We start from the raw sequence: 71,268 nt of genomic DNA, 5'->3' as shown, positions 1-71,268 counted from the left end.
TGGTCCCGGTTGGTGACACCAACCGGGACAAAAGGCCCTGCCTATTGGTCCCGGTTGGTGTCACCAACCGGGACCAAAGGCCCCCCTGCCCGGGCTGGCAGCAGCGGCCACGTGGAGGACCTTCTGTCCCGGTTCGTGTAAGAACCGGGACTAAAGGGTTAGGGCTTTAGTAACGACCCTTTAGTCCCGGTTCGAAAACTGGGACAGAAGGCCCTTACCAACCGGGGTAAAAGCCCCTTTTTCTACTAGTGGGGCGGTTCTTCCCTCGCGATCTCCACGCATGTTCTATCTATCCACTGCGACCGCCGCCGCCGCCACCGATCCACGTCTTGCCGCCGATCACGTTACGCCATGGTTTCATGGAGCGACGAGTCGAGCTCTTCTTCGGATGGCGAATCCGTGACTAGCCTGCAGGTACGCTCCTACTATATAATCTCCAAATAGTGCTAGGCTTAGGGTTAGGGTTCTTCATTTCCGGTATTTAACGCAGGGCGTTGATTTGTGCATTATCTATGTTGTTTCGTTTAGCTTCCTACGACTATCCCTTGCTATGAATGGAGTGGCATTCCTCACGATCTGTCTTCTCGTTGTCTGAATCGAGAACCTTGCGTCAGGCTAGTTGCTTTTGATTCCTTGGACACTGGCAGACGTTTTCTTGCCTGTGGTCAGAAGGTATGTTGTTCCGTACTGTAAATATATGTTTACATTACCTCATGCTCGATTTACTTCACGGTAATCCATTGTTCTGCCCAAAATTGCATACAATTTCGATTAATTTGTGCATTTACAAAGTCTGTATTTATGTTTTTTTTACGGTCTAATTTTTGTTTTAGCACATAATAGCATATACTTGTAGTTAATTGATCCATATATATATATGTATATCATTGCATGCTACATTTTGTGTTTATATGATTGAGACCATATTTTTAGTGCATTGCATGTAATTGTATTGCATTTGTGCATATATGATTGAGACCATATTTTTTCATACTGTAGGAAGAAGTGAAATGTAACTATGTGGAATGGGTAGACCCGGAGTGGTCAGTGGCTACGAAGTTCTGCCTGAGAGAACTGTGGAGCATGTATGACGAGAAGCTGAGACAGAATATTAAGAATGCTGAAGAAAAATGCATGTTAATTGGAGAAAAGAGGAGGACGGAGGAAGAGCTGAGATTTTTCAAAATGGACTTTGCTAAACTGGTGGCTGATAAGGAGGATGCTCTCACGCGGTTGGGCAATGCAAGATTGTCACTTAGCGATCTCAAAGAGGAGCTGGAGAAGAATAAGATGGCAGACCATGGTTGTGCCAATCTACATCCGGTCCTGAGGGTAAAGGTTGAGAAAGACCGGGACCGGGTGGTGCTAGAGAGAGACCAAGTGATGAGAGAGAGGGACCAGCTGAAGCAAGAGAAGAAAAAACTTCAGTATATTATTGCAGATTTTCTCAAACAGAAACATGGGTACGTTGATAAGATCAAGAAGCTAAAGGAGATTTGTGATGAATTTTAAGTATGTTTTGTGGTTTATTGTTGAACAGAATGATCAAGTCCTATCTGCATTGTGGCCAGTTCATTTGTGTAAGTGTAAGGTCTAAGTATATTATATTAACCAATAAATTATATCACTTTCGAAATAGTTTTCCCTTGTTTGACCTGCATCCTAATGCGGGTTCTCGGCTAAGCACTGAAATTCTTTTGCTTCCACCGGAGCTCTAAATCGTACTGATCAAGGGGGCGAAATAGTAGTTGATCATGTGATTGATGGTGCTACTGATCCTGATCTTCATGATGCAGAAAAGGAAAAGGCTAACAAAAATGCAGAAAAAAAAACTGTGCAACGTGATTTCAAGCAACACATAACGCCAAGGGAGTCTGGCGCAAGACACGAGGAAGATCCACCCGCGGACGCCGATCCCAAGAGATCCAGCGGCAATCATGCGCACGGGATCCCAGGCGGATCTGCCTACTCCACCAATCGCAGGATCCACGGGTGGCCCGTCTGCGTCTGACACACGGGCTGTCTCCACCGAGCGGTCGGGCGGGACCGGAGCTGGCGCGTCCCCCCGCGCCAACTGGCGCTCGTCGACTGGGTCGCCCGCGCGGGGACCGGATCTGTCATTGTCTCGGGCGCGGGATCCCACACCGGATGGCACGACAGCCGAGGTTGATTCTCAGGCAAACAAAAAGGAATTTATCAATTTTTTTCTTATTGTTGAATAATGCCAAATCAAATCAAAAAAATATGCAAAAGTAAAAAAGAAATGAATTACTCTTCCATGACAGAAAAGAATGAACACAACAGCAAAAAACATTAAGGTAGAAGAAATGAAGGGAAGCAAAAATTTATTGGTACGAAACGTATAGTCTGACTGCATTACACATACACAAGTATGTGTGAGCGACCAAAAATCCACACAAAATCCATGGTATCGTGCTTATTACATGAATGATAGAAAATCAAAGTTGTCCATGCCGGGAAACGTGCTTCCGGACTTAAAACAAACGACTAAAACTAGAATCTTGAATCATGTATGATGTCTTCACGCCTTGCTTTTCTTTGCGATGTCGCGGATTTTGTTCTTCACACATTCAAGCGTGTTGGTAGGTGAGAGAACCAACTCGGCGACGAGACGCCTTCTCCTTGCATTAACCGTGCCCTGCAATTTTTAGAACAAGGTTTAATGAATAGAAGTTGATATTATACGACAATTGTACAAGTGTACGAACAGAGAGGACAAATTACCTGGGTAAAATCGGCGGTCCATCGATCCCCGTCCCAACGCTCCATAACTTCAATCACAAAAAGGCCACAAGAGTTCCTAATATATATGCAAACATTAGTCACCGTGCACACGAACATGTCTTTCGTAAGTAGAAAATGATGAACCATAACTCACCCGTCCTCTTGTAGTGGCATGTCGATATGAGGTATGATAGGCCACTTAGTGACGTCTGGATATTTGCCAGGTGTAATACGGTTTGCCTCTTCCATATCAATTGCTATTGCTAGTCACTATTTGAAAGAAAGTAGTAGTGAGAAACCATATGACATTTCATATGAAGAATGCTCAATGTTGGGGAGAGTACCGGTGCTTTCACAGTGTCGAGAGAGAACTCGAGAGGATAGAGCGAATCAAAAACTCGGAATTCTTTCTTGAGGTTGTGCATCACCACGGTGATCCAGTGTGTATTGCCGACGTTCAACGGGATAAACGACTAAAATGTGGAACACATTTGTAATCAGATGCAATTATGCTTGTTGAAATGAGTGTTAATGAACTAGTAAGAACATATCGTACCTTATCACGGACGGTATACTCGTCCAGAACCCTACGTACTGCTCCAGCTCTGCTCAGCGCACTATCCATGTTGTATTTCGACGGTTTAGGGTTGTCTCGTGCCTTAGCACAATCAACAAGGTATTTGGACCTCCAGGCTGGACAGAGGTGCTGATCATGACCAACGCGCAGAGCCAAAGGTGTCTGATAAGCATCGATAATCTGTGTAAAATAATAGAACATTTTATTTTCATAGGTGACACCTAGATTATGCACTTAAATAGCAGGACATGGTAATAGATCTTACGTCATCCGCCAGCCATGTATGCTCAAGTACCGGTCGTATACTCTCCACAGTCACAGAGGTGCCACGTTCATTGTAGTAAACTCTTTTTGTCATATTCTTCTCAGACCGAGCAGCTGCCTCCACAAACGCAACAGCAGCATCGATGAGTTCCGGTGTCAAATCGTCCTTAACAGAGCCTTCCATGTCATTGTCACTAAACAGAGCTGCATGATAAATTACGAACGTCACGAACGGTGAGTACATGAAATGGTAGTAAATTAAGCACTAAGATAGCTACTAACGGTACCTCTAGTTGCGGTAGTGTTGCCGGATGGCTTAGTACCGCGAGCGCTTCGCTTGCCGGGCTTGTCAAGTTTAAAGGGGGATTCAAATTTCTTGGGAACAGTCCGTCGGCGCTTCCCGGATATAACATCGTCTTCTTTTGCAGTTGCTGCAGACTTTTTCCCCTTGCTCTTACCCACCATCCTGTCGATAGAACTTGCAGAAATGTCAATGTCGGACGATTCTGCTCGAGGAGAATTACCTACAATCCAAGGGTTCTCCGGTGTTGCGCCGCACTCATCAGTAGGCTTCGTTGTCTTGTCAACATTTAACTTGGCAGGTGTTTTCTAGTTAACAAAGAAATAATTTGATAGGTTCAGTTAACGAAAATGAAGATGCATAATTGAGATAAATGAAGACAAATAAATGAAAACATACTTCCTCATCATCGTTGTTCTGGTTTACAACAGGCTCGTCAGGCTGTGTCAAATCAATCACCGGCTCTAGACCGTCAGAGTCATCCTTGTACACGAATTCTTTTTTTTTCTGGTGGACCATTCTCAAAGGAATCCACTTCTAGGCCGGCATCGTTGTTGCCGGAAGCCGCCGCAGCCGCTGGCTTGTACATCAGACCATTTTGGTTGAACTTCTCTAACAATCTCTGCATTACATAAAAAATATTAATTAATGTCGGCACGGTTTTGCAACTTCAAAAATATTGTAAACATAGAATTAAGGGTGTGTCATCTCGGCTACTTGTTCCGGTATTTCCTTCATTTGGCTGCGTATGTAATCCATACACCGCTTCATGATGAGGTTCATCATCTCGTCCGCGTTTGAGGCTAACTTGGACTTCTTTGCCGCACCAACGGCGGGCTTCATTTTTGGCTTTTTTGGTTTGGGTACTTTGCGCTCCTGCGCCCTATACTCCTTGGTTATGTTGTCTTCAATCTGCATATGAAATACAAGTATATGTGATCAATAAAAATATTAATACAACTAATTATGTTATATAAAAGATTTAAGAAGTACCCAACGTAATGAATTACCTTGATGTTACCACGGCCACGGCCGTGGTCATAATCAAACTTGTCTCTCCTTGAGGCTGCAGCTTCAGTCCAATTCCTCATTAGAGGTTCCATGGACAAGCTAGGATTGAATGCGCATTCACCTTCCAGAGGCTGAACCTTCTCCCAGTACAGGTACTGCATGAATATGAAAAATTACAATTAGTACTATACAGCAGGTAAATTAGCAATCATATTTTTTTTAATGGTACAAGTCTGAAAGGTGTACCTGCAGGAGAGCTAAGTTCCCTCTCGGCCATTGGCGGAGGTGTTTTCCTTTCCTCACGTTGCGAAGGCAGTCCAGCAGAACCCGGGGGGTGAATGCATTCCAATTAATCTTGGATATACGCTTCACATCGTGCACCAATGCGTAATATTGCTTTGGTACAGTTTTGCTCGACATGGGAGCAAGAACTGTTCCAAGCAACACGAGGACAACTCTACGAAGGAAATCATCGTCGGCAGATTTATTTTTTGTGATGTCCACAATCAGATCATCGATGACTATGTTACTTGTGGTCTTGCTCAGGAATTGAGGCGGCGCTCGATCTTTAACATCCTCACCTTCCTCACCAAGAATACCTTCTGCCGACAGTCCGTGGTTCTCCAAGGCCAAGATGCACTCAACATCCACGGCACCGAGAGACACTTCGCCAACCAAGTCTTGTACAATGAATCTGCCCTTGCTAGGATAAAAAATCTCAACCATGTACCGGATCAACAGTGTATGCATCTTCAGCGAAGGTATCTGAAGCATGCTACGGAGTGGTGTTTCGGCAAGTGCGGCCCGTTGACCGGAAGATAGACCGGCAATAAGTTTGCACCATTTTTCTACGGCGCAAACAATTTCTCCGTTGAGTTCATCCATCCTGTTAAAAAAATATACTTGGTTATAGTACTATAAATTATGTAATCAACTTTTTTCCTAACATATTGTTGCATAAAACATAATAATGGAATACACTATCCCACAGTAGATAGAAAACTATACAACATAATTTATTCATACTGAAACATTCAGCAGAGACATGTGCAGCACATAAAATGACAGTTTAACAAGTACTTATTTAACCAATTAGTTTCATAATAAAAAGCAACATAATTTATCTAATCATTTATTTTCATATGGTACTGTACAAATAGATATAAGAATCGGTGACAGTGCCTAATTAACAGTAAATCGAAAAGAAAAAAACAAAATTATGCATACTGGAACATGCATCAAACAAACGTGCAACACATACAATATTAGTCGGCGTCTCATAGTTGCAACATGCATGTCTTAGGGCATTGCTATAACTTAAAGTGACTATACTATAACTAACACTGATTAAAAATTGTTGTTTATTCATCAATCCAACCTACAAGTGAAAGACAACAAACAACATGCAGAAACTAATTTGCAATCGTAGGGCTATCTAATCTAATACACGCACAAACAAATCTAGTGTCATAGGCCTATCTAATATAATACACGCACAAACAAAAAAGATCTACTCCAACAGATGTAATGCGAAGATTATGCGCTAATTAATCTTAGTCCTATCGAATCTAACACACGCACAAAGAAAAGCATCATGGATGCGGTACGGTTGCCAACATACTGGATCGCTCGATGAAGATGGAAGTTGTCGGCGTTGTAACGTGGACGCAGTTCGCCCATGACGGCCAGCACGCGCTGACGATCTGGATGTTCTCGACGATCTTGGTGGGGTTGGGCCGATGCTAGGGACGCAGCTGTCGTCGACTTGGCGGTAGGAGCCGTCGTAGACGACATGAAAGACGATGCCGAGACTATATAGGAGGAGGAGGATCTCCTAGGTCGTCGTAACCACCAGGGAAGAACGCCCATGATCTTTGCCTTCCTTGGTTGAGGAGAGGCAGTACGTGCTCCTAAATTAAAGGGATAGGCTTCCCATGCTCGAGTTTTTTTGTAGATTCCGATCCGGGAATTGTGTAACAAATCGCAGCTGCTCCTCTCTTTGAGCGACGAGGGGCTCGTTTCATGTACTTTGTTTCTTTTCTTTTTCATATTAGAAAATTTTGATATCAAATAATTATTTCAACTCAACCAAATGGCCCCAAATTTTTTTCACACAATGGGATGACCATGGACATCAGGCATGCCAATTCTCATCGATTTTCGACACTCGATGCATTTACTAGGATTTTGCCGGCGAAAAGAACCCGAAACGCTGCCCGGACGTGACGCAACGTTCGTTCGGTGTCAGGAATGGCTCACATGTTGCATGGGGGCCTACATTGGGCATCCTCACATGGTGCCAAAGTTTGGTGTCATTTCATGCAGGCCAGCAGATAGCACATGTGCAATCACCATCATTCGGGTCTGCCAGAGGGGGAGCCCGAAGGACGTTGTTTTTCTGGACTCAACCAAATGGCCACAATTTTTTTTCACACAATGGGATGACCATGGACATCATGCATGCCAGTTCTCATCGATTTCCGACACTCGATGCATTTACTAGGATTTTGCCGGCGAAAAGAACCCGAAACGCTGCCCGGACGTGACGCAACGTTCGTTCGGTGTCAGGATGGCTCACATGTAGCATGGGGGCCTACATTGGGCATCCTCACATGGTGCCAAAGTTTGGTGTCATTTCATGCAGGCCAGCACATAGCACATGTGCAATCACCATCATTCGGGTCTGCCGTAGGGGGAGCCCAAAGGACGTTGTTTTTATGGACTCAACCCAAATGGCCCCAAATTTTTTTTCACACAATGGGATGACCATGGACATCATGCATGCCAATTCTCATCGATTTCCGACACTCGATGCATTTATTAGGATTTTGTCGGCGAAAAGAACCCGAAACGCTGCCCGGACGTGACGCAACGTTCGTTCGGTGTCAGGATGGCTCACATGTTGCATGGGGGCCTACATTGGGCATCCTCACATGGTGCCAAAGTTTGGTGTCATTTCATGCAGGCCAGCACATAGCACATGTGCAATCACCATCATTCGGGTCTGCCGGAGGGGGAGCCCGAAGGACGTTGTTTTTCTGGACTCAACCAAATGACCCCAAATTGTTTTCACACAATGGGATGACCATGGACATCATGCATGCCAATTCTCATCGATTTCCGACACTCGATGCATTTACTAGGATTTTGCCGGCGAAAAGAACCCAAAACGCTGCCCGGACATTACGCAATGTTCGTTCGGTGTCCGGAATGGCCCAGATGTTGCATGGGGGCCTACATTGGGCATCCACACATGGTGCCAAACTTTGGTGTCATTTCATGCAGGCGAGCACATAGCACATGTGCAATCACCAATCATTCGGGTCTGCCGGAGGGGGAGCCCGAAGGACGTTGTTTTTCTAGAGTCAACCAAATGGAATTTTGAAAATAGAATGAAAATTGTGTTTAATAAGTGAAACAGAAGACAACATACATTCATGGAATTTTGATTTTTATAACTATAATAAGAAATAAAATACAAAACATATACTTCAATTTTAAAACTCTAAGAAGAAATAACATAGAAAAAAAATATTTGATATACCTTTTTTGAAATAGAAAACAGAAAAAAATATTATAATAAAGATGAAACATATTATATTGCATTTTTTTAATTTTAATAGTGTGAGAATAACTGAAAGAGTGAAAATATATTAGATTTTAAATTATTCTACATATAAAAAGAAAATAAATATTTGATTGAATAAGTGAAATATAAGACATTAATTTTTCGTACACATTGAATAAGTGAAATATAACACATTGAAGCAGCTCGGTTTTAAATGTGGTAATAATCTGCGCACGGGTGAGGCTGGCCTGGGACGGCCCACCTGAATTAGGCCCAAGCGAGCGTCGCGCCGGGCACATCCCAGCACCGCTGGGAGTTTAGTCCCACCTCGCCAAGCGAGGGGAGCTCGCACCGGTTTATATACCGGGCTGAGCTTCCCTTTTCAAGTTCCTTTCTAAAGCGGGCAGCACATTGCCTAACCATGTCCGTCCCTGCCCAGTGGGGCCTACTAGCTGCCTATTATCACAATCTGGCGGGCCTGCATCCTGGCCCATTAAATGATTGGGTTGCTAGTCGTATGCTGGCCGTTGAATTGTGTAGTATGCAGCTAGTAGGCTGGCTTTTTTGTCATATTTCACCTTTTGCATTTGTCACCATCATTTGTTGTTCTTCAAATCACCTCATAAAAGAATATAATACAACAATTTTTCGCACATTCATGAATTTTCTAACTGTCAGAACAAATAATACAGAAAAATATATATGTGATTCAAAATTATTTCAAAGATAAAACTAAAAAGAAATATTTTAATTAACAAGTGAAATGAAAGAGAATGTATTATCTTGCATAATTTGAATTGTAAAACTGTCGGAATTAATGAAAGAGGAAAAATAGATTTGATTTTCAAATATTTGAAATATATATAAGAAATGAAATACGTAAACATCATGGCAATGCACACATTTCCATTGCAACCAGTAATTTAGGCTAACTAGGATTGTTGACCGGCACCCATCCGGTGGCCCCTGTGGTCTAGGAAGTTGACCGGCACCGAGAGAGGGGGTACCTAGGCCACGGTCAACAACTGCTTCTTCTCATGTTTTTTATTGTACACTCTTTAAAGTTGAGTTTTGAACAAATCTAACCCAAAAAGCATATATATATATATGTATGAGTGCATCAAAAGTCTTTTTTCGAAAAAATTCATCAAAAGTCATGGAATTTCCAAACTTTGGTCGTAAAAACATATGAAATATGAGATACAAAAAAGATAGTGCCCAACAAAAACAAAAAGAGAAGGGAAAAATTAGAGCAGTGGTTACCGAGGGTCGGCTATCGGCTCTCGGTAATATTCACCTTTCCGAGAGTTACTCTCTGTAAAAGTCTAACCTAGATCTAGGGGGACATATTTTCCGAGAGTTACTCTCGGTAAAAGTGATGGTAAAGCATCTAACCTACATCTCTTTCCTTCTTGTGCATTCTCGATAATATGTATTATACTTTTTTTTGTTTTCTTCCATGCTTGGCAAACAACCTTTCTAATTTTAAAAATATATTTGAAATGGAATATTCAATCATGCTCACTTATGAACATTGACAAAAAAGGATTTTCAACAATTTCTAATTTTAAAAATATATTTGAAATGGAATATTCAATCATGCTCACTTGTGAACCTTGATAAAAAAGGATTTTCAACATTTTATAATTTTTATAATATATTTGAAATGGAATATTCAATCATGCTAACTTAAGAACATTGACAAAAAATGATTTTCAACATTTTCTAAATTATATAATATATTTGTAATGGAAGATTCGATCATGCTAACTTATAAAAACCTCAAGTCCATGTTTTCACTATCTATCTTATGTAGATAAGGCTTGTTATTTGCACACACCATTACCAAGCACATGCCCACTGTATGCAGCATGTCTCATCAGTCAAGCAACATTGAAGCACCTACTGTGATCATTGCAGCATCAGAATATAAACACTGCAACAAAGCATAGCTGTCCTGCATCTAGACAGTTGATATACTTCAGAGACATACTAGATTAATTAAGTCTCTGTGATACTTAAGAGTCTGCCATACTACTTAACAGTTCACAAACACTTCCCACCTTCCAGATTCACAGTTCACAACCATACTAGCGCAAAAGTTAAACATCATCAACTATACTGATGATTAGTACCACTACCAGCTTCACAGAGGGTGACTAGATGGGACCCATAGCCTTCAGGAGGGCTGCATGCTCTGCCCTGATCTTCACGTCGCTCCCACTCGTCTTTAAACCGCGTGCATGCGACATAAGGTGCTCATACAGCCCATCCTTGGGAATTGGCTTAGTGGTGCAGTATGGGCACCTGAACTTGCCCCACTCGTAGTACGCCGCCTTCCCCTTCTCCCTGATCTTGTTGGCTTCATGCTCAATGAAGGACTCGTGGTTCCACTCTTCCACCTCATCTCCAGAGTTGTACTGCACATACAAATGATTTGCATAAATACATACTTCCCATTTAGAGTAATGTAATTAACAAACATTCAGATAATTGCCGTTTACTGGAATTTAATGAACAAACAAACATAATAGCCCATTTACAGCTAATTAATGCACAAACAACAGAATAGTTCCATTTAGAAGAATTTAATGAACAAGCAACATAATAGTTCCATTTATATGCATTCATATATGGTTTCATGAAAAAACATCACACATATCCCATTTACAGCTAATTAATGCACAAAGAACACAACTTTCAGAGGAATTAATTGAAAGTATAACAAAACTTTCCATTTTAGAATAATTTAATGGACAAACAACACAATATTTGCATTTATATGCATTCAGATATGGTTTCATGATCAAAGACCACAAATATGCCATTTAGAGCTAATTAATGACCAAACAACACAACTTTATGATATCAATGAATAAACTACATAACATTCCAATTTAGAGGCATTCATATAGGGCATCATCAACGAACAACATCTCACACAGATTAATAAACAGACAAAAAACAGCTTGGGGTTACCTCCTCGTCATCGTCAGAATCAGACGAGTCGTTGAACCCAGCGATGTCCAGCTTCCTCTTGTTGCCAGCAGCTTCCTCATTCTGCAATATAAGTAATTAATTCAATTATACTACTAACTACATATAACATAGTATGCAAAGGTCAAGCAATCTGCAATGTGCTTCTAATAACCTAAAATGTTACTTTGACCTAAAATTATCCAAAGGTCAAGCATTCTACAATGATAGCTTGGTCAAACTAAAATTTTAGATCATGCTGACTGTGGTCCTTCAAACTATAATGCCAGACCGGGCACCAACAATAATCTTGTGAGTGCTCAGGTCTGCCAATTAATGGAGGTAGTACATTGGTTGACAACAAGTAATTGCATTTACTTCATCTGGCTCATGTAATGTACATAGTGGTGCATCAGCTGCCCTATAATCTGAACCTTATATTGGATAGTATATTGTAATGCCATGAGCTTCAGGAAAGGAAATCTTTGTGCAATTTTTGGTGCTAGGTGTGAAACTATTTCATATGACATTCATGCATGGAGTTATGCAACATAAATTTAATATGACTTGGTCATCTGGCATAGTTGCATGTCTAGCAAATCTACTTATGGTTTACTTTATAAGTACAGCAATCCTACAGATCAAAAATAAAACCTACCTACAATTTTAGTTTATGGATAATGAAGTGAAGCTCCTAACTATTTTGAAATTGCGCACTAGTTATAAACGTACTGGTGTTCATTCAACAATTAATTGATACACTTCAAATGAAGGAAGTAGGATTTTAACCTCATTTGTACAATATCAACTTTAATAGATACACTGGGTGGCTGCTCAGCCCCTGCCGTGGCCCACTGAGGGAATATGCACAACAAATCTAACAACATATACAGCACAGAACAGAATCTGAGCACATGCGGCAATCCAGATTCTAATATAAATAACCTAACTAAACATCTAATTAACAAACCCTAACCACTACATCCACTAGATGATTCAATCACAGATTCTACATATAACTGCCTATAAATTAATCCAATACAAAAAAAACCCTAACTACTACATCTACTGGATGATTCAATCATAGATTCCACATATCAGTGGCTATAATTGAATCCAATACAAAAAAACCCAACTAAACATCTAACTAAAAAACCCTAACTAGTAGATCTACTGGATGATTCAATCACAGAATCCAAACTTAACCTTTCACTATAAATCAATCAATCAAACATCTAAAAACCCTAATTAATTATCAGAAGGGGATCGATGCAGCAACTAGCAACAACAAAAAAACCCTAACACCTAAATCTACTGCTTAATGGGGGTAACTAGAAACAGAGGGGACTGCTGGCAAGGATTACCTGCAGGTCCACGTGCTCGCCGCCGGCCTCCGCAGGTCCATGAGACGGGCCGCTCGACGCCGTCATGCCAAGCTCTGGCACGGCGAAGTCCGCCACGGCCACCTTCTTCTCCTCCACATCCGCCGCCGCAGCGACCGATCCAGCGCGTGGGGATGCAACACCTCCTGCACCCGCACCGCCGACGAGGGTCTGCACGGCAGCTGCCACGGTCTCCGCGCCCGTCTTCTGCAGATCTCCGCCCGCGACGGCGGCTTCACTACGGCCTTGCTCCATCCGAGCCAGAAGCAAGCAGGAGAAGAGAGGGAGGCGGCGGTGGTGAGCGAGCAGGTGGGGTGGCCGGTGAGGGAGACGATGAGGCAGAGCAGAGAGGAGGGAGAGGGAGGCGATTTGGGGGAAATGGGGTGGGCGATGCGGCCGGTGCCCGTTCACCTCCTCTTATACTAGGGGCCTTTTTTTGGAAACAATCCACGCACACGTGCACGCGCACGTCCGCGGGGAAACGCAACCGCCGGCGTATAATACACGTACACGCCCGGCGTACAATAGTACACGGGCCGGCGCGGGCTCATACAGGGCTCTACGACTGGTCTACGCACGCTCTACACCCACCTGAAATGATCATCGTGCCCCTAGTTACGAACCGCCATCGACGCATCTGGACCGTCCTTGTGTTTTTCCCACTCGCGTTCAGCCTCGGGGGGAGCACCGGAGCAGAAACGGAAAGCCGTATGCTGTACTGGGACTGCTTTGCTAAACTGCTACAAGCTGTACTTATAGGTGGACCTCTCTAAGAGCCATCTTGACCTAAATTTGGTCAGTCAGGAACTGTTATGTCAGAGGACCATATTGGGAATTTATTAATCTGCGTGTTATTAAATTCACAGTTGATTATGATTTTCCTGATACCGCGTTATCGGTTCTACCTAAGTTAAGCACTCAAACTGAGAACACTTAAGGTTATGAAGCCCTGGAACAGGTCCACACCATCTCTAGCTCCTTTTACTATAGCTCTTGCAAAGATGTGATCTATGTCATGGCTGTTGAGATTGGTTCTCCACATTCACTACTGTATTAAGCTATGGTTGCTCCACTAACCAATGAATAATTAACAAGAATCTTGCATGTCATGTCTGCTTTTGAGACTGGTTAATTAAGAGGATTTTTGTCTTGGCTTACAACCTGTTTTGGCATGTTTCAAGCCATGATGCTCTACCTTTTTTTGTCCCTATAGCTACAAGCGGCATCTAAGCATATGGACCATTAATAATCTAATCGTCGGTGAATTCGTACAAATATTCTACCCTGTTGCCCCCCTTGCTACACGGATCTGTCATCTTCACGGGCACTCACATAGTCAGTTAGTCACATGCTTGGGCATACACGTGTACGCATACACCGATGATGCATATCCATGATCCATCCACTATTTTCCCCCAGGAAACATGCACAGTAAATAATAATACCACTCCTTATATCAGTTGCACATCTTTCCCTAACTCAAACCTTTGGACGGATGGTGCCTTCACTGAAGTTGCTGTCTTTCTACATTTTTTACTCCCAGGCGAGGCTCCACCCTTTTACCTGGACGAAGTTTACATCGATTGGGGCAGAACATCTCGGGGCCGGAACGCGACATGCTGCATGGGAGCAAAGCTGCGCATGTGCTTTGTCCCGTCGGTCGAATCAGCCGGGTGCGGAGCATCGCTGTTCGCAGAAACGGGGCTGCCTCTGCAGCCCCCCTCCACTATTCGGTCAATCATGCTTACATGGAAATGGGAAAAGGCTATTCCGGTAAAGCGCCCTGTTCTAGAATCTTTTTCCCTGGGTCAATGGGACGACACGGCACAGGTAAAGCGTCCTGTGTTTTGGAGCTCCTCTCTTCTGCTTGTCTTGGCATCCATTGGCTTTTCAGTACTGCCTGGCCTGTGTTCGTGTCCCTGTGCTATGCTGCTTTCTCTAAAAGGCTCCGCCTTCCTTGCAGAAACGGACTTTTGTTGTACACTGAAGATATGAAATACTCCTACACTACTCCGGTATCCGGTATACCCGATTAAGGATCTAATCAATCATGCTACTCGTTTGGAACTAAAAGGGGGATGGTGTCTGCTGGTGCTTTGGCAGGAAATGGCGCTTCACGGGGGGAACAGGATACACCGAGGAGGTTGAGGAAAGAGCAGCTGATAACAGTGCCCGATCCTATGGAGCACGGTAGGCCACAAGGAATGCCATATGTCATGTCCAGCCAGTTGTCCACCATGCATGGAATTGTTCTCTGCCTTCAACTTTCAACTGGTCTGGAAGCATTGTATTCCATTGCATGCCCCCCCATTTTGAACCGAAGAAGCAACACATGCCTAGCTGGCTACTCTACATGCAACACCACTGATGCACATTTTATCAACAAATTCGTTATTTTTCATCCATGGATTCAGCACTAAGCTGGTAGGTGTTGTTGCCGTGGTTATGCCCTAGCTTTACCTCTCCCTCACGCTGCACCTCTCTCTCTTTCTCTGAACTAGATCAACAGAAGAAGAAGGAGGAAGTAGAAGGAAGAACAAGGACACGGCAAGTTTCCAGGCGCACGAACACCTTTTTCCCTTAGCACAAACTCAGCCCGGCCATTGCCACTAATCCATGCATGCACGCACCACTTCCGGCCACTAGCTAACTAATCCACCCATGCACTAACAAACTTACTCGACCGGCCCACGCAAGTAGGTAGCTTATCTATCCGTTGCATGCACGGACTAATCAACAATGCATGCACTGACTACCACTACATGCACACACATGCTACACACGCACACTCGCCATGCTTTCGCTGCGCCCCGCACGTCCCGCCCATTCCGCGCGTCACCGACACGCCAGACGAACCCGACGAGCCCGACGGCACCAGTGTATCCCGCCCGTCCCGCGCGCATCCGACGCGCCCGACGAGCTCGACCACACACGCCGTGGCTTATTCCAACACACACCCCCTAAGCCACGACCAAGAGGAGTCTGTTGTCGTCGACGTTGGCACCGGTCAAGAGAGCCTGCTCCGCCGCCAGTCCTTTCCGCAGCTGTGGGCACTCGCGCCGGAAGTGCCCGTGCTCCCCGCACTTGTAGCAGCGCTTGCAGCTGTTGCCGCCGCTCCCCGACGCCACGCTGCACCCGTTGTCATCGTCCCGTGCTCCGCCTTGCTGCCGCTCTCGCGCCCGCCACTGTGCCGCCGTGAACAGGAGCTGTCCGTCCGCCCACTCGCCGCTGTCCTGCCGTCGACGCCGAACTCGCTCGTCGAACGCATGCAGCCGCCCGAGCACTTCGTCGAACGCCATCGTCGTAACGTCGTGGAACTGCTCGATGCCGGCGACGACGGGGAAGAGCCGATCCGGCACTGTATCCAGCAGCTTCTTGACGAGCGCCGCGTCGCCCAGCGTCTCCCCGAGGTTGGCGTACCTCGCCGCCATCGCCGCGAGCCTCCCGCCGTACACGTCGAGCTCCTCACCGTCCGCCATCTTTAGGCGGTCAAATTCGCCGCGCAGCGTCGCCAGCCTCGCCGCACGGACCCGATCGGCGCCGATGAACCTCACCTTCAGGGAGTCCCATACCTCCCTGGCGGTGAGCTTCGTCGACACCTGCAGCAGCACATCCTCCGGCAACGCCCCGAGAAGCAACGCGCGCGCCATCTTGTCCTTCCGCGCGTTCACCGCCGCGTCGCCCGGCGCCACCGCCTCCCATACGGTGTGGACGTCGAGGATCGCCTGCGCCTTGATGGCCCAGACCGTGTAGTTGTCCGCGGTCAGCATCGGCATTGCCATCGTCAGCGATCCGCCCGCGCCGCCGCCGTGTGGGACGAGCGCCATGGTCGCCGGTGATCGTCCGAACCGAAGCTCTGTATACCAATTGTTGTTGCCGTGGTTATGCCCTAGCTTTACCTCTCCCTCACGCTGCACCTCTCTCTCTTTCTCTGAACTAGATCAACAGAAGAAGAAGGAGGAAGTAGAAGGAAGAACAAGGACACGGCAAGTTTCCAGGCGCACGAACACCTTTTTCCCTTAGCACAAACTCAGCCCGGCCATTGCCACTAATCCATGCATGCACGCACCACTTCCGGCCACTAGCTAACTAATCCACCCATGCACTAACAAACTTACTCGACCGGCCCACGCAAGTAGGTAGCTTATCTATCCGTTGCATGCACGGACTAATCAACAATGCATGCACTGACTACCACTACATGCACACACATGCTACACACGCACACTCGCCATGCTTTCGCTGCGCCCCGCACGTCCCGCCCATTCCGCGCGTCACCGACACGCCAGACGAACCCGACGAGCCCGACGGCACCAGTGTATCCCGCCCGTCCCGCGCGCATCCGACGCGCCCGACGAGCTCGACCACACACGCCGTGGCTTATTCCAACAGTAGGCAGTGATGAGCTTTATTGGTTTGCACACGAGTCACTTCACTTGCTAGAATAACTAATGTTGCGCATTGCATAATAATACTACTATAAGGTAAGATGCATGCTACTCTAAGCTGAAGTGAAGTCTTGCTCTTCTTGGATCTTCTCGATGATCTGATGGGCCGCGGTGGCGATCTCATCCACGGAGGTAAGTTGGCAATCGTCCTCCACCTGCAAATATTACTAGCGTCAGATTACGCCATGCATTTTGTGTATTTTTTAAGAAGGAATTGCAAAGACTATATATGGTTACTAGGCCTAGGGCTATAGCCCCAGCTCACATCGTACGATCCCATCAGTAATTTAAGTTACTAGACAGCGGTTCCAACTGGAAACACGCCGGACGTTTTAGCTAGGTTTGCTGAGGTCCATTAAAGTAAACAGCTGGGAGAATTTGGAGGCGTTTGCTGTCCGGGACAACGCAAAATACAAAAAGCACGGAAACCTAGGCACCAGCTTGTTTCAGACTGAAGCGGTATGATATTGCTAACCAGATATAGAGGTACTGCCATAAACCCCTTGGACTGAGAGCCATATGCATGCATATCAGAAAAGCCGGAGTTGTTTACTTGTACGGGGCGAACGTGTAGGCGTAGGCGTACGTACCTTGAGGCTGAGCGAGTAGAGCACCATGTGGCTGGCGCTGCTCATGTTGAGGTGCAGCACCGTGAGCCGGTGTCCCTGCAGCCCCACCAGCAGCCGCAGCAGCTGCCTCGGCCGCCGCCGGGACAGCATCCGCAGGTTGGCGTGGCTCTCCACCATGGTCACCTCCACGTCCGCCACCGCCGACGGCTTTGATCCGGACGCCTCCGCCTCGGCGCAGCCGTCGGCACCCTCGTCGTTGTTCGCCGGAGGAGGCGCCGGTGCCGAGGTAACGCTCATTGAGTACTGCGGGAAGGTGAAGAAGTTGGCGAACAGCGGTGGCTGCGCTTCCCCGCCGTCGACGGCCGCGCGTTCCCGTGTCTGCCTCTGCGTCTCCAGGGTCTGGAGCAGCTGCTCCAGCTCCTTGACGAAGTTGATCGCACCTCCGACGATAGACGCCTGATCACCCTACGTAGTACCAAGCAATAGCGCACACTTCAGTGTCAACTACTCCGTAAATAACCAAGGAAAGGGGTTGAGGAGGTCAATGGCGGCTGTTAATGGTTACCCTTAGCGCGTAGGAGGGCGGCATGAGGGAGCGGAGCGCGGCGAGGTACTCGTTCATCTGCTTGCGGCGGTTGCGCTCGACGGCAATGTGGGTCATCCGCTGGCTCTCCACCTCCTCCGAGTTCTTGGCCGTCCTCGTCCGCCGCCGCTTCCTCCGCCCCGTCGCCGCCGCCGTCACCGGCGCAGCATCGTCCTGACCCACGCCGGCCGCGCTCATCTCGCCGCGACCTCCGGACTCCTCCTGCGGCGCAGTAGCGGAGATATCCAGGTCCTGGAACGCAGCTGGAGGCAGCAGCATCGACGAGCACGCCGCCGCGACGGCGGCGTCCCAGTCCCCGCCGTCCAAGCCCGCCAGCCCTTCGCTCCCACCGAAGAGACCATTCCAAGCTCCTCCCGCCCCGGCCATGGCGCAGCGACCGAAGAGACCAGCAGCAGCGCGGGAGAGCACCGCGGCCTCCAATGCCATGCCTTGGCCAGCTCCGGAGGATCTCTCTCCCAACTCCCAAGGACCAAAAGGCGCGAGCTGGCTAGGTCTTCTCCATGGCAAGTTGGCGACGGTTGGTGGCCGGGGATGGAGATGGACACGTGAAGCGAAGGGAGCTAGCTAGCTAGCGCTCCTGTGCTGTGAATGAATGAATGATGCTGCGTGTGCTCGGGAAACGGAGTGGAACTGGGGGAGGGGAGGCGTGTTGCGGTGAGCCGGTGACGAGGGCACTATATAGGATGATTTTGATTGATGGGAGGGCTTGGAAGGTTGCGGATTTGCGTGTGATTAGGCCATGATTTGGTCGGAGTCGGAGTGGGTCGTACTGCCTCGTCGCCGGAAAGGTCATCATGGCCTCGTGGGAAAGCGGCACATACAAAGAAAGTCTCGACTTTCCAGTGTTGGAATTTGTTGATCTCAGCTCGTGAAGAGAAAAGGGGGAGCCGAAACCTCGTTCTACGTGCCATGATCGGGGCAACGAATGTAACTTTGGTTTTGGCCTGGTTTCCCTGGCACCACCCGTATAAACGTGTGTTTGGCTTGTGCTGAGGTGATTGCCTCAACATTCCCAAACCCTTCTCGCTGCCCGATTCTAGCGAGGTGCCGATCGACGCCATCGCCGGCCACTGCGAGGCAATGCCGGCGGCTTTTGTCTAAAGAAATGCCGGCGGCCTCCATGGGACTCTTTCACTGCAGGAGGCCATGCCCATCGAGAGGGATCACACCCTAACAAGCTCTACCGCTTATGGCAGCGTCCGACCCATTGCCTCTAATTTCCCAAGAGGCTAGTGTGAGGCGCCCCGCGTACCCACATCTGGCGACCCGGAGGAGCCCTAGCCCGCCACCATCAACACATATGTCCCCTTCCTTCCATGTCGCCGCCGCAAGTAGCCGTGATCGACGAAGCTCGCGCAGGTGCCAATGACGGTGGCGGTGGGGCGCTTGTTGGTGGGGCTCGCCCTCCTTCGTTGGCGGGCTGCGGATGACCTGGGGTTTTGGCGGTACCGTCTCTTCTCACCAATTGATTTATGACTAGCGTCATTTGTGCATCGACGGATGTTCGGACAACCCTCGCTGGCTTTGCTTAGTGTGTTCATGGTTTCCAGTTTGCTTGTTTGTGTCCATGTTCAGACTATGTGATTCCATCTTTTTCGTTGGCTCAATAGCTGCTTGGCGTGGATTGTTGTTGTACCTTCTCTCTCTCTCTCTCTCTCTCTCTCTCTCTCTCTCTCTCTCTCTCTCTCTCTCTTAATCCGTTTAGCCATAGCTTAGGTCTTGTATATCTTTGCTCTTTACCAGGGTGATCCTTGATGTATGTGCGTTGATATTGGTTTTGGGTATCTCAATCGTGTAGATGCTGGTTGTGTACTCATTGCGTTTATATTTTCTTGGTACCAGTACTTTATAAGCCATTAAAAGGGTAGTTTATTCAAAAAATGGTTAGTGTCCGCCCCTCTCCCCTAATGCAGATGTTCTAATCACAAAACCAGGAGTTATTTGACATTCAGTAAATGTTTATAAGTTTCTTAGCCAGCAAAAATGAAGATGCACATAATGCAGTAGAAACGTTCAAAATAACGAGGAAAGTACATGCACATAATGCAGTAGAAACATTCAAAATAAAGTAGGAAAGTACATTAGAGAAAACTCTTATTACAACATTAGAAAATAAAAATGCTTGTTAGCAATGTTTAAGAACAATTTTACTTAGATTTAAAACAGAAAAGGTTTACTTAACAAACAACTGAATCTTTTATATAACACATGCATGCCTCTTGCATGGTTAAAAAAAACTAAGGAGACTTGTATTGATAAAATAAGCTTACATTGCAATGAAGACGATGTTAGAGAAGCTCTAGCAGAGTCGCTATATTGGTGGCCTCCATTTGCATTGGAGCACGCTTCATATGGGTATGGAGGTTGCCGAGGTGATGTGCAAAGTCAGAGTCTCCATAATGACCACCTCCGTATCATGGGACCCACTCATCAGTGGGACATATATTTTTTTCTTGATATACAATACACATATAATCAGTTAAACCAACAACATTCAGTTAACCCAAGCACAGGGTGAGGGCTAGGCTGACTACAAGCACGACAGCAAGGGCGAGGATGATTCCGACGGGATGCCAGTTTTGGGGGCGATTCTGGCGGCGGCGACACGTTTCTAGCGACAATTTCAGCTTCGGGGTGCTGATTGCGTGGACGGTGACTCCATTCCGAGGACCATGAATCCATGTTTCACATGGATGCTCTGCTTCTCACAGTTTCAAGCACGACGACGATTTCACTCCACACATCACATCTTGCCATCGAGTTATCGTTTTCTTCCTACCTAATTGTACAAATTATGCTAACCATTTTGCGGAGACATACGACAATCCTTGCAAAAATCCTTATGTCTACCAAAATGGTTGGTGTAATTATTCCAGCGCTTCTCCTCCTTCGAGAACAATACCAGTCCACCGGAGGTGATAGTGGACGTTGTGAACAGCGGGAAAGGAAATGGATGTTGTGGGCAGCAAGAAGGGAGCGAAGGTTGTCTTTTTAGAGCATCTACAGCCGGGCGCCCCAAACTGGCCTCAAACGTCCGGGCGGCCCGCCCGGTCACTGACCGGTCACGAAAATCTGACCCAGACGGGTGCCTCAAACGCCCGGGCTGACCGGCAGGCCAAAGCCGGCTATTTATGCCGGCCGGCGTCCCCCAACCCTAGCCCATCCACTTTCTTCCTCTCCGCGCCGTCACCCGAGCCCGTCCGCTTCCTCCCCCCGCTCTCCCACACTCTCCGGCATTGCCATAGTCCGGCGACTGATCACCATGTACACTATGCTCACGCCGGAGCGCCGGAGGCAGATCGCAGAGGAGATCCAGGCAAGGCACGCTGCCCACATCGCTGCCGGGCTGCCTCCGGACACGCCGAAGCCGGAGGAGGAGGAGCAGCAACAACCGGAGGAGGAAGAGGGAGAGCCGCTGTCGGAGCCGATGGAGGTGGCGGATCCGGAGGAGGACGAGGCGGAGCAGCCTGCTCGGGGGGGGGGGGGGGTCACCATGGCGGAGTTCACTGTCACCCAAGCCGCAGAGATGGTGGAGCAGCAGGACATCCAGGAGTCCATCCAGGATGAGGCCTATGTGGAGGCCAACCAGCAGTTCCTCCGGCAGGAGAAGGCGGCGTCCGACGCGCTATTCGCCGAACTCGACGCGGAGATAGAGGAGGAGGAGACCGGAGCTGCAGCTGCCGCCCATGTACCCGGAGCCGGGCACAGAGATTGTCGACATCTCCGACGAGGAATAGCTACGTAGTACGTAGGTTTTTAAGTTTGCATGCTTTTGTATGGATTTAAGAATCTAATATGAGATGTCCGGATGCAGTTATGTTGATTTGAGGAGTGCCCGGTCACTGCCCGCAAACGTGACCGGCGCGTCCGCGGGCGTTTAAGAGGCCATATTTGTCATATCCGGCTCTAAATGCTCTTATGGTCGTGGAAAAGAGAAAAGTTGGCGGCAAAATTGCCACGGCCAGCACGGGAGGTTGAGGAGGGAGGTGAATTTTCCTCCGGTGCGAGCAGTCGGCGAATGACGCACATTCCAAACCAACACTCACAGCCTTCGGAACCTGTAAGTGACTCAAGACCCCCCGAGCTTGCCCCCCCGCGTCGCCCTCCCCGAGCGAGGTGACTGGGGCGGCTCCCCTCTCCTCCCCCTCCCCGCGAGTCGCCGCCCCCTCCTCCTCGCCGCTGTCGCCGGCGGGCGCGGCCGGGCGTTGCCCGCGCAGCGCCCCGCAGTCCGGCGGTGGCGGCCCCCCTTCTTCCCCCGTCGCTGGACCCCGGCTTGGGCGTGTAGTCCTGGCGGCGGCGTTCCAGCGCGGATCTGGACGGCGGCGGTGCGGTGGCGTTGCCCCTTGGCGGCGGCGGCCGGCGGCGCCCGGCTGGCCCAGATCTAGGCCCTACGGGCCCGATCTAGGTCGGGGCGGGCCTGCTGGGGGGCTGCGGTGGGTTGTTCTCCGGTGGTTCTGGCGAGCTCCTCGCGACAGGGACGGCGGCTGCTGTGCCGCGACTGCTGCAGCATGGCGGCGGAGCTTCACGGGCCCGTTCAGGGCTCGACCGGACATTTGGTCTGGTGTGCCTTTGCTGCTACGCCCGGTCTGCTACCGCCTAAGCCGGTGGAGGTTGTTCCCTCCCTCGTGGCTGCGGTGTTGCCGGTCCTTGTCTACGGGTGTCTCGTTTGGGATCCGGCCGGCCTCGCTTCGTTGGCCGTGGTGAGACGACGGCGGTGTCCTCGTGACTGTGTTGGCGCATGTTGGTGGGCGGCGGTGTGGTGGAGCCGAAGGCTGGTCCTGGGTGGTGGGCGCGAGGGGTCGGGAGAAATCCATCTCGGGTCTTGCCGGCACCGACGCGGTGACGCCTGCGGGCGCCGCCATCCTTCTTGAAGGGCGTCGGGTGACCCTCTCCCCCCACTACCCTCCGTGTACCGTGAGAAATCCTAGGATTCGTCCGGCCAGCAGCGTCGTCATCGTCGCATCCCTTCGTGAAGGTGGTGCTTGGTACATGGCAACTCGGTGGCTTTGAAGCGTGGTGGTTATCTTCGGTGGGCGCAGCGGTCGCGGGGTGCCGTAGCTTTCGTTGATCCGGCGTTGTTGGCATTTTTTCTCTTATTTTCTCTTGTATTTTTTTGGCGTGTTTGTGCTGTTAGCCCCAGCGTTGATTGAAATGTTGTATCGGATGGTTGCTATATTTATATAGCGGGGCGAAAACCTATTTCTTCAACACTCACAGCCTTCAAATAAATCATGGCGACTTGGAGCCGTACGGTGACTCTGCTAGATTTACCTTTGTATTTGCTTCGATAATTTTCTGGACAGCGAGTCCTGGGAGTGGACCCTACGGGGAAAGAATTTAGAGGTGGATTTGATTTGGAGCCGTCGACTCAGCCTTTTGCTGCTTGTGAGTGCAGGTGCGGCCCGCTACCGATAGCTCGCGCAGTAGCGCCACTGCTGCTCGAGCGGTGCATGCAGAGAAAGTCGGAACGCATAGACTGGTCGACGGCTGGACGCCACGATCGAGAGAGGTCCTGCGGCAGCCCCGGCCCGGCAGGCGAGCGAAGCAGTGTCGCTCTGTTGCGCGCAGCGAGTCCATCAGCGGGAGCTCGCTCTCGCTCGGCCTGCCCGCGCACGCCTGCCATGGTGGCCGATCACGCCACTGTTTCCTTCCCCTACCGCGCATATGGCTCCCCTGCCACTGCCACCCTCCCTCGGCCATTCTCCAAAACAATGCATATGCTCGATGACTGATCGACGCACGCAGAGTTTGCAGGTCGCAGCAGCGGCGGCAGCGGCAGGGCCGCTATAGCCAGAGCATCGTTGCGTCCCGGAAGCTACTGATCATGGGCACTGCAGAGGCATGTGTGCAGGGGCATACGCCAGGGATTGAACGCGACGCTGTAGCCTGTAGGGAGGCGGCGGAGTTAAATTTATGGCGCGCACTTTCTGTCTCCCTGTGGATTTTTACAGTCTTATCACCCGTTTGTTCTTTGTTCTCTTTTTGAAGCTGCCTTTCGTTTGTTTGTCTTGTGTGTTGTGGGGTGCCGGAGTGATGAACGCCGGGACAAGAGCTACTCCCTGATTTCTGCTAGCTCGGCATCGGGGGTTCAGAGGAACAAAATGCATGCTGCGTTTTTCCTCTTCACTCCACGTTTATATATTCATTGTGGCTTTTGTGAAGCTGCAGGTATATGTTTCCATTTGTTTTTATATTTAATAGAGGACCGTGATATTTGGCACATGTGTGCCACGTAGCAAAACTGCCACACACCTCCGTCCTTCTTTGTAATTACATCACTCCTTCACTCTAATTACATGCATGCATGCATTAGGATGACTCAGTCTCCTTCTACATGCATTATTTTCTCTAATTACATTGTTTCACTAAAGGACAAAAAAGCCGATGTCATTCTACATTCTCCTTATCCAAAAGATCCAAAATGTTTTGTAGCTCAAGTCGTCGGTCAGATGCAAAATCATTTTCACATAAAAGATTAGTCGTGACGAGATATTCGAAACTAGATCCGATTTTGGTATGTTCGGACAATATTTTTTCGGGTCAGAAGTTATCACGTCTGGGCTACATAAGTTATCACGCCTGTGATATGGAAGTTATCGTGGTATTTCCACATAAATTACTGGGTGCATAAAAATGGTTCTCCCACCCTTCTCCACATGCACATGAATATATACACTAGAGACAATCGCTGATGTCATCCTAGATTCCACTTATTCCGAAAATTCAAAATGTTTTGTAGCTCAAATTATCGGTCAGATGTAAAAAACTGTTTTCAAATAAAAGATTCGTCGCGACCAGATCTTCAAAACTAAACCGTAAAAAATTCATCAAATTATCGGTATGTTCTGACGACTTTTTTGTCGAGTCGAAAGTTACCATGCATGTGGTACGCAAGTTATCGTCCTATTTTCACATAAGTACGGGGTATGTCTTTCAACAATTTTTTTCCTCTTGGTCAAAGTTACCGCGGTGTTTGTACGTGAGTTATCGGGTATGTGGTTTGTATATTATCATGTTATTTTCACATAAGTTACAAGCGGTATGTTTTTCAAAAACTTTTTTCGTCTTCGTCAAACTAACCGTGGAGTTTGTACGTAAGTTATCGGGTATGCGGTTCGTATATTACCGTGCTATTTTCACATAAGTTATCAGGGGTATGTCTTTCAACAACTTTTCCCCCTTTTGGTCAAAGTTACTGCGGTGTTTGTACGTGAGTTATCGGGTATGTGCATCGTATATTATCATGTTATTTTTACATAACTTACAGGTGGTATGTTTTCAACAATTTTTCCCTCTCTTGATCAAAGTTACCGCGATGTTTGTATGTAAGGTATCGGGTATGCGGTTCATATATAACCATGGTATTTGCACATAACTTATCGAGGGTAGTTTTCTAACAACATTTTTTCTTTCGGTCAAAGTTGCCGTGGTGTTTGCACGTAAGTTATCGGATATGCGATTATTACCATGCTATTTTCAACAACTTTTTCCCCAGATTAAAGTTATCATCGTATTCGCAAGCAAGTTATCAGATCTTCAGAAAGTAACACTAGTAGAAAAAGGGCCTATTGTCCCGGTTGGTAAGGGCCTTTTGTCCCGGTTTTTGAACCGGGACGAAAGGGTCGTTACTAATGCCCTAACCCTTTAGTCCCGGTTCTTACACGAACCGGGACAGATGGGCCTCCACGTGGCCGCTGCGGCCAGCCCAGGCCAGGGGCCTTTGGTCCCGGTTGGTGACACTAACCGGGACCAATAGGCATCCACGCGTCAGCATCTGGCTGGAGCTGAGGTTTTTGTTTTTTTGAAAGGGGCTGATTTAGGGGTTTTGGGGGTTAATTTAGGTTGTTATTAGATAGCTATTAGAGAGAAGTGTCCTCTCTTATATCTCCGTGCTTGGTTTACCAACGCTACGTACTGCTATGCCTAAACATGGCTTAGATTGAAGTGAAGGCAACATGTGGTGCATGTCGAAAGTAATACTAATCCTAACTTGATCAAGTTTGGATTGTACTACTTTCGACATGCACCACATGCATGTTGCCTTCACTTCAATCCAATCCATGTTCATTTCACCCGCTGATATATAATAACTCTTCATGCGCGCATCATGCATCATCATATATAATAACAAGTCCTACTAATCATCATCATACAACTTCTACTCGTTATTAATAACCAGTCATACGATCATCATCCTCATAGTCATCGAACCAACCCTACTTAATTGTTCTTAGCACATGATCATCAGTATTAGGTAGGACCGAAATACCCTCTTTAAGGTAAAATAGCATAAAACAATATAGACCCTGACTCTCCATTATGGAGAATGGAGATCATCCTGTCTCCAATTCTTGCGCTTCGCTTCCTTTTGCTTCCAAGAACCTCCTTGCGACTGTTCATACATTTTTTTCCATTCTTTGATTTGCATGTCTCCACTTCTTTTAGAAATCCGGTATGGACAGTTGAGATTCGTAGGATGACCTGGTTGTATGTTCAAAACATCAAGCCTACCATTCTGATACATCAAATGAGGCACACAATCCTCTGGATTATCTGTTGAAAAACATAGTAATAACTTCATAGTTAGCAATGATGTACTAGTTTTAGAAGTATGCAAAAGATGCACGGATGTCGTAATAGTAAGAAATCTTACCAGGGTATCTCCATAGTAGTTACCGTAGTTCAACACGTGCACTAGTGGCACGTATTGACCATAATGTGGAGGAGTTTTACAATAGATATTGTAATTCTCAAGATCAGTACAAAATCCGACCAGATGAGTTTTCTCATTATAAGTTAACTCAGAGCCATCGGTGTAGTAGGTTCTGTCTACCATGTTCCGCACATTGTTTGAACAATCAAAATAAGCTGTCAATGAAAATAAGCTGTCAACTATTTTGAAATGAACAATATAAATTAGCTAATAACTATGTTTGAGAAACTCACATAGCGGTAGAATTGGAGGCGTATCAACAAGGACCCAAATGTCCATATTGTCTTGCTCGATGTCAGGATCACCAAGATCCATGGTGACAAGCATACCCTCATCAAAACCATACATCTTGCAAAATGCTTCCCAATTTTTGCAACCAAAATGGGTTACGCTCTCAGAATTATACAGATTTACTTCAAATCTATATCATGATGGGTCCTTAGGTGAATTTTCTTTGTTTCCATACTTTCATGGTCTTCAAAACCCATCCTCTCCAAGACGTAGCGTCTTGCATGGCATGGAATAAGCTAGCCGAATTGTAAAAGATGAAAAGTACACGTTGAAATAGTTGAAGTCGTGCTTAATTACGAAAAAATAACACTTGTCGTCGTTGCGTACCATTTCAACATCGAAGGTCTCCTCCCGATCTTCGTCCAGGTGAGGCCTGTCGCACTGACCTCGATCGTCGTGGCACCAGTCGCACTCCCCCGGAAGACTTTCGTCGTCAGAGTACGACATTTCCTATGTTCATAATTCAAATATTAAACGTCTATAATTAAATATATGTACTAAAAACCTAAGTTAGATCATTATTATTCATCACGGGTTGACTATCGGTTTGTCGAGTCTTTTCTTGAAAACTCTTAGCTCACGTGGTGTATACATTCGACCGTTGGTGATGGTCGCTCCTCCATTTGTCCCCGAGTGCATTACACCAAAATGTCTAGCACACGGGAACAAAGGAGAAGCGACCCCCACGACAACAGTCGGGATTCTTCGTCCTCTCATATATATATGGTGGAACTCTCCCTCACTGATTCCTCTCTGACATTTGCGACCGCCGGTGATGGTATGGTAGCTCCTCCTTTCGTTCTCGAGTGCATTACACCAAATTGTCTAGCACACGGGAACGAAGGAGAAGCTACCCCCACGACAACAGTCGGGATTCTTCGTCCTCTCATATATGGTGGAGACTCGACAGACTTACAGTCAACCCGAAATATCGTTTAATTATCTTTCTAAAAGAGGATTTGGCTAGTCTCACCTCGATGTCGGAGGGGGCGGTGACGGGGACGACGGCGGGGATGATGGAGGGGCCGGGGGCTCCTAGATTTCTGCGAAAACAAAAACCCTATAAGCTATCAACTAATCATATGCATACGCCTTGCATAGTGCTCTCCAATTTTAGCATTCAAAGTAGGAGTAGTTTTCCACTTTGAGCATTCAATAAGCAAAATCAAATCACAAAATAAAGTAGTATTCAAATTAGGATGCATTCAATTATAAGCAAAACTACATCATCTCCATGCGTCCGTACATCGTCGAATATTATCACTAATACACCTCGAATACTATCATACATATAGCATCGCTAGTACAGCTAGAACAGTAGCGCCCGACGGGTATCGGCGCGGGCGGTGGACACCCAAAGGGACGGAACCATCACAGGATCATAGCTCCAGTGAGATCCCTGAAGAACCTGCCAGGTATAGTCGAACCTGCCCTCCAACGCAACCATGTAGCGACGGACGTGCTGGTCCTCCTCGCTGACACGGTGACGTACCACCTCCGCGGTGTCCGGAAGCCTCGGCACCGTCACTGGCCCACGCGACCGCCACCAAACAAGGATCGGGTCAACGACGGGCTGGCTCCTCACCAACCTACGCCCACCGGAAGGTAGCACCTCCCAAAACCAGCCCGGCGGAGCCCAGTCCCGGACATGGCCCCTCTGATCAAGCCGGCCTCCTCCGCCGAGTCGACGACGAGGATGCGGGATAGGCATCGTCGACGTCGATGCGGGATTAATTGCTTGAACTAAAAAAATAAACTAGTTCTATTAATTTTCTTGCTAAAATAAAGTAGTTCAACTAGTTCAACTACTAAGCACTTACTATAAATAAATAAAATAAAGTAGTTCTTACTAAAAATAAACTACTTCTATAGTAAAATAAAGTAGTTTTATTAAATCAACTAGTTCAACTACTAATTAAGCACTTACTATAAATAAAATAAAGTAGTACTTACTAAAATAAACTACTTCTATAGTAAAATAAAGTAGTTTTATTAAATCAACTAGTTCAACTACTAAGCACTTACTAAAAATAAACTTGTTTAACTAGTTCTATTATATTTAACTAGTTCAACACAATTTTTTTCTAAATATGCACATATATATACATAAATTGACAAAAAAATCTAATTCAACTTATCTAAAATACGTGGAAAAACATCTAATTCAACTAATCTAACTAATTTTATTAAACACTTACTAGTATATATACATGGAAAAAATACATATACAAAAAAATGAAAAAAAGGATTCGGGGCGGCGGCGGCTCACAGCGGGGCCGGCCGGCTAGGGCGACGACGGGGGCGGCGACGGCGTCGACGACGGCGACGGTGGGGGCGGCGGACGGCGTTGGCGTGCAGAGGATCCGGGCGGGCGCGCGGAGCAGGGCATGGGCGACGGCGTTGGCGGCGGACGGCGACGGCGTGGGTGGCGGACGGCGTCGGCGTGGGCTCCGGGGCGGGGGCGACGGCGACGGCGGGGCGGCGGACGGCGACGGCGTTGGCGTGGGCTCCGGGGCGGGGGCGACGGCGACGGCGTCCGGCAGCCTGGCGGCGTCCTCTCCGCGCGCGTCGTCGGGGGCGAACTGCAAGATGCAAAACAAAATTTTCACAAGTGTGCCTTATATACATGAAGCTTTAGTCCCGGTTCTTGTCACGGACCGGGACAAATGCACCTCTTTGGTCCCGGTTGGTACCACCAACCGGGACCAAAGGCCTCTTTTCAGCAGTCCAAAGGGCGGGAAGCAGAGGGCTTTGGTCCCGGTTGGTGGCACCAACTGGGACTAAAGGGTGGGCATTGGTACCGGTTAGTGCCACGAACCGGGACCAAAGGTGGGCATTGGTCCCGGTTCGTGGCACCAACCGGGACCAATGCCCTGCGCCTGCCAAAGCCGCGGTGTGGTAGGATGTTTAGTCCCACCTTGCTAGCCGAGGAGCGGCATGACCTGTTTATAAGCCCTGCCCCGCCATCTCCATTGAACTCCTCTGAACTGCAGGCCTCTGGGCCTAATCTTGCACTGCTATGCCTGTGGGCCTGCTGGGCCTTCTGCGGGCCTGAATCCTGGCCCATGGATGGGTTTCTAGTTGTATTCAGGCCGTGGTGGCCCAGTAGGTGGCATTTTTTTATTTTTTCCTAGTTATTTTGTTATTTTGCTTTATTTATTTTATTTTGTTTCTACTTACAACAAAATACTTATTTATTTTATTTTATTTTGTTTCTAATTACTTATTTATTTTACTTTATGATAATTCTTTTTGCTATTAAAGTTTCTATCAAAAAAAGTTCTTTATGAAAGTTCTTTTTGCTTTTAATGATTTTGAACAGAAAATACTTCGATAATTTTAGTTGCATCAATTTTATATGATTTTAGTTTCAATAATACTAGAGGTTTCTTATAATGTTTTGAACAGAAAATACTTTGTTAATTTTAGTTTCGTAAATTTTATTAAAATTTATTTTATTTTGTTTCTACTTTTATATTTCAATAATCCTGACTTTTTATATGTTCAAAATGCACCATTCAAAGCCACATCATCATTTTTCAATCCTTTCTGACTTCATTTGTTATTTATCATGCATTTACTAATTATTTTGAGCTATAAGACCCTAAAATTGAAAAGCATTTCAAATGAACTCTGAAAATTAACAAAATGGTTGTCCCGGCAAAAGGTGGATGCACTTCGTGAACAAAATGGACAATCTCTTTCGAAGTATCAGGGTTTCGGATAAAAACTCATCTGTTACAAAGGGATTTCATTTTCTTGAACTTATTTGAACTCCTGACTTTTTGTGTGTTCAAAATGAACCATTCAAAGCAGAGACTGATTTTGAATGGTGCATATTCAACACACAAAATGTCTGTAAAGATCGCCAACCCTAACATAAAAAAATGAGCATAGATGCGCCTATAGAGAAAATTCAACCTAAATTCATATAAATTTCTATGAATTTCAGAGAAACTCACTATGAATTTAGGTCAAATTCCCTGTATAAGGGCATCTATTTTCATTTTGAGAGGAGCTCAACAAGGCAGAGAGGGACGGGCTTATAAACCGGTGTGAGCGCCCTTCGGTTGGCGAGGTGGGACTAAACTTTGGCCGCAACGAGGACCAATCCTTTAGTCCCGGTTTGTGGCACAAACCGGGACTAATGGTCATGGGCCAGGGGCGAGGCGCATTGGTCCCGGTTTAAGGTCTAGACGAACCGGGACCAGTGGCCCACGTGGCCCGGCCGGCCCCCTGGGCTCACGAACCGGGACTAATGCACCCCATTGGTCCCGGTTCGTGCGGAACCGGGACTAATGGGCTGGCCAGGCCCGAACGAAAGCCCTGTTTTCTGCTGGTGTAAGTTAATGCTATTTACACAGAAGTCATTGTAGGTATGTTTTCAACAACTTTTTTCTTCCGGGTCAAAAGATACCGTGATCCTTGTACATAAATTATTACATCTGCGGTGCATATATTACCATGCTATTTGCAGAAAAGTTACCGAGGGTATAGTACTCAACAACTTTTTTTCCCGAGTCCAAAGTTACCATGGTATTTGTATGTGAGTTATCAGCTGTGTTGTTTTTATATTACCATGATATTTTTATAGAAGTTATGAGGGGTATGTTTTCAATAAACATTTTTACTGGCTCAAATCATGATATTTGTACATGAGTTATCAGCTCTACGGTGTGGTAAATATCATTCTATTACACAGAAATTATCAGGTCGGTTATGTTTTCAACAACAATAAAATTCACTGGGTCAAAGTTACCACGATGTTTACACATATATTATCAGGTATGTGATCCGTAAAATACCATTATATTTACACAGAAATTACAGTGGGTTTCAACAACTTCCCCCTCTCCCTGGACAAAAATCCATTTACACAGAATTTACCATGTATTTACACAGAATTTGTCATGCTACTTACGCAGGATTGACCATGCGACTTATACATAATTTACCTTGCTTTAGGAAGGTTAGGCAAGAATGGAAGTCCACACGCTCTAAACAACACAAAGATAGAAAGGAACTACTTCATTGCAGTTTTCTTGCCGATGATGATTATCATACAAGATAGGCGACCGAACACTGTCCCTGTTCGACATCAGCGTCTTCTTCGCTTTTTATCAGGTAAATTCAAGGGGAAATGAAGCTGTAAATTTTATTATATTGGGATGGAGAGGAGTAAATGTGACATGTTGTCCACTATAATTTCCTGCTACCTAAATGAACCAGTAACTTTAGGATACAAGAGCAACCATTCTGAAAATAATAATGCACTGAAATTACTTGCCCAGAATATGAGCAGCAAAGAGAGGCAAGAATTTTGAACTTCGTAAAACTTTGGTAAACTGAAACGGCGAGCTAAAACTGCAATCTACCTGAAATAACTGATTGCTCTGAGCTCGTATCTACTCTGGTCAACTGAACTTGCCACTGAGATGGTGCATCATCTGAATAAAAATTGACATCAGTTTGTGTGTTTATTACATATGTATGCAAAGAGAAGAAGTCGGGGGAAATTTATGTGAGATAGTGCCCAGGGTCCAGACTAGAGATTTTCAGTTTTGCCAACAGAGAACACTCTGAATTCTTGCACACTACTGTTATTCTCCATGAGCAATGAACCAGAAACAATTTGTCAAACTATATTATACAATTCATGGAAAGATGTGGACTCAAATCTTGGCAGTTGAATCAAATAGTTGACAAGAACTATGGTTATCCAGTTCTATGTGATTGCAAACCTTCAGAGTTGTTGAATGTTTACCAAAATTTTCTGGAGTTTAATATGAGAAAGGTTAGTTTGGCCTCATTGGCTTCAAACAATTCTGGTCTGAGATTAGATGGTCCCAAATGTAAGAGATTACTTTCCCAACATTCCGGCAATTGTTCAGACTAGAATGAAACTGGAGCTCCGAAAAGAAATAACCTACTAGCTCAAACAACAGCTGAACTACCGTTGGTGGATAGAACTCAAAAGCTATCATCCTGTGCACTACATTTAGGAATTCAAAAGGTGTTCTTCAAACTATGTGATGATGCTTCATGAGCTGCCATGAACTACTTGTTGCTCCCGGTACCTGGGCAGGCAGCATGGGCACACAAGAAACAACGGATTATTTGGTACCTCATCATAAAAGTTCACCAGAAAATGTTTGCGAGGCTTGCAGCGCGGCTTGACCGGTACTAAAAATCGAGCCCCATTCGGTGTAAAATCGCTGGCAGCGCCCATCAGTGTTGGTTTGCACAACCAGCCATGGCCCCAACGTTGGGGCAGAGCCGCAGGTGGATTTTGCCGGCTCTGATCTGCAAGTCCGACTAGGGCGCTTATGCTTCACAAAAAGAGCTTCGGTGTCACCCTCCTTGACGGATTGCATTCTGGCGTAGTGAATGCGGCAGGTTTCTTGGCCAAGGGCCCTCGGGCGTGCACGGCGTACATCAGGGCGGCGCAGCCGCCGGCGCGTGACTGGTCGGGTAGGAGGGGCGACGGGGACGCTGAGCTAGCGCTCGATGCAGCACGCGGGAAGTCGTGGCCACACGCCGGCATGGCACGCACGGCGTCGCCGTCCCCGAACTAGGCCAGGCAAATGGCGGACTTGTGCGTCGCGGCTCCGGCCAGCCGCATCCCGGATGCCGAGTACACCAGCAGCGGGGAAGACAGTGTTGGGCATAAGCCACGGCGATCGCGTCGGGCGTGCGTGTGTGCATGCGGGACGGATCGGGAGCGTGGCGTGCACCCGGTCCAGAGATGTAGCCCGGAGTGTATGTGCGCTCGAGAGTCTCCCTGTATGTGTCCGAGTCCAGTGAATAAAAGGCCAAGATACAGGCGTTCGTCGCCGCGGCGTTTATCACCGGAAAACTGTTGTGCTTCTTCTACCTTCGTCCAAAGAGTGAGAGAGCAAGATAGGCTTCGGTTACAACAATTGGTATCAGAGCCACATGTTCGGGGGGCGGCCGTGGCGTGCGGCCGCGTCCGCGGTGCGCACGGCGAGCGCGGCGGAGATGGAGGCTGCGGCCACGGCGTCCGCGGCGAGCGCGGCGGACATGGATGCGTCGGCTGCGATGCGCGGCCATGCACGGTGATGCCGTGCGCGCAACGAGCAGCGGCGATCGCGAAGACGAGGAGGCCGCGGAGGACCTGCGTGGTGGCGCAGAGGCTGCGGCGGCTCGGCGCGACCACCGTGGAGGCGCTGCGCTGCGGTTGACGGCGCAACGGTGCAGGGCAATAAGCACGGCGGCGAGTCGGGCGCAACCGGTGCATGTTATGGGTGCGCACCGGACGCGTCGGGCGCGTCGGGACCGCGGGAGTGGACCGCGTCGAGGCGCTGGACCTGGTTGCGCAGATCGCGTACGTGCACGGCGGGAGCGCGGGCCGGGAGCGCAGGGACGTGGGGACTGCGCGCGAAGGGCACGGCGGCACGGTGGCAGGCTTGGCAGCGACGTCAGGGCGGTGGCGGCTACAACGACGTCGACGGCGCGGCGGAGGCCGCAGCGGTGCGGTGTGGCGGCCATGGCGACATCGACGACGATGGACTCACCTGCTGTAGTTTGTGGCTTAGGGGGGGTGAGTGTTGGGCATAAGCCACGGCGATCGCGTCGGGCGTGCGTGTGTGCACGCGGGACGGATCGGGAGCGTGGCGTGCGTGAGCCAGGCTCATGTTCGACTCCACTGTGTAGGTTAGGTTGTTGGCGAGAGTAGCGGCTTGAGAGAGATGTAGCCCGGAGCGTATGTGCGCTCGAGAGTCTCCCTGTATGTGTCCGAGTCCAGTGAATAAAAGACCAAGATATAGGCGTTCGTTGCCGCGGCGTTCGTCACCGGAAAACTGCTGTGCTTCTTCTACCTTCGTTAAAAGAGTGACAGAGCAAGATAGGCTTCGGTTACAACAGACGGCCATGCGCAGTTATCGTAACTTATTATTCCCGCGGCGATGCAGGGAGGAGGACGAGCAAAGGGGAAAGGAGCCAAGCGATCGAGATCTGACGACGCTCAGGTCGTTCGGCAGTTTTGCAAAAAACATCCGGTGTGCCAGATACATTTATCGTTTAATAGAATGTCCATTGTGGCTTTTGTGAAACTGCAGGTATATGTTTCCATCCATCTCTTTGCAAGATTGGCTTATAAAGTACGGAGTATTGATGAATATCGATTGATAGTCACTGGGATGTGAAATTACAACCATGTCAGTATGTCTAAGCCTTCTCAATTCCACTTTATCTCGAGGAACAGCGAGAAATGTAGTGTACAAATGAGTTCATGGCTTTGCAAGGCATATAAATTTTAGGTGTCCAATCTTTTCACTTAGTGTATGTTGTTCCCGTATGTAGACTTCCTTTTTGGTGATATTCACAAATATGTTGAACATGATTGTAAGTGAACAAATTCTTGTGGAATAGGAATATAAAGTTTTGCCTGCTCTTTTTTGGATGTTTTTTTTTCCTGAATGAAGTTTGTCAAGTGTGAAAATGGTCGCACCTGAGACACAATGAAGCGCTTCATCACTCCGGCCCTAGTCTAACATATAAAGCCTCCTAGAGTACCTGCCGATCCAGCGCCATCGCGATTTCAAAATGATCCCGCGCGCACGCTTCACCTCGCTGGCGCGGTAATAGTGATTTTCGTCGACCTGGTAAGTATCCCGCCACTCGTTTTTCTGTACGCCCCGTGATCGGCCCAGAAGCAGCTGACGAGTGGGCCACGCTTGCGCGTGGGGCAGGCTTGCAGCGACACGCTTGTTGCTTGTTTCTGTCGATGAAAAGCAAGGGCGGGTCGGTTGTGGGCTGTGGCCAATGGATTGTGGGTGTCATGCTCGCCAATCGCGATGTGGAAAAAGAAACCCTACACCCACGAGCCAATCCCGCAGCCGCCTCCCCCCGCGCCTCGCTCCGCAGCCGCCTCCCCCGCATCCTCCGCGCCTCTCCCTGTGCCACCCATCTCCGCCTCCTCTCCCATCTCCTCCCTGCTGCTGCTGGCCATCGCACCCTCGCCATCGACGATTCATGCGGCCGACAGCGAGTGCCAGTGAGCGACCGGGAGGCCGCCACCTCTCCTGGCCTCCTCCCAGAGGTTCCCGATCTGGAGCGGCGAGGCCAACCCCCTCTTCACACGCAGGTGATCCCCTCTTCCCTCAGTTCCCTCTCTCTCTCTCTCTCTCTCTCTCTCTCTCTCTCTCTCTCTCTCTCTCTTCCCTGACCCTCTCGATGGCCAGAGGGGCGACGGGGTGGATCGGGTGGCGGTGATGTCAGAGCTCGAGGCAGAGATGGCGGAGCTCGGGCTGGAGCGCTCACGGGATGACGGATTCAAGGGCTGGAGCGCTCACGGGATGGAGGTGCTCAGGCTAGAGGCAGGGGAGGACGCCCTACGGGCGAGCTGGAGGTGGAGGCGGTGAGAGCCCTCTCCCCATATCTCATTTTCTCCATTTCTTTCCCTCCAACATCTCACTACTGCTCCTGTATGGAACAACAAAGGGGATGGGAAGAGGCCTGGAGTTGCTCAGCATCGGTTCTGTCAACCTGCAAGGTTACAATTTTTCTTGCTCTTATCCTGTTCGATAAAATGGCTGTGGGCTAAACATTGTTTTTTTTGTTTCCTTGCCTGTCCAGGTGGTTTGCTCGACCACTCACCGTCGGTTCTGTCAATATGCAAGGTTAGACATTTCTTGCTCTTGTCCTGATCAATAAAATGGTTGTGGGCTAAATCATTTTCTTGGTTTCCATGCCTGTCCATGTGCTTTGCTCAATCGCTCGCCGTCGATTCCATCAATCTGCAGGCTTAGATATTTTCTTGCTCTTGTAATGTTTAATAAAATGTCTGTGGGCTAAATCATTGTATTTTTTTTGGTTTCCTTGCCTGTCCAGGTGATTTGCTCGATCCCTCGCTGTTGGTTCTGTCAAACTGCAAGGTGAGATGTGCTCTTATATGCCCCCTTACTTCGTTGGTTCTTTCTATTGCAAGAAGGTGCGACTTTGTTTGCTCACAGTTGCCCTGGTGGTTCGCTTCCTCCCTGCTTATTGGAGAAGATATTTGTACATTTTGGTTTGTGTGCATGCTTGTGTGCTGTCGTCGGTTTTCAGTGCCCTGCAGTGCCAATTTAGGTTGGTTCTTGGGTGGAACCAATATGATTGCTGCTTACTGATTGGTAGGCATGGTGACTATTTGCGTTAGTGCTTTGGAAAGTATGTGTGCAGTGGGTAGTGGTTGCTGCTTCGTGATGAAGGCAAGGCCGTCTACTTACGCTAATATTTAATCTGCGTGCTTCATAATGAAATTACCACCTGCTCATTTTTTATGTATGTGCCACCCAATGGTTGCTCGTGCCTAATTATATGGATGATGGGCATATGCATGCTTGCTCTGTGGGTTATCTGCTTGTTGTTTTTATGCATCTTCTCTTGATTAATTTTTGTTTCCTTATTGCCCACTGATTCCGTCTATAACATGCTGCTAGGTTCTTCGTTCAGCTGGATTGTAGGTTGGCTCCAGTCCTTGACCAGTTCTTCTGCAAGGAGAGTTTCAGTGCTCAGCATATTGCAGTCATTGCAGCAGTGAGTTTTATGAACCACCTCAATGGAGGGGACATAGTCAATGACAATCTCCTCCCATTTAATTAGATGGTTTGCCAGTTTCTTCCTGTAGATAGTATCACAATGATGCGATTCCGATGTTTATAATTCTTTTCTAACATTACATGTTCTTGTAGTCATTCATTTTGAAACCACGGAGGCCGTCGCATTATGCTAGGTAATTTCTGTTAAGGCTATAATTTTTCTATCAATATGCCAAGATCGACTGTTCGCCTCACCTTTATTCTGCAAATGCCAAAATGTCCAGAACATAAATTTCAAGCTTTTAGACCTTACATATATTATGAACTTATGAAGTTATGATATATGTCTAAATTCAGCTAGATCTTTAATTAAATCCTGAATTATAGATGTTTTATCCTTTTCTACATCTGAGTATACACTAATTAGTTAAACCTTTTCTTCTCCGGATCTGCATTCCACTTGTACTAATTGCCAGATTATATATGTGTTTGTGTTCATTCTTAATTAAAATTAGACCTAGCTGTATATACTACAAAATTTGTTAAACTTGCGCTGGGCAGGTTTCCATGATGAGTTCGTAGCCTTTATGAAGTTGCTGCTGCTTGTTTTCTGTAATCATTGCTCATTTTTGTCTCCATAGCAAAAAAATTGATTCTTGCATCTAACCCTGATCCTGATGGTGCAGCTCACTGTTTTTTCTCTTGCCATCATCTCCAATAGTGTCGAGTCCCCTTCCTGACGCCAATTGCAACACATATCTCCTTTGACCGATTAGCCATTGTTTCCTACAGCCGGTTTAGTTTTGTCTCGAACATCCATTTTCTTTGAGATTTGTTTTTGTCGTGTGCTGATTATTTAGACATCCTCGCTACCACCACAACCTATCCAAGCAAGCAACAGATCGAGGAGGACGGAGGCACGGCGCGACGACGACCGTGGCATGGATTAAGAGCATGCTCATGGGCTCATGGCCTAGGAGCGAATCGGGCATCCTGGATCATGACGGAAGCTGGAAGCCGCGGGGGCTGCCCGAAGAAGAGGGCGACGAATCGGCGGTGGAAGAGGGTGTGTCTGTGGTTATCGCCTTCCAAGACGACGCGACTTGATGATTTAGATTCGCCTTCCGAGACGATGCGACGTGGCAATTCAGATTTCTCTCCTTCCTCGCCTCAACGACATGCTCTGCTTCTCTAGCTTGTAGGTTGTGGCCTTTCTCTTCTCCTCTTGTTTCCTTGCATTCTGATCAAGCCATGGTGCATATTGCCTCTGGTTTGCTTATGTGAGTGTGCTTCTATACCGAAAATTTGATTTGCTTGTTTTTCACTTCTTTAGGGGTATGAGGAGAGAGCTCTATTGTTTGCAGCGGCTGCATCATTTCGACAAGTGATATGATTGATCTTTGCTATGTGGACCAATGGCATGATCTGTACCTAAGGTTGGAGATGCTGAATTCGGTAAGAAAAAGATGACAACCATTTGCTTGTTTTTCACTTCTTTAGGGATATGAGGAGAAAGCTCTATTGTTAGTCAGCTACTTCCATTTAGGATGATTAATTATTTGCATGAAGGTTCAGAGAATGGCCTTTATTGCCTTACAGTCCAACTGGTAAACAGAACAGTGCCTTACATAAGCACTAATGGCGATATTATATACTTATATGTATATGTTTTCTTTATGCAGAACACGTGAGAAATCACTGATGCGCATGGCTGGCAGCTTTCGCACGAAGAAGTAAAATTGGCAGGTGCTTTTCTCTACTTTCTAATATTATCCATATATCACAGGGCAATGATAGTTAGTTTTAGCAGGGGTTAGTGGTTCATCGTAATTTTTCTAGCTTCTTTTGTCCTTCAAATGATACAGAAGGCAGTCAAGTTCCATCCTCTAATTTCTTGTGATCTTTGTAGGACCAATTAGGATGCATACCTGAAGGAGTGAATCTACTGGTTCAGCTGAAAATTGATCTCTATTTGGTTTCTGATTTTGCGTTTGGTTTTGCCGTCCGCTCGTCCTTGGTATGCTCATCCATCTTGGCTGCTCTGCTTGCCTGCTTCTCCTCTCTAACTCAGGTAAATGGACCGTTCTTTAATTTGTTTGGGAACGACTCTTCTTTTACCTGTCTATTCCATAGCATGCCGGTGCACTGACCACTTCATGTCCATTTATTTATTAGGTTCTGCGATCTCTTGTGTTGCTGCATCGCGATCTTCTGCTTTGTTGCATCTCTGTTATGTCATCGAGGTTTGCTTGCTTTCTGTCTAGCTAAAATGCATATTTCCTTTCCTGTACGTGTTGTCATGGTGTTTAAATTGCTGATCATTTTAATTTTCTGGATCCGGCACGCCATCGTGTATTGTTCGGCCTCGTCCCGCTTATATGTCATGCTTGTGTGTGAGCAGAATGTGTCCGCTTATTTCAGTCGTTATACATGTTTTGGAGGTCGTGGTGGCGGCGTAGTGCGGTGTGCTTTATGACGCTTTCGAATCTGTGTGAGGTTGCAGAGGACGTGTCTGTACTTGCTGGGGTAGAATTCAAATTGTGAGGGATGGTTGTGCTCAGATTTGGTCGCTGCTGGTCGGTTCTTGACTTCAGCGCATGAAAACCTGCAACTGCTATCAAGCGAACCACAGGTAACTAAACTTCTGATTTGGTGATGTAGACATAGATCTAGCTGATCCCAATTGCTGGAGTATTTTAGTTCTATTGATTTGTAGCATCTATATTATTAGATATACACTTACGGATGTGCTTCTTTAGTGTGCCTTCTCTCATCTCACATTAAATTGTTTTGTTGTTCTAAATAATTGCTGCAGGAGGGAGCAGCAGGCATAGAAGAAATCGCAAGCCAATTTTGCTCAGCTGTAGCATCTTCTACTGACAATAAGTCTGCACAGCAGCCCGGTGAGGTTTGTTCTTGCATTTAAAAACATAAGTCTTCCAGTTGCTCTCTACTCGCTGGTAAAAATGCATAGTGAATTTCCTTTATAAATACCCAGCTGAAGAATACCTTAGTTAAATCAATCAATAGTGAGTTGTATTACTAGAGAGTAGAGACGTAAGAAAACGCCCTTAGGAGTGACACTCTACGTGGTTACCTTCTTAGTCCCAGCTATTGACATCATACTGAGATCACACTCTGCCAAGCGGACTGTTTGTTTCTATGTACTTCTGGATGCTAATTTACCGTTCTTGATTTTCATGGGGATATTCCTTCATTATTTGGTTACCTGTCAATGCTCGGTCCTATTTCCCACCTTGTGCTTTGACTTTTGCATTTTTTCCATCTAAGTTATTAGGCTACTGCTGCCTGGTTTGCGCATGATGAACCATTAATTATGATGCACTGCTGGCTGGTCTGCCTTTTTTTATGCTTTTTTAGTGACAACCTTCAGACTTAATGTTTATTACTTCATTTCAGAGTTTTAAATTAAGACATCGCAGTCAATTTATATAGTAGTCTTCTGAAGTTTCACCTTCCCTTTGTCATATTGGCTTGATCAAATCAATGGGAAGCCAGCATTACTTTGATGTACTGGCCTACAGTCTTATTAAGTACTCCCTCTTCAAACTAATACAAGACCTTTTAGATCACTACTTACCTTTTAGATCACTAAAATAGTGATCTAAAAGGTCTTACACATCTTAGCGCACATTTAACTACTTTATTTGTTGTACTATTGTGGATGTACCGCAGAATAAAGCAGTCCTCCATTTTTCTTCTCTGCAGGCTGATGTTCTTTCTCAGTATAAGCCAACAATGAAGAAACTGACCAAGCTATCTTTCATGATCAGTTACACACCAAGCCTATATTTTTGCTGCTTCTACATGTTGCTATGATGGCCATTCAGCCCATTTTCTTGAACCTGCACTACAACGAGAGATCTGGGCAGCTTCTTTGTGGCTTCCAAACTTGAAATGTTTGTTTGGAAGTTAGTGTAGTTTTTTGGTTGTGGATTCACAGCTTCTCACATGTACCGTCCTCTTAGATCTTCAGATTTGCAAATAAACTAAATGAAGATATAGTGATATGGTCTTAATAGTAAAACTTAAAGCCTTCCATGCCTTATATTTTCTCTGAAATTTGCTCTTAAAGAATTATGTATCTATGTTAGATCCGGTGAGAAAAGGCGGCTTCCAAGTAGAGGATGCGGGAGTGTTGGCAATATTTGGTTTTCAACTTGAGTGTCTAAATATTCTTACAATACTTGGCTCCCTCACGGCCTTTGCGCCATTGGTGCAACGAGTCATCTAGTTTACATAAAAGGTTGATACTTCGACCGTTTAACAAAAAAAAACTAGAAAGGACCTAAAAGCTATACCGGACGACCACCTCATACGCGTGACCGGCCTGCCCTGCCGCACCGCCGCCGCCGTCGGTGCCGCTGTCGTGGTCCCTCCAGCGCTTGCGGCTGCCTACAGCTCGCATAGGAGCCGCTGCGCCGTGCGGTGTCGCCGTGGCCACTGCCGACGTGGCCTTCAGAGCTCTGGCGACAGCCTTGCTGCGACCGGCGTTGGTGGACCAGTCGCTAAGATATCACTCCTCAGCGATCTTGGCGAGCTCGCCATCAAGGCGGCGGCGGCACCTGGCGGCCGTCTCCGCGGTGGTCACGCAGTGGTCGAGCGCCCACGCGGCAGCGACGTCAGGGTCGTTGTGGACCCAGTCCGACACCATGTCGCTCTTGGCGAACACGTAGCGGCGACTGGCATTGTGCCGGTCGTACCTCGCATGTTGCCTCACCGCGTGCTCCGCCTCGGATACGACGGTCCTCGAGCCCGAGGCGCCGCCGTAACCGCCTCCTTCGAGGTAGTGGAGAAGGCGTCCCCGCAACTTCTTGATCGCGAGCGGCAGCTCCTCCTTGACGGCGAGGCGACGATGGCGCGTCCATGAGGCCATAGCGGTTGCGCGGCGGAGATGTCGGCTCCTCCTTGACCCGTGTCCGATCTGGACGTCATGATGGTGCGGTGGTGACGACGACTCGTCCTTCACGAGGCATCCGATCTAGACGTCGCGATTGTGCTGGGCAAGGCCGGCTCGTCCTTCACAAGCCGGAGCGGGAGGCAGGGGGAGGAGGCTCGCGCTTCACGCGGTGGGGACAACGGCTCCTCCTTGATGCGCGCCGGCAATGGTGACGACGGATCCATGTGACGGCGCGGCCGCTCCGTCAATATCTCGATCTGACGGACAGAATCTTCGTCTGTCAAAGCGGCCTCGTTGAGGAGTCGGGACGGATGCTGCGACAGCTGCTGCGGCGGCGCCTGGTCCTCCTCGCCACGGGAAGATATGACGATCTCCTCCTTGGCATAGGAGTAGGCCACCGTGGACGCCGACGGGCCCAGAGAGCGTGGGAGGTGGCGCCAAGAACCGCCAGAGGAGGAGCTTCCACCAACTCCGCCTGCCGGCGCAGAGCACCAAGACTTCGGCAGCGCCGCCGCTGGGCTCGGAGAGGACGAGGGGCTTGGGAACGAAGACGGGGGAGGGGAGAGGGCGATGCTTGGGAGGGGGAGTGCGGCTCTGTGCGTCGCTGAAGCATGACTTAAATAGCCGCGGCAGGCCAGGCCAGGCGAAGAGGTGATCAGCCCGCTTCAATGTTGCACAGTGACCGGAGTTGGTTCCTTGGGACGCGACGTCCACATTGAGTCGTCAACGCCCGAGAGGTCACGTTCGTTAGGGCTGCCCTACCATCCGGGCAAATCGCGACATCAATGTCGGTCGATGCATGCTCTGGGCCGGCATGAATGCGGCGCGTCAAACGGCGCGGGCGTTCGATGGAAAGCGGGGGAGAGGCGGGTGGGGGATTTTTGGTGGACCAGGGCGGTCAGACAGGGGCTTGGGAGCGGTTCGGACGCCCGCAAAGCCCATTATGTTTATCTCCGGTGTGCGGGGCGTCCCGGCTGCCCGGCGAACCGATATAGACCCGCGTTAGATGACGCAACACGTCTGGACAACATGGTCCGAACGAATACGGGCGATTTGCGGGTCACCGTTGAAAATGCCTTAAGAATTACTAAAGAGCTGCCTTTTCATTAAGATAGATAATCTATGGATATGTGCATGACTCACATGGTCTCTTTTCCTACTTAAAATAGAAAAGCAAGCCCAAAAGTGGATATACGTTGCACGTGATGTCGAATGTCTAGAAAGAGGTGACTCGTTGTTTTTTTTTTTTGGAAAACTAACGATCTGTTCATTTTTAATCATGGCAGTACAACGAACGCAAGAATTACTAAAAACTACATTAAGATTTGTAGACCACCTAGCGACGACTTCAAGCACTGAAGCGAGCCGAAGATGTGCAACCGTCATTGCCCCTTCCTTACTGGAACCGGGCAAATCTTATTATAGTATACAGTTGAAAAGTCATCGTGCTAAAGCCACATAGAACCAACACACTAAAACAGCAATCATCGGTGATAAAGAGAAGGGTTAATCAAAAGGATCAACCTGCTTCTCTCTTCTTTTTTGAGAAGAAACAAGAGAAGTAGAGATGCCAAATGGCTCTTGTCATCTGCTCCTACCCATGAACAATAAAATAAAATAAAAGACAAATTTAGGGTCTATGAAAAAGTTTTCTGTTTATGCACTGTTTGGACCAATTTTGTTTTTCTTACTGAGAGCTACCCAGATGTCCGAACGCGCTGTAAATTGACACGGATCTCACGCACACAAACATTTTCCATGTGAAAGACAGATTTTTTTTTGATTTTTTTAGTATTTATTTTGTTTACCGTTCCCGGATGCAGACAAGTCCGGGCTCAAAATTGAATATTCGCAAGAGAAATGGTGATTTTTCTCATTAAAAAAATAGTCTCGAACAATACATACATGTCTCACATGGTCATTTTTCATGCTATAATTGATAGTGATTAGAAAACCAATACGCACGTTGATCCTGGAAGACAAGCAATAATCACATCACAATAATAAGATTTGTTACTGCGATTCACCGATATTTGACTACATCTCTATGGTATGACTATGTTTTTTTCTCATATACTAAATCAGATATAGTACATCGACGACAAGCTAGTCGAGGCCCATCAGATAGCATCTCTGACCACCCATCACGGGTACTCTGTCTATCTATCTCATGATATTTGTTCAGACGGGAAAGTATCTGGTGCACCCGTGCTTGTGATGCTATCGGTGCACCGAACGTCGTAGCGTGTTCACAAATGTTTGAAAAAAATCTGAAAAAATGTAGCACATTGATACAACATTGGTCTATGTTCTCACAAAATTTCAAATCAAAATTCAAAACACTGGACGAGATACAAAAATGACAATTTTAGAATCATGTGATAACGGGCCAAATTTAAAGCCCAACTTTTGTTGTGTACTATACAGGGTCAATTTTGTTATTTATATACCTTGAGAAATATTTCAAATTTTGAATTGAATTTTTGCAACAACATAGATGGATGTTGTGTGAATGTGCTATATCTTTTTCCAATTTTTTTTCAAACATTTGTGAACATGCTACGGACATCCGGTGCACCGGCAGCACCACAAGCACCAGATACTTTCCCTGTTCAGCCTACTACCTTACGTCTATTCCTTTTGGCTACCCCACAGCTTTTACATATAAGTTTAGATTACACATGTTCGACTTAAACACATGACCATTCACTAATTACATTTGTCTAGAAACACAATACAAATGCAGACACTCACATACACGCGCCCCTATGAATGCGCGCACGCACACATCATATCTCTATGAGCACCTACGAGAGATTGGGCTGGCGGGTCTTAAGATTGACGAAGTCACCATAAACACCTTGATGTCAACGGGAATGTCGCCTCTCAATGAAAAAAAATTCATCTCTATATCAATGGGACATAAATGTATCAAACCTAGGGTTTGATTTCTGGTGGGCTAAATGTATAACAACCCTCCTAACCATCGAACCGCATGTTGGTTCTCTGCCAATTACAATTCTATACCACAACACATACACACATATTGGCACCTATTTCAACAAACTTCACCTTTGCAAATATATTCTCACCTCATGAATCCATCATGCAGGAACCTTCGTGTACTAGCCATTAGTCTACTTGACCTCACATGACTCCACTTGCAAACCTAGTCCCTTCTTTATTCGTCACTGCCAGTTCTTCCTTGTAAACATTAAGGTCTCGCCGGTCTTGTTTTGTGTTCTCAACTTCTTGAAGTATCCGTTGCATCATCATCCTAGTAGGCTTTTTCTTCATCCGCGTGAAAGTGAACAACTCACATACTGATGCCATATATAAGAGTTAACTAAACTCATCATCGTCGTACTTAACGACCTCATGCCTGAAACATGATTACTCTATAGTCATCTCGAGTCTAATCTGTAGGTGTCTCATCCTTTTCTTCTTCTTCCAGAATCATTTTTGTATGCCCCACATGCATATCAATATGCCTCGTTTTACATCTATAATCCACATACTTTTTTCTTATGCACTGAATACTACCAAAATATACATATGTACTCTTGAAGCTTTTTGACGTTCACACTTTCCATTAATTTCTCAAATTCTTCATGGCCAACTCTCGTCTATCTCTTGGTATGATCGACCCATTTACCAACTTGAACCCACTACTCGCTAAGAGCACAAGAGTCGACGTCAATATTTTTGTAGCACAACATGGTGCCGTAGTTGTGTGTGTCATTTCTGTTGGGGCTGTCCGATGGGCTCGTGCTGCTGTGTAGCTGAGAGTGAGAGGACAACCAATACAGAATGATACTCCCTCCGTAAAGAAATATAAGAGCATTTAGTAGTGATCTAAACGCTCTTATATTTCTTTACACAGGGAGTAGTGATCTAAACACTCTTATATTTCTTTACAGAGGGAGTACGTGTGACTGTTCATTGTTCTTTATTAATTAATGATGACTAGGATATGCCACTCCAAGTTGACCGGTAAATTAGATGCCACATCATTCACAACTACTACGTTTTATGGGACCGAGGGAGTACCTTCCAGTCGTCCGAGGGTGATAGTCTAGCAGGCACCGATTGTGCTCTAACCAATTTTAGAGTTGAGGGTTGTAAATCAAATTAAGACATATCAGACAGGGGGGCGTTTTGGCACCTGGAGCTTATGCTCGTGGGTTAAAATAGTGTTTTAAACATATTTCGAAATGTCATGAAATTCTGGAAAAAAAGTTTCACGCGTATATCTATATTTTACGTGCTCACAAAGTCGTTTTGTGAAAAACCAACAATTTTTGTGTCGTGTCTCGAAAAAAATCGGTGCTAAAAGTGCTTTTCACAAGTTTGTTTTGTTTTTTAGACAGGCCACAAAAAATGTCGGTTTTTGATGAAACTTGGTGTGCACACATAAAATGTTAAGATGTAGTCAAATTTGTGTTCTATTTTCTTTACATTTTAAAATGTCTTTTACCCATGATAGGATCATGTGCTCCCATGTACCAAAGTGAATTTCCTATCAATTATGGGTTGAAATATGTACTTTCCCCCTTTTCTTTACTAGTAAGAACCTCACGACCCTGTATGACTTCTCAGCTTCTATACCAATCAAGCTGCTCCTGGGCATCGGCATTGTGGCACCTCTATATCTCGCCTTCAGCGACTCTGGCTTCTGACTCTCTGATGGGGCGAGCGAGGTGGGCCAACCCACTCGCGCGTCGAGGCCACAGCCTTTTTTCTGTTTTTTTACGTTTTCTATTTTTGTTTTTTGCTTTATTTTTACGTTTGTTTATACTTTATATATATATATATATATATATATATATATAACATTTTACAAATTTTTTTTGAAAAATATTGAATAAGTATTTGGAAAATGTTGAACAAGCATTCGGAAAATGTTGGACACGTATAGGAAACTTGTTGATCAAGTACTAAAAAATGATGATTTTTTTAATCATGTATATAAAAATGTTAATCAAGCATTTAAATAAAATATGGAACAAGTATTTGAGAAAGGTTAATCAAGCATTTGGGAAATGTTAAATGTGTATCGAGAAAATGTTGACCATGTAATAAAAAATGGTGAAAGTTTTTGGTCATGTATATAAAAATATTAATCAAGCATTTAAAAAAATGTTGAACAAGTGTTTGAAAAATGTTAATCAAGCGTTTGAAAAATGTTAAATATGTATAGAAAAAATGATGACCATGTATTAAACAAATGTTAATGTTTTTATTTGAAAACTGTTAATCAAGCATTTAAAAAAATGTTAACAACATATAGGAAAAATGTTAATCTTGAAATAAAAAAATGTTAATTTAGCATTTAAAAAGGGTAAAATTTTGCATAAAAAAATGTTGACCATACACTAAATGAAGTTAAATTTTTATTGGAAAAACGTTGAACGAGTATTAGAAAAATATTGTTGACATATACAAAAAATACAGATAAAACCAAAAAATATAGAATGAAAAAAAACTGAAGATAAAGAAAATGGAAAACTAAACCGATGAAACAAGTAAAAAAAAAAACTGGACAAGAGAAAAATAATCTGGTAAACAACGGAGAAGAAACAGTGAAAACCTCGACTTGTTTGGACTGCGCTTGCTCTAAACCAGGAGACATATGTTCGAATCCCCCCACGCCCCCTTTTCTCTTTACTTTTTCCATTTACTCTGCGCGAATGGGCCAGCCGGAGTACTGTAGACCTTGCAACGAGAATCCTTCCAACTCGCTTTAAGCGAGTTATTAGCGCTCGCATTGGCTTTGCGTCCTAGTCCTAGCCCGTGCACTCGCTACTGGGCCTTCTTGTGTACCTTGGGCCACGCCTAGGCACTGCTTTATGCTTGGGCCTGTCTGCTAGGGCCGCCTGCCTTTCAGTGCTCGTCCTGTGGGCCGCTGCCCGCTCGTCGGGCCTCTTTCTGCATAGGCGTCGTCGACGTAGCCCAGCTTCTCGGTCTATTCGCAGCCTCTGTCATGGCACAGCAAGGCTACTTGGGCTACTATACGTTTTTGTTATGGGAAATACTTACCTTCACCCGACCGATCACGCGCGCAACGTCCGCCGGCTCCGCGCCCGTTGCATCGTTTGTTGATCGGACGGATGAGGGCGTCCCAGCTGTTAGAGTAGTCATTATGGTATATGACTTCTAGTCCAAGTCAGTTTTGTACCCCTACCCCAAGTCGGTTTGTGTCCTCTTATATACTCTTGTATGCCGCACCAAATCATCAATAAGCAACAGTTTTATTCAGCTTTCATGGTATCAGATACCTGTCCCAGGGTTTAGGGTATGGCTCCGCCAACGTCACCGTTGCCGCCGCCGCCCGGCTACTTCGAGCGCCGGGCCGCACTCATCGCCAAGGCTGCCAACGCCGTGGCCGCTTCTCTCTCGGCCCTCACCATAGCTTCACAAAACTACCCTGCACCCATCCTCGCCGCACCAATATCTCTTGCTGACACAATCTCCGACGTCAGCCCCTACATCCCCATAGTTCTTGATCTCGCCGCCCACAACTACTACCATTGGAGACATCTCTTCGATCTCCACCTCGGCCGCTGCAACCTGCGCTCGCATGTCGCCGCCAACTGTCTTCCCCGCCCCGACGATCCGCAATGGTTGAAAGACGATCTCGCGATCGTCCAGTGGTTCTACACCCGCATCACCACCGAGATCTTCAACATGCTCGATCACGACGGCGCCACCGCTGCCAACATCTGGCACTCCCTCCGTCAGCTCTTCCAAAGCAACACCGACGCTCGGAAAAACGCTCTCCACACCGAGCTTCGCAATATGGTGCAAGGAGACGCCCCGGTGAACCTGTTCTGCCAGCGCGTTAAGACCATTGGTGATGAGCTCCGCGAACTCGGCGATACAGTTAGCGACTCACAGCTAATCAATATCGTCGTCGTCGGCCTCAGCGAAGACTTTGACAAGCAAGCCTCGTTCATACCGATGATACGGCCCCCTCCTACCTTCGCTGAAGTTCGTTCCTTGCTACAACTCGCGGCGGAAACACAAGCTCGCAAGGACTCTCGCCCCAAGGTCTTTCATGCTGCGGCTCGTCCTCCTCTGTCGTCTACACCAGCGCCGCCTTCCAGGCCGGCTCCTGCCGCCGGGCCGTCCGCATCGTCATCTGTTCAACCGCCCCCAGGCTGGCGTCCTAGTCCGAACTACCGCGGCAAAAACCCTATCTACAGGCCGCCGTCGACTCGTTCGGTTCCGCCTACGACATCACCAGCACCGAGTCCTGCACCACCCACCAGTGCTCCATCTGCGGTTGCATGGCGGCCTCCTCATGATCCTTGGACGGGGCTTGTTCAAGCATGGCCCATGCCCTGGTCCGCTCCGTCCACCCTCGGTGCTCCGCCGGCATACTCAGGTGCCTGGCAACCCGGCCTTCGGCCGCCTACTGGTGCTCCCGGGGTTCTCAACCCCCGACAGCCGGCCAATGCCTATCACGCCGCCCCGACGTATGCTCCTTATGGTCATTACAGCACCGACGGCGGCGCCTACTACACACCTCAGCCGGCCCTGCTCCCGACGCCACCCCCACCACAGCCGGCCAATGCCTACTACACTCCCCAGCCGGCCCTACTGCCTTCACCATCGTATCCGCCGGCACTGCTTCCGACGCCACCCTCACCTGCGACGCCGAGCTGGGATCAAGCTGCCTTTCTCCAGGCCATGAATAACTTTGCTGCACAAGGAAACTCAGGTACGGATTGGATCTTTGATTCAGGGGCCTCTAGTCATATGTCTGCATCTAGTAATTGGTTATCTTCTTGCACTAAATCTCCTTTCCCTTCCATTATCCTTGGAGATGGATCATCTATTCCTATATATTGTGTTGGTCAGGCTCAACTTCCCTCTTCCACCAAACCTCTTTTACTTCGCGATGTTCTAGTTGCACCCGCCCTCATTAAAAATCTTATCTCTGTTCGCCAATTTACTTGCGACAATCTAGTTTCGGCTGAATTTGACCCTTTTGGTTTATCTGTGAAGGATTACCTGACCAAGGCCGAGATCGCTCGCTTCAATAGCTCCGGTGATCTTTATTCTCTTAATGGAGTTCCTGCCGCCACCCCTCCAACATCCATGCTGGCCTCCGTCGATCTCTGGCATCGTCGCTTGGGCCATCCCAACCCCGCCGTCTTAGCTTCTATGCTTAGTGAATTTACCATACCATGTAATAGGGACTCTCATAATTCTGTGTTTTGCGAGTCTTGTCAATTAGGCAAACATGTGCGTCTTCCCTTTAGTTCCTCTAGTTCTTGTAGCACTTATCCCTTTGAATTAATACATTGTGATTTATGGACCTCTCCCATTGCAAGTGTTTCGGGTTTTAAATACTACCTTGTTATCCTAGATGATTTCACCCACTTTGTCTGGACTTTTCCTCTACGCAACAAATCCGAGGTCCATTCTCTTTTCCTTAATTTTCAACGCTATGTGTCTGTTCACTTCTTCCTCCCAATTCGCTTTATCCAATGTGACAATGGTCGCGAGTTTGATAACATTAAAAATCGTACTTTCTTCTTACAACATGGCATCCTGCTTAGGTTCTCATGTCCCTACACCTCCCCTCAAAATGGTAAAGCAGAACGCTCTCTTCGCACCCTCAATGATATAGTTCGCACTCTCCTCATTCAATCATCTATGCCTCCCAAGTTTTGGGCTGAAGCCCTACACATGGCCACCTTCCTTCTAAATATTCGACCTTCTAAAACTAAACCCAACACTACTCCCTATTATTCCCTCTTTCTTTCCCACCCCGACTACTCCGCGGTTCGTGTTTTCGGCTGTCTCTGTTTTCCCAATGCCTACGCCACTTCTGCAAATAAATTGTCACCACGCTCTATCCCATGTGCTTTTCTCGGCTTCTCTGACGAGCACAAAGGCTATCGCTGTCTCGACCTTCACACCGGACACGTTCATGTCTCTCGTCATGTCACGTTTGCTGAGCACATTTTTCCTTTCTCACAACGCACTACTACACCATCCAACACCCCTAGCTCCGCAAACACCCCCTCTCCCCGTCCTTTCCAACTATATACTCCCCTACCTGCCGAACACAACTTATCACCACCACCATTAACACCCACCATAGCCAATCCCAACCATACACTCACCCCACCCGAGACGTCCCCAACACCCCGACCCCTGCTCCCTCCCCAACACCCCGGCCCTACTCCCACTCCACCACCCAGCCCTGCTCCCACTCCACCACCCAGCCCTACTCCTTCGTCCGACTCTTCCGCTGCGCCGGACTCACCAGTACCCACCTTACCCCCTCGTGCTATTCCTACAGCAGCCCCGATTAATGATCATCGCATGCGTACTAGGGCCAAATCAGGATTTCATCAACCCCAAGACCGCCTAAACCTTCATACCTCCGTATCTCTCACTTCTCTTCCAAAGAATTACAAAACTGCTCTACTTGATCCCAATTGGGCCGCTGCCATGCAAGAAGAATATAATGCTTTACTTCAAAACAACACCTGGCAACTTGTTCCTCGTCCTCCCAATACAAATATTGTTTCTGGCAAATGGATTTTTCGCCAAAAGTTCCACTCCGATGGGAGCCTCTCACGATATAAAGCCAGGTGGGTTTGTCGTGGCTTTTCTCAGCAACAAGGAATTGATTACGAAGAAACCTTCTCTCCTGTTGTTAAACCTAGCACCATTCGCACCGTTCTTAGTGTTGCTGTCTCCTCTTCATGGCCCATTCACCAACTTGATGTTAAAAATGCTTTCCTCCATGGTTCCCTTCAAGAAACTGTCTACTGCCAGCAACCTCTGGGTTTTGAAAATCCATCCTTTCCAACTCATGTATGTCTTCTTCAGAAATCTCTCTACGGTCTTAAACAGGCCCCACGAGCTTGGTTTCAACGCTTCTCCTCCTTCATTCAAACAATAGGCTTCACTCCATCTCTCTCCGACACCTCTCTTTTTGTGTATCATCAAACTTCTGACACTGCCTATTTACTTCTCTATGTAGATGATATCATTCTTACCGCCTCCTCTCAAAAGTTCTTAGATCATATTGTCTCTCTTCTTAGATCTGAATTTTCTATGACTGACCTAGGACTCCTTCATCATTTCTTAGGCATTGCTGTTGTTCGAGATTCCTCCAGCCTTTTTCTTTCCCAACGCCAGTATATTCTTGATCTTCTTAATCGTGCTGGTATGCTTGACTGTCAATCATCTCGCACTCCTGTCGATACTAGTTTTAAACTTTCGGCTACCGGTGAACCCTTTTCCGATCCTACTCTCTATCGTAGCCTAACAGGTGCTCTCCAATATCTCACCATTACTCGTCCTGAAATCTCTTTTGCTGTTCAACAAGCATGTCTCTATATGCATGATCCCCGGGTTCCTCACTATAATCATGTTAAACGCATTCTTCGGTATTTAAAAGGAACTCTCAATCATGGTCTCCACCTCAATAATTCTTCTCCAAACTCGCTTACCGCATACTCTGATGCAGACTGGGCTGGTTGTCCTGACACTCGAAGGTCCACTTCCGGTTTTTGTGTTTTTCTTGGTAACAATTTGATTTCTTGGTCTTCGAAAAGACAGGTTACAGTCTCACGTTCGTCGGCCGAGGCTGAGTATCGCGCTGTGGCACATGCCGTTGCAGATACAATCTGGATTCGGCAGTTACTCTCCGAGCTACACAGGCCTATTGAGCAGGCCACTATTGTCTACTGTGACAACATATCAGCAGTCTACATGACCAGCAATCCAGTTCAACACCGACGCACAAAGCATATTGAGATTGATATTCATTTTGTTCGTGAAAAAGTTGCTCTTGGTCAGGTTCGGGTGCTTCATGTTCCCTCTACGGCTCAGTTTGCTGACATTTTCACCAAGGCACTGCCTACTAAGCCGTTTCAAGATATCTGTTTCAGTCTCAACGTCGTCGAGCCTGCCGTTGATACTGCGGGGGGATGTTAGAGTAGTCATTATGGTATATGACTTCTAGTCCAAGTCAGTTTGTACCCCTACCCCAAGTAGGTTTGTACCCTCTTATATACTCTTGTATGCCGCACCAAATCATCAATAAGCAACAGTTTTATTCAGCTTTCACTAGCTTCCGCGTCACGCACGCCCGTTTTTCTAAAACAGAGCCCTTGTTTCAGGAAAGCATTTCTGCAACTGGCAGCTCGGTCGTCTCGTGTCTCTAGGAGGGCGACGCTTCTGGATTTGCGAGGGCGGCGGGCCAGTGGCGCAGGGCGTTGGGCGACCAGGCATATCCAGCGCGGTGGCGACGGCGATGGGCTCGTCGGTGGCCGACGTCGACTCCAGCAGGTATGGATCTGAGATCCCCCGTCCCTTTTCCCCCGCATTTCTGGCAATTATGTAGGCGTTCATGGCGGTTCTCCCCCAGGGCGGCTAGATTCGTAGGGGGTGGCATATCCACCGAGATGACGACGACGGTGAGACTAGGAGGGAGACGGCTGGTTTGTTGGATCTGTGTCAGCGAGCCATCCCCGGCCATCATCAACGCCGCCCTGTAGCATTTGTTACGGCTGGAGCCGCATCTGTCGTCGCTCGTCGTTCAATGTCGTCGCCGTCCTGGAGGAGCGTCGGCGTCCTTGGCTCTCGCCTCCTCGAGCTCAGACGCAACAACAAATTTGTTGCAATTTTTGCAACAAGGGTCATGTTGCAGAAAATTAGAGATTATGTTGTAATTTTTGCAACAAGGGTCTTGTTGTAGAAAATTAGATGCGGCGGAAGATGTTATTTCAATTTTTTCAACAAGGATCTTGTTGCAGAAAATTAGACGCGTGAAAGACTTTCAAAAAAGTACATGCGACGGGAGATGTTGTTGCAATTTTTGTAAGAGTCTTGTTGCGGAAAATTAAAGAAGAAGATGTTTTGCAACATGGGTCTTGTTGCAGAAATTTGTAGAAGATGAGGTTTCGCAACAAAGGTCTTCTTGCCGGAAATCAGAGAAGACCAGATCTTGAACCAAGAGCATCGTTGCAGGAAAGTAGAGAGGAGGATTGAACGGCTCGCGTCATGTAATCAAACGACTCGCGAGGCGGCGAATATTTTTAAAAGATCCATCGGCCGACGCGTACAGAGGATTCTGTTTCAGAAACTGAGCGCCTGTTGTAGGAAGTAGGGAGGTGGTCATGCGTGTCCGATGGTTAGATCGGACAGCTATCGGGGCGCTAATCCAACGGCGCTCCATGCGGCGAATGTTTCTAATACATCCGCCGGAAGACGCGTAGCGGCGCCCTTTTGTTATTTAAATTTTCGGTGTGTAGTTTTCAATTTCGAACCAAAATTTAAATATGTGAACTAAAACAATATGTTCCTCGCCAATCCTATGCTGTTTTTAGATGAAATCATACCACATTGGTGACTGGATTATTCCCGAATTATTGGAATTATTTCAATATTTTTTGTGTAGTTTAAATTGAACTTGAAATTAAAACAAATTTCTATCAACTTGTATGCCAAATTTCCCATTTTTATGTACAATTTAAACTTTTCAAGATTTTCTAGCTACGAGGGATAAAGAGATGACATGGCAGATATAAGCAAGGCAAAGTGATATGACCTAGCACAGTTGACCACCCAAAATCGGAGCCAAACTTGTTAAAACCAAGGGGACATTGTGAACAATTTTCATAGTGAGGTAAACAGAACCAAATTAAAATTGCTTTTGCTAAACATCTGGCACTTGCAAAATTTCGACGCAACAGTCGATTTCTGCATTGCTCGGAGCGCGAGATGGGGAGGCGGTAGACTCCACGACAAGTGCAAATCATGAACGAGCGGTGGACGGTGGGAGTGAGCCTGAGTTTTCTAGAGATTATCCAAAGATTGACTATTCATGGTACTCGAGGGTTGAATGTTTAGGTCGGGGGTCATCGCAGGTGCTCGAGAACGAGTGTGGTGAGGGCTTAGAGGGATGGATGGAGCACAGTTCATGGAAGGGTGGTGTGACGACACGAGCGAGGTAGTGCCGCCGGTTGTAGGAGGCGAGAATAGGCTACTAGGCTGGCACTAGGAAGAAGGAGGGAGGAAAAAGATGGACAGTGCATGATCGATTGGTGGCCGTTGGGTGAAGGTCTAACGCTCTAGAAATTTGACCGACCCATTTGTTTTATAGGCACCTCACTAATGGGCCGAGACTAGTCATAGTGGGGAGTACCAAATAGTAGTATCATGCTTATGATACTAGTGTATGATACTACCTTCATAGTGCATAGTATCATAAAGTAGTATCATAGATGATCATATTTATTGCCATGCATGACACAAAGTAGCATAGCATTTAACATGATACGGTATCTGTTGGAAATATGCCCTAGAGGCAATAATAAATGGTTATTATTATATTTCTTTGTTCATGGTAATTGTCTATTATTCATGCTATAATTGTATTGTCCGGAAATCGTAATACATGTGTGAATAAATAGACCACAACGTGTCCCTAGTAAGCCTCTAGTTGACTAGCTCGTTGATCAACAGATAGTCATGGTTTCCTGACTATGGACATTGGATGTCATTGATAACGGGATCACATCATTAGGAGAATGATGTGATGGACAAGACCCAATCCTAAGCATAGCATAAAAGATCGTGTAGTTTCGTTTGCTAGAGCTTTTCCAATGTCAAGTATCTTTTCCTTAGACCATGAGATCGTGCAACTCCCGGATACCGTAGGAGTGCTTTGGGTGTGCCAAACGTCACAACGTAACTGGGTGACTATAAAGGTGCACTACGGGTATCTCCGAAAGTGTCTGTTGGGTTGGCACGGATCGAGACTGGGATTTGTCACTCCGTGTGACGGAGAGGTATCTCTGGGCCCACTCGGTAATGCATCATCATAATGAGCTCAATGTGACTAAGGCGTTAGTCACGGGATCATGCATTGCGGTACGAGTAAAGAGACTTGCCGGTAACGAGATTGAACAAGGTATTGGGATACCGACGATCGAATCTCGGGCAAGTAACATACCGATTGACAAAGGGAATTGCATACGGATTGATTGAATCCTCGACACCGTGGTTCATCCGATGAGATCATCGTGGAACATGTGGGAGCCAACATGGGTATCCAGATCCCGCTGTTGGTTATTGACCGGAGAGGCGTCTCGGTCATGTCTGCATGTCTCCCGAACCCGTAGGGTCTACACACTTAAGGTCCGGTGACGCTAGGGTTGTAGAGATATATGTATGCGGAAACCCGAAAGTTGTTCGGAGTCCCGGATGAGATCCCGGACGTCACGAGAGGTTCCGGAATGGTCCGGAGGTGAAGAATTATATATAGGAAGTCAAGTTTCGGCCACCGGGAAAGTTTCGGGGGTTACCGGTATTGTACCGGGACCACCGGAAGGGTCCCGGGGGTCCACCGGGTGGGGCCACCTGTCCCGGAGGGCCCCGTGGGCTGAAAGTGGAAGGGAACCAGCCCTTAGTGGGCTGGGGCGCCCCCCTTAGGCCTCCCCCCATGCGCCTAGGGTTGGGAACCCTAAGGGGGGGAGCTTCCCCCTTGCCTTGGGGGGCAAGGCACCCCTTTCCACCCCTTGGCCGCCCCCGCCCCCCCAACCCTAGATGGGTTTGGCCGCCCCCCCTCCCAAGGGGGCCTATATAAAGGGGGGGGAGGGAGGGCAGCAACCAACAGCCTTGGGCGCCTCCCTCCTCCCCTGCAACACCTCTCTCTCTCGCAGAAGCTTGGCGAAGCCCTGCCAGAGACCCGCTACATCCACCACCACGCCGTCGTGCTGCTGGATCTCCATCAACCTCTCCTTTCCCCTTGCTGGATCAAGAAGGAGGAGACGTCGCTGCACCGTACGTGTGTTGAACGCGGAGGTGCCGTCCGTTCGGCACTCGGTCATCGGTGATTTGGATCACGGCGAGTACGACTCCGTCATCCACGTTCATTGGAACGCTTCCGCTCACGATCTACAAGGGTATGTAGATGCACTCCCTTCCCCTCGTTGCTAGTATACTCCATAGATGCATCTTGGTGAACGTAGGAAAATTTTAAAATTATGCTACGATTCCCAACAGTGGCATCATGAGCCAGGCCTATGCGTAGTTACTATGCACGAGTAGAACACAAAGCAGTTGTGGGCGTTGAGTTTGCCAATTCTTCTTGCCGCTACTAGTCTTTCTTGTTTCGGCGGCATTGTAGGATGAAGCGGCCCGGACCGACCTTACACGTACGCTTACGTGAGACAGGTTCCACCGACTGACATGCACTAGATGCATAAGGTGGCTAGCGGGTGTCTGTCTCTCCTACTTTAGTCGGAATGGATTCGATGAAAAGGGTCCTTATGAAGGGTAAATAGAAATTGGCAAATCACGTTGTGGTCATACGTAGGTAAGAAACGTTCTTGCTAGAAACCTACAAACCACGTAAAAACTTGCAACAACAATTAGAGGACGTCTAACTTGTTTTTGCAGCAAGTGCTATGTGATGTGATATGGCCAGAAGATGTGATGAATGATATATGTGATGTATGAGATTGATCATATTCTTGTAATAGGAATCACGACTTGCATGTCGATGAGTATGACAACCGGCAGGAGCCATAGGAGTTGTCTTTATTATTTTGCATGACCTGCGTGTCATTGAATAACGCCATGTAAATTACTTTACTTTGTTGCTAAACGGGTTAGCCATAGAAGTAGAAGTAATCGTTGGCGTGACGACTTCATGAAGACACAATGATGGAGATCATGATGATGGAGATCATGGTGTCATGCCGGTGACAAAGATGATCATGGTGCCCCGAAGATGGAGATCAAAGGAGCATGATGATATTGGCCATATCATGTCACTATTTGATTGCATGTGATGTTTATCATGTTTTTGCATCTTATTTGCTTAGAACGACGGTAGCAAGTAGGATGATCCCTTATAATAATTTCAAGAAAGTGTTCACCCTAACTGTGCACCGTTGCGAAGGTTCGTTGTTTCGAAGCACCACGTGATGATCGGGTGTGATAGATTCTAACGTTCGAATACAACGGGTGTTGACGAGCCTAGCATGTACAGACATGGCCTCGGAACACACGCAATACACTTAGGTTGACTTGACGAGCCTAGCATGTACAGACATGGCCTCGGAACACGGAGGACCGAAAGGTCGAGCATGAGTCGTATAGAAGATACGATCAACATGGAGATGTTCACCGATCTTGACTAGTCCGTCTCACGTGATGATCGGACACGGCCTAGTTAAACTCGGATCATGTTTCACTTAGATGACTAGAGGGATGTCTATCTGAGTGGGAGTTCATTAAATAATTTGATTAGATGAACTCAATTATCATGAACTTAGTCTAAAATCTTTACACTATGTCTTGTAGATCAAATGGCCAACGTTGTCCTCAATTTCAACGCGTTCCTAGAGAAAACCAAGCTGAAAGATGATGGCAGCAACTATACGGACTGGGTCCGGAACCTGAGGCTCATCCTCATAGTAGCCAAGAAAGATTATGTCTTAGAAGCACCGCTAGGTGATGCACCAATCCCAGAGAACCAAGACGTTATGAACGCTTGGCAATCACGTGCTGATGATTACTCCCTCGTTCAGTGCAGCATGCTTTACAGCTTAGAACCGGGTCTCCAAAAGCGTTTTGAGAAACATGGAGCATATGAGATGTTCGAGGAGCTGAAACTGGTTTTTCAAGCTCATGCCCGGGTCGAGAGATATGATGTCTCCGACAAGTTCTTCAGCTGTAAAATGGAGGAGAACAGTTCTGTTAGTGAGCACATACTCAGAATGTCTGGGTTGCACAACCGCTTGTCTCAGCTGGGAGTTAATCTCCCGGATGACGCGGTCATTGACAGAATCCTCCAGTCGCTTCCACCAAGCTACAAGAGCTTTGTGATGAACTACAATATGCAGGGGATGGAAAAGACCATTCCCGAGGTATATTCAATGCTGAAATCAGCGGAAGGGGAGATCAGAAAAGAACATCAAGTGTTGATGGTGAATAAAACCACTAAGTTCAAGAAGGGCAAGGGTAAGAAGAACTTCAAGAAGGACGGCAAGGGAGTTGCCGCGCCCGGTAAACCAGTTACTGGGAAGAAGTCAAAGAATGGACCCAAGCCCGAGACTGAGTGCTTTTATTGCAAGGGAAGTGGTCACTGGAAGCGGAACTGCCCCAAATATTTAGCGGACAAGAAGAAGGCCGGCAACACCCAAGGTATATGTGATATACAAGTAATTGATGTGTACCTTACCAGTACTCGTAGTAGCTCCTGGGTATTTGATACCGGTGCGGTTGCTCATATTTGTAACTCAAAGCAGGAACTACGGAATAAACGGAGACTGGCAAAGGACGAGGTGACGATGCGCGTCGGGAATGGTTCCAAGGTCGATGTGATCGCCGTCGGCACGCTACCTCTGCATCTACCCACGGGATTAGTTTTAAACCTCAATAATTGTTATTTAGTGCCAGCTTTGAGCATGAACATTGTATCTGGATCTCGTTTAATTCGAGATGGCTACTCATTTAAATCCGAGAATAATGGTTGTTCTATTTATTTGAGAGATATGTTTTATGGTCATGCCCCGCTGGTCAATGGTTTATTTTTGATGAATCTCGAACGTGATGTTACACATGTTCATAGTGTGAATACCAAAAGATGTAAAGTTGATAACGATAGTCCCACATACTTGTGGCACTGCCGCCTTGGTCACATTGGTGTCAAGCGCATGAAGAAGCTCCATGCAGATGGACTTTTGGAGTCTCTTGATTACGAATCATTTGACACGTGCGAACCATGCCTCATGGGTAAGATGACCAAGACTCCGTTCTCCGGAACAATGGAGCGAGCAACCAACTTATTGGAAATCATACATACCGATGTGTGTGGTCCAATGAGTGTTGAGGCTCGCGGAGGATATCGTTATGTTCTCACTCTCACTGATGATTTAAGTAGATATGGGTATGTCTACCTAATGAAACACAAGTCTGAAACCTTTGAAAAGTTCAAGGAATTTCAGAGTGAGGTTGAGAATCAACGTGACAGGAAAATAAAATTCTTACGATCAGATCGTGGTGGAGAATATTTAAGTCACGAATTTGGTGCACACTTAAGGAAATGTGGAATAGTTTCACAACTCACGCCGCCTGGAACACCTCAGAGAAATGGTGTGTCCGAACGTCGTAATCGCACTCTATTGGATATGGTGCGATCTATGATGTCTCTTACCGATTTACCGCTCTCATTTTGGGGTTATGCTTTAGAGACTGCCGCATTCACTTTAAATAGGGCTCCGTCGAAATCCGTTGAGATGACACCGTATGAATTATGGTTTGGGAAGAAACCTAAGCTGTCGTTTCTAAAAGTTTGGGGATGCGATGCTTATGTCAAGAAACTTCAACCTGAAAAGCTCGAACCCAAATCGGAAAAATGCGTCTTCATAGGATACCCTAAGGAAACTATTGGGTATACCTTCTACCTCAGATCCGAAGGCAAGATCTTCGTTGCCAAGAACGGGTCCTTTCTGGAGAAGGAGTTTCTCTCGAAAGAATTGAGTGGGAGTAAAGTGGAACTTGATGAGGTGATAGTCACCCCTTCCGAACCAGAAAGTAGCGCAGCGCGGGAAAATGTTCCTGTGGTGCCTACACCGACTGGGGAGGAAGTTAATGATGATGATCATGAAGCTTCGGATCAAGTTACTGAACTTCGTAGGTCCACAAGGACACGTTCCGCACCAGAGTGGTACGGCAACCCTGTCCTGGAAATCATGTTGTTAGACAACGGTGAACCTTCGAACTATGAAGAAGCGATGGCGGGCCCGGATTCCGACAAATGGCTAGAAGCCATGAAATCCGAGATAGAATCCATGTATGAAAACAAAGTATGGACTTTGACTGACTTGCCCGATGAGCGGCGAGCCATAGAAAACAAATGGATCTTTAAGAAGAAGACGGACGCGGATGGTAATGTGACCATCTACAAAGCTCGACTTGTCGCTAAGGGTTATCGACAAGTTCAAGGGGTTGACTACGATGAGACTTTCTCACCCGTAGCGAAGCTGAAGTCCGTCCGAATCATGTTAGCAATTGCCGCATACTATGATTATGAGATATGGCAGATGGACGTCAAAACGGCATTCCTTAATGGCTTCCTTAAGGAAGAGTTGTATATGATGCAGCCGGAAGGTTTTGTCGATCCTAAGAATGCTAACAAAGTGTGCAAGCTCCAGCGCTCAATCTATGGGCTGGTGCAAGCATCTCGGAGTTGGAACATTCGCTTTGATGAGATGATCAAAGCGTTTGGGTTTACACAGACTTATGGAGAAGCCTGTGTTTACAAGAAAGTGAGTGGGAGCTCTGTAGCATTTCTCATATTATATGTGGATGACATATTATTGATGGGAAATGATATAGAATTCTTGGAAAGTATAAAGGCCTATTTGAATAAGTGTTTTTCAATGAAGGACCTTGGAGAAGCTGCTTATATATTAGGCATCAAGATCTATAGAGATAGATCAAGACGCCTCATTGGTCTTTCACAGAGTACATACCTTGACAAGATATTGAAGAAGTTCAGTATGGATCAGTCCAAGAAGGGGTTCTTGCCTGTATTGCAAGGTGTGCAATTGAGCACGGCTCAATGCCCGACCACGGCAGAAGATATAGAAGAGATGAGTGTCATCCCCTATGCCTCGGCCATAGGGTCTATTATGTATGCCATGCTGTGTACCAGACCTGATGTAAACCTTGCCGTAAGTTTGGTAGGAAGGTACCAAAGTAATCCCGGCAAGGAACACTGGACAGCGGTCAAGAATATCCTGAAGTACCTGAAGAGGACTAAGGATATGTTTCTCGTTTATGGAGGTGACGAAGAGCTCGTCGTAAAGGGTTACGTCGACGCTAGCTTCGACACAGATCTGGTGACTCGAAGTCACAAACCGGATATGTGTATATTTTGAATGGAGGAGCAGTAAGCTGGTGCAGTTGCAAGCAAAGCGTCGTGGCGGGATCTACATGTGAAGCGGAGTACATGGCAGCCTCGGAGGCAGCACAGGAAGCAGTCTGGATGAAGGAGTTCATTACCGACCTAGGGGTGATTCCCAATGCGTCGGGCCCGATGAATCTCTTCTGTGACAACACTGGAGCTATTGCCCTTGCGAAGGAGCCCAGGTTTCACAGGAAGACCAGGCATATCAAGCGTCGCTTCAACTCCATTCGTGAAAGTGTTCAAAATGGAGACATAGATATTTGTAAAGTACACACGGACCTGAATGTAGCAGATCCGTTGACTAAACCTCTCCCTAGGGCAAAACATGATCAACACCAGGACGCAATGGGTGTTCGATTCATCACAATGTAACTAGATTATTGACTCTAGTGCAAGTGGGAGACTGTTGGAAATATGCCCTAGAGGCAATAATAAATGGTTATTATTATATTTCTTTGTTCATGGTAATTGTCTATTATTCATGCTATAATTGTATTGTCCGGAAATCGTAATACATGTGTGAATACATAGACCACAACGTGTCCCTAGTAAGCCTCTAGTTGACTAGCTCGTTGATCAACAGATAGTCATGGTTTCCTGACTATGGACATTGGATGTCATTGATAACGGGATCACATCATTAGGAGAATGATGTGATGGACAAGACCCAATCCTAAGCATAGCATAAAAGATCGTGTAGTTTCGTTTGCTAGAGCTTTTCCAATGTCAAGTATCTTTTCCTTAGACCATGAGATCGTGCAACTCCCGGATACCGTAGGAGTGCTTTGGGTGTGCCAAACGTCACAACGTAACTGGGTGACTATAAAGGTGCATTACGGGTATCTCCGAAAGTGTCTGTTGGGTTGGCACGGATCGAGACTGGGATTTGTCACTCCGTGTGACGGAGAGGTATCTCTGGGCCCACTCGGTAATGCATCATCATAATGAGCTCAATGTGACTAAGGCGTTAGTCACGGGATCATGCATTGCGGTACGAGTAAAGAGACTTGCCGGTAACGAGATTGAACAAGGTATTGGGATACCGACGATCGAATCTCGGGCAAGTAACATACCGATTGACAAAGGGAATTGCATACGGATTGATTGAATCCTCGATACCGTGGTTCATCCGATAAGATCATCGTGGAACATGTGGGAGCCAACATGGGTATCCAGATCCCACTGTTGGTTATTGACCGGAGAGGCGTCTCGGTCATGTCTGCATGTCTCCCGAACCCGTAGGGTCTACACACTTAAGGTCCGGTGACGCTAGGGTTGTAGAGATATATGTATGCGGAAACCCGAAAGTTGTTCGGAGTCCCGGATGAGATCCCGGACGTCACGAGAGGTTCCGGAATGGTCCGGAGGTGAAGAATTATATATAGGAAGTCAAGTTTCGGCCATCGGGAAAGTTTCGGGGGTTACCGGTATTGTACCGGGACCACCGGAAGGGTCCCGGGGGTCCACCGGGTGGGGCCACCTGTCCCGGAGGGCCCCGTGGGCTGAAAGTGGAAGGGAACCAGCCCTTAGTGGGCTGGGGCGCCCCCCTTGGGCCTCCCCCCATGCGCCTAGGGTTGGGAACCCTAAGGGGGGGAGCTTCCCCCTTGCCTTGGGGGGCAAGGCACCCCTTTCCACCCCTTGGCCGCCGCCCCCCAACCCTAGATGGGTTTTGGCCGCCCCCCCTCCCAAGGGGGCCTATATAAAGGGGGGGGAGGGAGGGCAGCAACCAACAGCCTTGGGTGCCTCCCTCCTCCCCTGCAACACCTCTCTCTCTCTCTCGCAGAAGCTTGGCGAAGCCCTGCCAGAGACCCGCTACATCCACCACCACGCCGTCGTGCTGCTGGATCTCCATCAACCTCTCCTTCCCCCTTGCTGGATCAAGAAGGAGGAGACGTCGCTGCACCGTACGTGTGTTGAACGCGGAGGTGCCGTCCGTTCGGCACTCGGTCATCGGTGATTTGGATCACGGCGAGTACGACTCCGTCATCCACGTTCATTGGAACGCTTCCGCTCGCGATCTACAAGGGTATGTAGATGCACTCCCTTCCCCTCTCTGCTAGTATACTCCATAGATGCATCTTGGTGAACGTAGGAAAATTTTAAAATTATGCTACGATTCCCAACAGTATCTACCTATGTTACTCTAACCCTCTCTCTTCTTTAATTGTGTGCCACATAAGCATGTTTTCTAGTCCCAAGTGCATGTTACCGATTATGTTACCCCCACTATGGCCAGGCTGATGTCTCATAGTGTTAGTTCAGGAAGCCACAATGGTCTGTCATCCACCAGGGCCTCGATCTCTGGACCGCCTTGCCATTCCCAGGCTGGTCGTTCGGCATCTGGAAGGGGACGAGGGAGCTCATGCATGTGTACCCTATGTGCCTGCAGTATCCAGTGGTTGCTCGTATCCCGAGCATCTTTGGGTGCCCCACGTTGTGCTACTACTACCTCCTAGACTCCGGGCAACACATGCTCCTCGCCATCTAGTACTGTCGTGTCACCCCGAGCAAGACGGGGTGGCAACCATTCGCCTTTGCGCTTTTCTGGGTGAATATACACCAAAGAGGACAAGTTTGTTGGAGATATGCCCTAGAGGCAATCATGTATGATGATATTTCCTATGTGTTTATGAATAAAGATAGTCCTTGGACATTATCAATGATGTGTATCAGCAAGTAGGTGACTTGTTTGTGGGACTATGCATTGTATGATGACTGTCCTAAAAGGTCCCTAGTCGAAAGGGCTGTGTGGACGCGCAGCTGACTAGACTACAATATGACACGATCGATGGCTTGGTCTCACTAGCCATGGAGCATTGGATGCTAACCGGATAATATGGACTTGGAAAGGTCTGGCGGATTCGACGTAGTCGGATCCGAGTCAAGGTAAGTTCCGAGTCGGACAGACCCAACTATGAGACGCAGCGATATGTCATCTGTGAGTCTCTAGTACAACATACGTTCTATGTCCTAAGACCTGAGCTGGCACATGTACTCGGGATGATGACAGACCTGCCTTGGGCCGACCAAACGCTACTCCGCGACTGGGTAGTTACAAAGGTAGGTTTCGGGCTTGTTCAGACCTATGCTGTGAGACATGGTCGAGCAAGATGGGATTTGCCCCTCCGACCAGGAGAGATATACTCTGGACCCCTCGTGTGATCCGACCAGGATAAGCATGGCCATGCGACAAGGATTATGAGATAATCCGGATAGTGGTCGGCATCACTGGAATGAGAAAGAGGTCGGGCTAGCACAAGGATGACAGACTCGCCTTGAGCTCAACAACGTATATCGTGTGGCAAAAGGAATGGAAGTGTGATGTACAGGTTCGCTAACCAGCTTCATAGTCTGCTGGGTGTTCGGCACGCCTTGCTAGAGGCCGCTACCAACCGTGCAATTCGGAGGTGATCCGAACTGCGACCAAGCTGACTTGAACCTAAGGGGTCACGCGCTTAAGGGAAGGAACCTGCGAGGTCGGATCCGAGGACACTGGTCGGATGTGATCCGAGCTGTATTCGGATTGTGGCCGAGTAGACTTATGGGCTTTAGGGTCCGTGCGAGGCCCAAGTGTTGAGCCCGCGACGGACGCCTATATAAAGTGGAGGTGCAGCACACTCATGGGGTTGATCGCTTCGGCGCTGTGACTAGGGTTTGCATGTGTTGCGAATAGACACCTCCACTCGCCGCCGACTGTGTGATCGGACCTAGCAGTCCGCTGCACGGTGTTCCTCCTGCACGCGCGGATACCTTTAGAGGCGGTGCACCTGCACAGCTCCGACGAACTTGTACGAGGGATCCGACGACCGGCTCTTCGTGGGAGATCGGACGAGGAGGAGACGATCCATGTGAACACGCTGCCCCAACTCTTCTTCCGCTGCACGACACTGCGCGTCTAGTGGTAACGAACTGTGATCCATCTCCCGTAGCATGTTCCTGGTTGTTCTGCGCATAGGAAAATTTTAATTTGCAGTCGACGCACCCTACCGTAGAACCCATCAGTGGTATCAGAGCCTCTTGCATGTTCCCGGTTCTTTAGCGGGACCGCCGTGTGCGTAGCGCCTTGTATTTCGTACACGATCACTCAAACCGGTAGAATGCGATTCTATGCATAACTTTGTTTTGCAGGTTTGATGTGGATAGTATGGCTCATGTGTATGTGATGCATGTGTGTAAATTATATATGGCCTGCGTGTCATGTTTGTCAGCCGGCAGGAGCCAAAGTGCTGTCATAATATTGTATAACGACCTGCGTGTCGACTTGTGACTCTATGTAAAATTCATTACTAGTTGTAGTAGTTGAATAATAGAGATCAGGTTGGTGGCTTGGCGTCCGGGCGTGACAAACAAGATGGAGTTCCTAGATGGTCATCGGAGTCGGAGCCGACCATGAAGAACGTCTATGAAGGAGCCATACTATTTCACAATATGTGTTTATTTGTGATTGTTATGCTTCTTGTTTTCTATGCATGTTAGAATGGTAGAAAGATCCCTCATGAATATCAAGCGAATTGCCATCCCCGATGTTGCACCTTCGCACGTCAAGTACGTCTAGTAGTGGGCTCATAAAATTGAGGTACTGCTGGGTGTCCTTGAACTGAAGGGTTCGTGTCGGACATGGACATGCACTGCATCAGGTTAACTTCACAAGGCTATCAAAACGGTTTTGGGCCTTGTGGCAAAGAAGGTTGGGGGCCGGGGTATGAGATACCTTCCCGACCGACAGGAGTCGTATAGAGATACGATTAGCAAGGAGTTGCTTACCGAATAGGCATGTTGTCTAGCAGTGATGCTAAAGCTCACTAGTCCCATGTGCTAGTCGGATCCTAAATCACTGAGAGTTTGCGGAGGGATGCTGACTTGAGTGGGAGTATTTCTTTTTAAGGCTTGAATTACTCTACATAAACACATTTCTTAGTGATTGCATATTTTCTGTTGTGGATCAATGGCACCACCTGCTCAACCCAACTTTGCATTGAAATCAATTATGGAAAAGGATAAACTAAATGGAACAAACTTTACCACCTGGTATAGAAATATGAGAATTGTTCTCAAGCATGATAAAAAGGAACATGTTCTAGAGGATCCACTTCCAGAGGAACCTGCCGATAATGCTAGTTCCACTGCTAAGAATGCCTACCGAAAACTCGTCGATGAATCAACGGAGATCAGCTGTCTGATGCTGGCTTGTATGGAGCCCGATTTGCAACAACATTTCAAAAATGTTGAGGCTTACGATATGATCGAGAGTCTCAAGAGCATGTTTCAGACACAGGCTAGGACCGAAAGGTTCAACGTCTGGCGATCCTTGATGGATTGCAAGCTGCAGGAAGGTGATCCACTGAGCCCACATGTGATCAAGATGATTGGATATGTGCAAGCTTTGGATAGGTTGGGCTTCCCGCTCTTGGATGAGCTGGCTACTGATGCAGTTCTGGGTTCTCTTCCACCCAGCTATGGGACGTTCGTCTCAAACTATCATATGCATGGCATGGATAAAGCTCACTGAATTGCATGGGATGCTCAAAGTGGCAGAGCAGGATATTAAGAAAGGCACGCATCAAGTGTTGATGGTGCAGAAATCGGCTAAGTTCAAGAAGAGTTGGTCCAAGAAGAAGGCTAAGGCAAAGGGCACGGAGACGGTAACCTCCGCCGCTGCGCCGAAGTCTGGACCGGACTCGAAGACCATTTGCTATCATTGCAAGGAGACCGGTCACTGGAAGAGGAACTGTAGCAAGTGGCTTGCAGAGCATGGCAAGAAGGCCGGAAATGCTTCTTCAGGCAAAGGTACACTTGTTGCATATGTTATAGACATTTACCTTGCTGACATACCTAGTAGCTCTTGGGTATTTGATACCAGATCGGTTGTTCATATTTGCAACTCGATGCAGGGGCTGGTAAGAACTAGGCGTGTGGCACAAGGGGAGATTGACATCAGGGTCGGCAACAAAGCAAGAGTTGCTGCGTTGGAGGTCGGCACGATGCAACTCCAGCTTCCTTCTGGATTTATTTTGGAATTGAATAATTGTTATTACATTCCTGCACTTAGTCGGAACATTATTTCTACCTCATGTTTGATGAGTCAGGGTTATGAATTCAATTTAAAGGACATTGGTTGTTCGTTTTATTTGAATGGTATGTTCCACGGCTATGCACCCATTGTTGATGGGCTATTTATATTGAATCTGGAACAGGAACCGGTCTATAAGGTGAATGTCAAGAGGCATAAGCCTAATGAGATAAATCCGACATACTTCTGGCATTGCCGGCTTGGACACATTAGTCTGAAACGCATGAAGAAGCTCCATGATGATGGGCTCCTAACTTCGTCCGACTTCGGGTCGTTCGAGACATGTGAATCATGCTTTCTAGGCAAGATGACTAAGTTTCCTTTCGGAAAGAGTTGCGAGAGGGCGTCCGAGCTATTGGAACTTATACATAGTGATGTGTGTGGTCCAATGAGCACAACTGCCAGAGGTGGCTATCAGTACTTCATGACTTTTACCGACGACTTGAGTAGATATGGATATATCTATTTGATTAGGCACAAGTCGGAAACTTTTGAAAAGTTCAAAGAGTTTCAGAAGGAGGTTGAGAATCAGCTCGGCAAGACTATAAAGCTTCTACGATCAGATCATGGAGGTGAGTACATGAGCCAGGAGTTTGATGATCATCTGAAAATCCGAGGTATAGTACCTCAGCTCACACCTCCGGGTACGCCACAGAGAAACGGCGTGTCGGAACGGAGGAATCGTACCTTGTTGGACATGGTCCGGTCAATGATGAGCAAATCGGATTTACCCTTGTCATTTTGGGGATACGCTCTAGAAACTGCAGCTTTCACACTTAAGAGGGTACCATCAAAATCCGTAGACAAGACACCACATGAGATGTGGACCGGGAAGAGTCCCAGTTTGTCTTTTCTAAAGATTTGGGGTTGTGAAGCATTTGTCAAGCGACTTATGTCAGACAAGCTTACACCCAAGTCGGATAAATGCATATTCGTGGGATATCCGAGGGAAACCTTGGGATATAGCTTCTACAACCGGGAAGAGAACAAATTGTTTGTTGCTCGGAACGGGGTTTTCCTTGAGAAAGAGTTTCTCAGTCAGGAGGCCAGTGGGAGGACGGCCCGACTCAAAGAAATTCGAGGACCAATCGGGGACGGCTCGGCTGGTGATGAGATCATACCGGAGTCAGTCAGGGAACCCGTAGTGGAAGCGGCACCGGAACCACGGAGGTCGGAGAGATTGCGCAGAGTGCGCGATGTATTGTTGCTAGAGAGTGACGAGCCGGCCACGTATGCGGAAGCGATGGTGAGCCCAGATTCTGAGGCATGGCTGGAGGCCATGAGATCCGAGTTAAAGTCCATGGATGAGAATCAAGTCTGGGACTTGGTTGATCCGCCGCCTGGCGTAACAGCCATTGGTTGCAAATGGGTCTTTAAGAAGAAAACCGATGTGGATGGAAATGTTCAAATCCACAAAGCTCGGCTTGTCGTTAAGGGTTATGGACAAGTTCAAGGAATTGACTACGATGAGACTTACTCGCCGGTAGCGATGCTGAAGTCGGTGAGGATCGTACTAGCTATAGCTGCATATTTTGATTACGAGATATGGCAGATGGATGTCAAGATGGCTTTCCTTCACGGAAATTTAACCGAGGACGTGTATATGATACAGCCCGAGGGTTTTGTCGATCCGACTAGCACTAGTAAGGTATGCAAGCTCAAGAGATCCATTATGGGTTGAGGCAAGCATCTCGGAGCTGGAACATTCATTTTGATGATGTCGTCACTGGTTTCGGTTTCTTCAAAAGCGAAGAGGAATCTTGTTTATACAAGAAGTTAAGTGGGAGCTCGATAGTGTTTTTGATCTTGTATGTGGATGACATACTACTAATCGGAAATGATGTTTCGATGCTGAACTCGGTCAAGGAGTCATTGAATGGCAAGTTTTCGATGAAGGACCTTGGTGAGGCAATGTACATTTTAGGCATTAAGATCTATAGAGATAGATCGAGGAGGCTGCTCGGCTTAAGCCAGAGCACATACATAGATAAAGTGTTGAAGCGGTTCAACACGAGTGAGGCAAAGAAAGGGTTCTTGCCACTCTCACATGGTATAAGGCTAAGCGAGACTCAGAGTCCTTCGACATCTGATGAGCGAAGCAGGATGAGTAGGATCCTGTATGCCTCGGCAATCGGATCCATCATGTATGCCATGATATGTACAAGGCCAGATGTTGCTTTTGCAATAAGCCTAGTAAGCAGATACCAAGCCAACCCAGGTGAGAGCCACTGGGCAGCGGTAAATACTATTTTGAAGTACCTGAAAAGGACTAAAGAGATGTTCCTAGTTTATGGAGGTGAGGAAGAGCTTGTCGTAAGGGGTTACGCCGA

The 71,268-nt window shown here is 47.2% G+C and overlaps 3 protein-coding genes and 1 long non-coding RNA gene across 12 annotated transcripts; 2 read left to right on the top strand and 2 right to left on the bottom strand.

Moving 5' to 3' along the window:
- Positions 1-10,377: 10,377 nt before the first annotated feature.
- Positions 10,378-13,192, bottom strand: LOC123121788 (uncharacterized). Its single transcript, XM_044541842.1, has 3 exons — positions 12,807-13,192; positions 11,446-11,526; positions 10,378-10,886 (listed from the first exon to the last, which is right to left on the bottom strand). Exons 1-3 carry the CDS (start codon positions 13,077-13,079, stop codon positions 10,626-10,628), a joined length of 615 nt encoding a protein of 204 aa, XP_044397777.1. The 5' UTR covers positions 13,080-13,192; the 3' UTR covers positions 10,378-10,625.
- Positions 13,193-16,815: 3,623 nt separating this feature from the next.
- On the bottom strand, positions 16,816-19,102 carry LOC123121787 (transcription factor bHLH94). Its single transcript, XM_044541841.1, has 3 exons — positions 18,407-19,102; positions 17,863-18,306; positions 16,816-17,427 (listed from the first exon to the last, which is right to left on the bottom strand). Exons 1-3 carry the CDS (start codon positions 18,869-18,871, stop codon positions 17,326-17,328), a joined length of 1,011 nt encoding a protein of 336 aa, XP_044397776.1. The 5' UTR covers positions 18,872-19,102; the 3' UTR covers positions 16,816-17,325.
- A 17,146-nt stretch (positions 19,103-36,248) lies between these two features.
- On the top strand, positions 36,249-38,993 carry LOC123121785 (uncharacterized). 5 transcript variants are annotated; one of them, XR_006459846.1, is made up of 7 exons: positions 36,249-36,555; positions 36,653-36,819; positions 36,910-36,963; positions 37,047-37,090; positions 37,302-37,345; positions 37,892-38,184; positions 38,851-38,956. XR_006459846.1 is itself a non-coding variant. In XM_044541839.1 (7 exons), the coding sequence occupies exons 3-7, from the start codon at positions 36,915-36,917 to the stop codon at positions 38,186-38,188; spliced, it is 279 nt and encodes a 92-aa protein (XP_044397774.1). In that variant the 5' UTR covers positions 36,272-36,555; positions 36,653-36,828; positions 36,912-36,914; the 3' UTR covers positions 38,189-38,993. The 5 variants fall into 5 exon arrangements, 4 of the variants coding, with proteins under 4 accessions (XP_044397771.1, XP_044397773.1, XP_044397772.1 ...); XM_044541839.1 differs by having other exon boundaries at positions 36,272-36,555; positions 36,653-36,828; positions 36,912-36,963; positions 37,892-37,988; positions 38,144-38,993; XM_044541836.1 differs by having other exon boundaries at positions 37,892-38,993.
- Positions 38,994-39,160: 167 nt separating this feature from the next.
- LOC123121786 (uncharacterized) lies at positions 39,161-41,909 on the top strand. Of its 5 annotated transcripts, none has more exons than XR_006459849.1 (8): positions 39,161-39,192; positions 39,324-39,445; positions 39,673-39,736; positions 39,900-40,061; positions 40,166-40,233; positions 40,392-40,622; positions 40,806-40,898; positions 41,720-41,909. It is a non-coding gene; the product is annotated as an uncharacterized lncRNA (long non-coding RNA). The 5 variants fall into 5 exon arrangements; XR_006459851.1 differs by having other exon boundaries at positions 39,163-39,188; XR_006459848.1 differs by having other exon boundaries at positions 39,166-39,192; positions 40,494-40,622.
- Positions 41,910-71,268: the final 29,359 nt, after the last annotated feature.

This window comes from Triticum aestivum, chromosome 5D (genome assembly GCF_018294505.1).
Source record: "Triticum aestivum cultivar Chinese Spring chromosome 5D, IWGSC CS RefSeq v2.1, whole genome shotgun sequence".
NCBI classification, from domain to species: domain Eukaryota; kingdom Viridiplantae; phylum Streptophyta; class Magnoliopsida; order Poales; family Poaceae; genus Triticum; species Triticum aestivum.
Note: the sequence above shows the minus strand (reverse complement) of the source record. Positions and strands in the feature narration are given on the sequence as shown.

Bases quoted from the DNA above. Each gene is read 5' to 3' on its own strand.
- LOC123121788 (XM_044541842.1), bottom strand. From the start codon at position 13,079: ATGGAGCAAGGCCGTAGTGAAGCCGCCGTCGCGGGCGGAGATCTGCAG. The intron at 11,527-12,806 runs GTAATCCTTGCC...CTTATATTGCAG, and splicing joins GCGAGCACGTGGACCTGCAG to AATGAGGAAGCTGCTGGCAA. The intron at 10,887-11,445 runs GTAACCCCAAGC...TTGTATGTGCAG, and splicing joins ATTCTGACGATGACGAGGAG to TACAACTCTGGAGATGAGGT.
- LOC123121787 (XM_044541841.1), bottom strand. From the start codon at position 18,871: ATGGCATTGGAGGCCGCGGTGCTCTCCCGCGCTGCTGCTGGTCTCTTC. The intron at 18,307-18,406 runs GTAACCATTAAC...GGTACTACGTAG, and splicing joins CGCCCTCCTACGCGCTAAGG to GGTGATCAGGCGTCTATCGT. The intron at 17,428-17,862 runs GTACGTACGCCT...TAATATTTGCAG, and splicing joins TCTACTCGCTCAGCCTCAAG to GTGGAGGACGATTGCCAACT.
- LOC123121785 (XM_044541836.1), top strand. From the start codon at position 36,250: ATGCTCGCCAATCGCGATGTGGAAAAAGAAACCCTACACCCACGAGCC. The intron at 36,556-36,652 runs GTGATCCCCTCT...CTCGATGGCCAG, and splicing joins AACCCCCTCTTCACACGCAG to AGGGGCGACGGGGTGGATCG. The intron at 37,346-37,891 runs GTGAGATGTGCT...ACATGCTGCTAG, and splicing joins TGGTTCTGTCAAACTGCAAG to GTTCTTCGTTCAGCTGGATT.